This window comes from Benincasa hispida, chromosome 1 (genome assembly GCF_009727055.1).
Source record: "Benincasa hispida cultivar B227 chromosome 1, ASM972705v1, whole genome shotgun sequence".
Classification (NCBI taxonomy): domain Eukaryota; kingdom Viridiplantae; phylum Streptophyta; class Magnoliopsida; order Cucurbitales; family Cucurbitaceae; genus Benincasa; species Benincasa hispida.
In genome coordinates, this window is record NC_052349.1 from 20,746,398 (window position 1) to 20,818,486 (window position 72,089).

General features: G+C 33.7%; 1 protein-coding gene, 1 long non-coding RNA gene and 2 other non-coding genes across 4 annotated transcripts; 2 read left to right on the forward strand and 2 right to left on the reverse strand.

Annotated features, from left to right (window-relative positions):
- The first annotated feature begins 4,904 nt into the window (after positions 1-4,904).
- LOC120092459 lies at positions 4,905-12,099 on the forward strand. The gene is made up of 16 exons (XM_039050550.1): positions 4,905-5,378; positions 5,890-6,084; positions 6,479-6,553; positions 6,669-6,836; positions 7,147-7,310; positions 7,771-7,989; positions 8,163-8,289; positions 8,478-8,666; positions 8,855-8,941; positions 9,033-9,187; positions 9,593-9,712; positions 10,614-10,839; positions 11,188-11,247; positions 11,320-11,493; positions 11,574-11,683; positions 11,775-12,099. The coding sequence occupies exons 1-16, from the start codon at positions 5,178-5,180 to the stop codon at positions 11,938-11,940; spliced, it is 2,436 nt and encodes an 811-aa protein (XP_038906478.1). The 5' UTR covers positions 4,905-5,177; the 3' UTR covers positions 11,941-12,099.
- Positions 12,100-21,621: 9,522 nt separating this feature from the next.
- LOC120068551 lies at positions 21,622-24,857 on the forward strand. Its single transcript, XR_005479234.1, has 2 exons — positions 21,622-22,110; positions 22,602-24,857. It is a non-coding gene; the product is annotated as an uncharacterized LOC120068551 (long non-coding RNA).
- LOC120070440 lies at positions 24,710-24,797 on the reverse strand. Its single transcript, XR_005479936.1, has one exon. It is a non-coding gene; the product is annotated as a small nucleolar RNA snoR118 (small nucleolar RNA).
- A 30-nt stretch (positions 24,858-24,887) lies between the features above and the next one.
- Positions 24,888-24,961, reverse strand: LOC120070429. The gene has a single exon (XR_005479923.1). It is a non-coding gene; the product is annotated as a small nucleolar RNA R66 (small nucleolar RNA).
- Between the last annotated feature and the right edge of the window lie 47,128 nt (positions 24,962-72,089).

Below are 72,089 nucleotides of genomic sequence, written 5' to 3' on the forward strand. Positions count from 1 at the left end.
GTGTTAATCTTCTCTTCAGAAGATTCAAAGAAGTCCGTCACATCTAAATTTGTCATATGGGATGGGTCAAATATGTTATTATCCTGGTATGCAAAATTTACTTCCATATTTTTCTATTTTTTCCTTCAGGGAAGCTTAATAGAGGTCAACTAAGTATTTTGACGTACAACAGGTATGTGACCAATGCCTAATCATTCGACATCAGAAGCATTTATTTTCAATACTCTTTAAACTTTTATCTTGTGGAACTTTTCCTTTGTAAGCATCATTTTGTGTGGTTCTTTTGAAATTTAAATGATTAGAACGACCACCATGAAAATAATAATTATTTATTCCTCTTCCATGGTCATGACCTCGACCACGATTATTTTTAAAATTCACAGCATTCACTTCAGGGAATAGTGTTGTTCTGGTTGGTCGAGATTCATGATTTTTCATCAATAACTCGTTATTTTGTTTGACCACGAGAATGTTGGGGTTAATGCCCTAAAGTCTCGTGTCATATAGTTTGTAAACAGTATGTACGAACACTTGTGTTGTTAATATATGATATTTACTTCACATCTTATTTTTGCTCGGTTAATTGTTTTATTTGCTTTACCACAAACCAATAAACATAAAATCCCTGGTTATCTGTATGTGACTCAAGAATATATGTGGTGACATACAAGTGGATCATGTCTTGAGTGATAACCAAAATGGTCTGTAATAAATGGATAAAGGAGGGAAACCTTATCCTGGTAACGCTACGGATGCGACCCAGTTTGTGGAATGGTCACAAGTGTTGTGACTTGTCACAGAGGTCTGATCCTGATCATTCGTGTTGGGGACATGCGAGCGGGGGCGTCCTATACAGAGAGTTTATATAAGACCTGACCATGAAGTGTTAATATCTCGTTATATAACATCGTTCATGACAGAGACTTCACTTCACTAGGATGACCATAGGTAACATGACCTCAATCCTGTCTCTTATACACATCTAGATGTGTATAAGAGACAGCTTAAGGGTTGATTCCGGGTCTTGAACGATGTGGCGCCACACCCTCTCCTGGTCCGAGAAGTGTTCACACATAGTTGGACTATGTTGTATTGTTCATTAGAGGAATCAGTGATACTTAAGGAGTGAGATGTAACTATAGGAGCAAAATGGTAAATTGGCCCAACTGTACTTATGAGCTTCTGTGAAGGGTCATTATACTCATGATTGGTTATATCCAATAGACACAGAAATATATCTGTGGTAAGAAGAGTTCAGCTATTGGTCTTTAGTGGAATCATTGACAGTTAACGGATGGTGGATCTCGTAGCTAAAGAGTTTGGTCAGCTATTCACGTACCGTTAGAGCTTCAAGCCACAGGTCCATTAGGTCCCCTGGGTAGCTTGGATAAAGTCGAGAACCAGTGTTTGGGTTAATTTGAAATGTTCAAATTGACAAGAGGAAGTTCAATTATATATGATATAATGGGACTAGTTAATTATATATGATATAATTTACTAAATGTATGAGATACATTAATTATGGAGGAAATTAGATATAAATATGATTTATATCAAGTAAAGGAGAAAATAATATAGTAGATATGTGATATCAAACTATAGGATATAAATATAATATGATTATATTTATTAATTAACTAATTGATTAATTATATGATAATTAACCAATTCTTCCATGTTCGGACGTGGGTAGTGGGGCAGCGGTGGTCATGATAACCGGTGGGTTAAAAATGAAAACCGTTTTCATTTTTCAAATCGTGCATTCATATTTTTTGTCTGCCCAAAAGAATTCGTGAAACGATCGCGAGAGCCTATACGATAGTAGCTCTTCCGTTTAAACGATCGTCTACCTCACGATTTCTCAAAATGATCTTATACGTTTTTCCTAAACGATCGTTCAGCTTTTCATACACGATCGTGTAGCTCTTCTATACGATAAGCACTTCCGCTATATGATAGCACAGTTTTATCTCCCACTTACTTATCGTCTACACGGCCCGTTGTCCTCCGTCCTCTACCAAACTCACCAAAGGCCACTTTTTGGGTTTTCACTCCAAGGATACCTAGGTTTCACTAGTGGTGGTGTCATCCCCGCTGTAGTGTTTGTGTTTGTACTGATCGTGCTGTTGCAGTCGACATACCCGTCGGGTGTTGGTAGATCTGTTGGAGGGTTTCTGCTGCATTGGGTTCAGAAGTTCGGAGAGAGTTTTCAACTGGTATGAACCCTTTCCCTGTTATTTATTGTGTTCAGAGTATGCCAATAATTAGGTTTATATGCATAACTGTTAGTGTTGAATGTATATCTTTTGTGTTTTGGTCATTGTGAAATCGGAGTGATCTGAACACGCTCATGGAACTCTCGATATGAGATCTTTCAGAAAAGACATGAAATTAATTCAGAATACTATTTAAAACACTTCTCTCGATATTGCTATTGTAGAAGAATACTAGAGACATGAAATGTAGAAAATGTCTTCTCTAACATATCAACATTAGTAATTTTCTCTCCGCATAACAACAATTTTGAACTGATTTTAAATAATGCGAAGTTGTAATCACTTACTGATTTGAAATCTTGTAACCTCAAGTGCATCTATTCATAATGAGCTTTAGAAAGAATAACTATTTTTTTATGATCATACCTCTCATTCAATTTTTTCATAAGATACGGGGATCTTTTATTATAAGATACTCCATTTTCAATGCCTCGTGGATATGATGACGAAGGAAAATCATAGCTTTTGCTTTGTCCTGATTGGATGTCATATTTCCTTCTTTAATAGTTTCCTCAAGATTCATAGCTTCCAGGTGAATTTCGGCATCAAGTACCCATGACAAATAATTAAGGTTGTTAATATCAAGGGCGAAAAATTCTAATTTTGTTAGATTTTTCATGGAAGCACTATCATAAAATATTGTACTTACGTTAGAAATTTAATAGATATTGAATATACAAAATAACATTAAATTTATTAATTATGACGAACAGGGAAAAACTGACACACCTTTAGGACATACCTTTAGCGGGAAAAATGACAGGAGCTCGTGCTGATAACGTATTGACTTTTGCTTCCAACATTGTTTATTTTGGAAAGATATTTTCTACTTGTAAGTATTTATATGTGTAGTTGGATTGTCTGTCAGACCTAGATCTTCTTTACTCATTTTTTAGGCACCTACAACATATGAAAATGATCTAGGTTTTTTCATTAAAAGAAAATAACTAAAAGAAGAAAAACAACATTTGGAATATACAAAGGTTAACATCTACTAAGAAAAGGAAAAAAAAACATGAAGATGAAAAAAAAACATCAAATCTGGATATTTTCAAAGTCAAATGAAACGCTTGATGTTCCGTCAATTCTGCCGATTTTCTCTTCAGGAGATTCAAAAGAAGTCTGCCACATCCAAATTTGTCATATAGGATGGGTCAAATATGTCACTTTCTGGGGATGCAAAATTTACTTACACATTTTTTGTTTTAACGTGTGACAAGTATGTAACCAATGCCCAGTTATCGTGCATCGAAATCATTTATTTTCAATACTTTTTGAACTTTTATCTTGTAGGACTTTTCCTTTGTCATTATCATTTTGTGTGGTTCTTTTGAAATTTGAATGATTAGAACGATCACCACGAAAATAATAATTATTTCTTCCTCTACCACGGTCATGATCTCGACCTCGACCATGATCATTATTAAAATTCACAGCATTCACTTCAGGGAATGGTATCGTTCCGATTGGTCGAGATTCATGATTTTTCATCAATAACTCATTATTTTGTTTGGTCAGAAGTTATGAAATTAATTCAGAATACTACTTAAAATCTTTTTCTTGATATTGCTGTTGCATAAGCATATTCGAGACATGAAATAGAGAAAATGTCTTTTCTAACATATCAGTATCAGTAATTTTCTCTTCGCTTAATAATAATTTTGAACTGATTTTAAATAATGCGAAGTTGTAATCACTTACTGATTTGAAATCTTGTAGCCTCAAGTGCATCCACTCATAACCAGCTTTAGGAAGTAACTGTTTTTTTTATAATCAAACCTATCTTTCAAATTTTTTCCACAAGATACGATGATCTTTTATTGTAAGATACTCCATTTTCAATCAATTGTGGAGATGACGACGAAGGAAAATCATACCTCTTGCTTTGTTCTAATTGGATGTTGTATTTCTTTCTTTAATAGTCTCTCTAAGATTCATAGCATCCAAGTGAATTTCGGCATCAAACACCCATGACAAATAATTATTACCGTTGATATCAATGATGAAAAATTCTAATTTTGTGAGATTTGTCATGACAACACTATCATAAAATATGATATTTATGTTAGAAATTTAATAGATATTAAACATCCAAAATAACATTAAATTTATTAATTAGAATGAAGAGGAAACAACCAACATGAGCTCGTGTTGATAACATGTTGTGAACTTGAAGGAGCAACAAGAACACAGATGCCAATAAAATATAATATTAAAATAAATAAACATAATATAAATATATGGAATAAATAATAATAAAATAAATAAACATAGATAAATATATATAATTAATAAATAGTAAAAGTAAATAAAATAACAAATTATAAATTTCTCCACTTTCTCCAAACGTATGTCGCAAATTGACAAATAAGAGGTGGATTACATAGACACTAATAATGAGTATTTACAAGACATACGGACAATACTTTAAAAAAAAATAGAGAAATGACATATGATCAATTGACACTAAGTATGAACATCTAATAGATATCTATTTTCTATAATATTTATAATACTTATCACATTAATTAATTTGGCTTAATATCTATTCGGTTCGATCTGGTTCAGCGTTGGACCGGTCTGATTAAAAACCGCAGACCTGTTTGGGGAATAAGAAAATCAGAAAGAAAATGTAAGAAAATATTGACGAATTTCATTTTCCCGTCGCACAGTTCAGTTCGGAGCACGAAAATTTCTTGCGACTTGAACACTAGCAGACTTCCAATTCTTCCGCTGTATCTGCTGCTGATCGATTATCTTTCCTTCAATTTCAACAATTGATCGCCAATCTCTTGATTTCTTTCTCATACATGTAGAATTCCTCCAATTCTCAATCGCAAACCGAGCAGACGAAGAAGAAGAAGAGGGAGGCTTAAGGAATTGCGGCCGGTTCTCAGTTCCATGGCTGCAGGATTGAACTCAATCTTATTTTTATTATACGGTTGTGTTTTGGTATTCGTTTTGCGTGTAGTTCCATTGGAGTCGGCACCTCAAGCTTTCAGGAGAGATCCAGGACATCCTCATTGGCATCACGGAGCCTTCCATACCGTCCGAGATACTGTCCGAAACGATGTTCGTCGGATGCTTCATTCGCGAGCTGAGGTAGTTCTTATTCTGTATTTTCTTCCGATTCTGTGATCGTTTACTTGAGTAAAATGCAGTTGCTTCAATTAGTCTATTGTTATCCCGCTTGCTAAACCTCTTGTTTGGGATTTAAACGACGTTAGAACAATTAGAAATAATGGACAGTTTTAGATTTGCGTTTGTTATGTGCTCTTTTTTTCCTCAATGTTTTTATTGAAGGCACAATTTACTGTCTTTGAAATTCAAGTTGTTATAATCTTGGCTATCATGGAGGAATGCTGTTCCTGGGATTAATTAAACTATGGGCTGACATTTATAATTTGGTACTTCGTAGTATTGTATTTTTCTTTTTCCTTCTTTGAACCTGTAACTTATATTAATTGCCTTGGTACTTTGTAACTTGTGAACTATGAATGATGATGATACATATTACCCATTTACAGAAAAGAATTATAAAAATTAAATCATGTTTTGACTAATGATTGAAAATGTCATTTAGATTGCATAGTCTAATAAAAGCATTGCACAGGTTCCCTTTCAGGTTCCACTAGAAGTGAATATCGTCCTTGTTGGTTTCAATAATGATGGAGCCTACCGGTACACAGTAGATTCACACAGGCTAGAAGAGTTTCTGAGAGCCAGCTTCCCGTCTCACAGGCCATCCTGCCTTGAGACCGGCGAGCCCATTGATATAGAGCATCATATTGTATATAATGCATTTTCTGTGAGTTCATTTTTTATTTTGTTGCATAGTGTGTAACTCATATCCGCAAAAGAATTTGATTTATAAGTCTTCTCTTTCTGAGACTACATATTGAAATTTTTTTGGCTCTCATGCACTTGAGTTTATGTTTTTGAACCAAATGTTTCCTGAAAGTTATAATTTTAATTTTTAATCTATCAAATCAAAGCATGCATCGTAAGTTCTACTTTGATGGTAACATAATAATCCCACTAGTAAGACTACAAGATCATCAGAAACATAGAATTTTGATCTCAGGAATGCATAAATTAGATTGCTTGCACTTACATACTTTTAAATGATTTTTTTTAATTGAGTATTGCATTTTTGTACAAAAAGCTCCTTATTCTGGCTACTATGTTTTGCACTGGTACAGGTAGGTCAGGCTGAATTGATAGCTCTTGAGAAGGCATTGAAGGAGACCATGATTCCTGCTGGAACCGCAAGAGAGGTGGAACTTAAGCTTTGTGCTGGCATTTTCTTCTGTTCTTCTTAGTTTTTGGGTAGTTTGTGTACATTTCGTTCTTTTTGCATATATTTAATTCTAAAAGTTCTATACATTCCAGACTGATTTTGGAAGGGAGGTACCTTTGTTTGAGGTTGAAGCAACAGCAGTTGAACCTGTGTTTCAGAAGTTATATTCCTATATATTTGACACAGATAATGAGGCATACTCTGCTGCTGACAGGGATAGACTTATGCCAATTGCCATATTTATTGTGAACTTCGATAAGGTTTGGTAACTTCTTCTGCATCCAAATTTCGAATACAAAATTTTGGTGCTTCTTGTTAGGATCACCGATGCATTTTCTCCCACTTTTCCTTGGGAAAGTATTCATTTTTCTTCTTTTCTATGTCAGATGGAGTGCTCTTCTCTCTCTCTCTCTCTCTCTCTCTCTAATTATTATTATTATTTTATTTATTTATTTTTTTTGGTGATGATCTACTATCCTTAAATTTTTTCTTTCTATTGTCATCTTTTGTTGCTTTTATTTCATTTTCTGTTTCACCATCTCCTGCCTTTTCACTCTACTTCCTTGACAGGTCAGAATGGACCCCCGAAATAAGGAGATTGATCATGATAGTTTAATGTATGGTAAACTTGCCCAGCTGACTGATGAAGATATGAGAAAACAAGAAGGTGATTACATTTATCGTTATCGATACGAAGGAGGAGGAGCAACTCAAGTTTGGCTGGGCTCTGGCAGGTATTGTTTTAATATCTGGGGAATCTTCTATTTCTGTGTGGTTCTATTGCAATTTTTAGTGGTCCAATACGATTTTAGTTATGTTTTTTGGGCGCTTAGGAACTAACATTCAATACAGTCAGAAGCTAAGTGGAAATTATTAAGTTATGGTTGTTTATACATGGTTGTGATGTTATCCACATCCTTTCAGTAATTGATGTAATAGTAAAGCTAAATGGAGTGGTAATACCCAATTTCATGTCTGACGTGGTTGAATTTATATCATTTGACCATACTGTGATCTCTGCCACTGGTATCCTATCACGATTAAAGTTAATCAATGTGGTAGTAGGTGCAGTTTACCTTTCCGACTGGTGTAAATGTGTAATTGTTGTTTGTTTCTTTGATGGAAAGTGTGTTACTAGAGTTCTGGTATGTGATCCTCGTTCTTTTCTAAGGTCTAACTTTCTTCATTATTCAGATATGTTGTGATTGACCTATCAGCAGGCCCGTGCACATATGGAAAAATTGAAACTGAAGAGGGAAGCGTCAGTTCTAGAACTCTACCACGATTGAGGAATGTGCTATTTCCAAGAGGACTCGGTGCAGCTACTGATCATTCAACCCATGATAACTTTTTGGGGGAACTTGCTGCCCTAGTTTCAACCACCATTGAACATGTGATAGCCCCGGATGTCAGGTTTTTGCATTTCATTTCATTTTAATATTTTATGTTACCTATTCTATATTAGTTTTATTGGCGACATACTGCAGAAGGTTAGGCCCTAGAGAAGAGCTGGCTCACTTGGAATAGGACTTACTGTGTTGAACGAGATGAATAATGTCTTCTCACTGTTTATTCCTTATGTTTAGGTTTGAAACTGTTGATATGACAACAAGATTGCTTATTCCGATAATTGTCTTGCAAAATCACAATCGATACAATATTATGGAGAAAGGCCATAATTACAGTATAGATGTTGAAGCAATCGAAGCAGAGGTAAGATCCTTGCATTGAATACGGTATAAGTTCCACAAAAGATGATGCTAAAAGTTTTATTTCTCTCAGTTAAATGCCTACGTAGTTATTTGTTGAAATGTTGTGGAATGTGAACATCCTGTACATTTGGGTTTATGGTTTGATATAAAACACAAACCTCGTCACGTAGGTGTTTCACATTATTTCAGGTTAAGAAGATGATTCATGTTGGGCAAGAAGCAGTGATAATTGGTGGTTCACATTTACTGCATCGTCATGAAAAGTTGGCCATAGCTGTTTCAAAAGCAATGCGGAGCCATTCCCTACAGGAAACGAAGAATGATGGTCGTTTTCATGTTCATACCAAGGTGTATTTGGATGGCGCTATCCTTAGAGAAGTAAGTGCTGTCTTTTTCTGAATAACTTGACCATTTTGTTTTGGTATATATATTAGTCGGGGAATGCAAACTACTACGTGATTTACATGGACTACTTAAGTGGATTCCACGTAACGGCATACGACCATTAGACATTTTTAGCAATCTCATTGATGCCATTCTGTGAGTAATTGCTTAATTTATTTCAGGAAATGGAAAGGTCCGCTGATGTGCTTGCTGCAGGTTTGCTTGAAGTGGCTGACCCATCTTTATCTGATAGATTTTTCCTTCGCCAGGTTAGCATAAAGGTCTTCTGTTTAGCATACTGGATCGAAGTATTTCACCAGTAAACTTAAGTTTAATGATCTACATTTTGGCGTTTACCAGCACTGGATGGATGAAACTGCTGTTTCAGATGATTCAGTACTGAAACATAAGCCTCTTTGGGCTACATATCAATCAAAAATTGGCAAGAAGGTGAAGAAAACTGAAAAAAAGCAGGGGGATTTGCACCGAACTTATGGAACTAGGGTGCTTCCAGTGTAAGCAACTCAAACTCAACTTATAAAAGAGGGGTTGAGAGGGAGAAGAGAAGTGTAAGGAATAAAATCACCTTTTAAGAGATCAGTATAATGTTTGATTTTTTCTTATATTTATTACCCTAAGTACAACTTCTTTCCTATTTAAAGGCAATCTTTTTGTTGGTGTTTCCTCCAGGGTTTAACATTTATCCTAATGTGTCAGTTTTCATGCTTTAAATGGAAATAAATAGAAACAAAAAAGAGAAGACAGAACATATACTGTTGGATTTAAAATTGGTGTTAGACTTGAAATATCGTATTGGTGCAATTTTCTATTTGTTAGTCTTGATGACATGAATAATTTACAATTGTTATTTTGACTTTTAAAGTCATTAAGATCTAATGCCATCAGCTCCTTTTATTCAGTTTTGTCCTTTCATTGGCTGATGTTGATTCAAAACTCACTATGGAGGATGAAAGCCTGGTTTATGCAAGCAAAGATGTCGTAATCGTACTTGAGCATCAAAATGAGAAGATACCTCTTAGGTGAGTGGAAACTTACGTGATTGAGTGCATCCACCATCCCTATCCCTACATTAGTTTGCAGAATAAAACAATTTAAACAAACCTTTCTGTAGATTTTCTTGTGAATTCCTGTTTGAACTGCTGGTGTACTGAAAGATGAGATGCACTGACAAATGTCCCAATGTTTACATTTTGGTTCCTTCACAATTCTTAGGTCTAAACTCCTTGTTTCTTAGACCCTGTATATTAACCATTTGGTTTTTTTTTTGTTTTTTGTTTTTGAAAAGTAAACTTATAAACACTACTTCCACTCATAAGTTTCGTTATTCAACTCATATTTTCAAAAACTAAACCAAGGTTTGAAAACTGAAAAAAGTAGTTTTCAAAAACTTGTTTTATTTTTTAAATTTAATTAGGAATTCAAGTGTTTCTTTAAGATAGATGAAAACCATAATAGAGAAATTGAGAGGAAACAAGCATAAATTTCAAAAATAGAAAACTAAAAACGAAATTATTGTCAAACGAGGTCTTGGTTATCTGCTTTCGATGTTTACCGTGAAGGTTGGACTCTGTTCATTTCCATCTTTTTACATATCTATCCATTTTCTGTAGGTTTCAGCCACCTTGTTTTTAGCCGTAGTAATAGGGAAAAACTAACTGCACCGAAACTCTTCAGCCTCTACTGTTTTTCTTATTATTCTGATAAGTAACATGAATTGACTGTTTCGGCATACCTTTGTGATTTATGTTCATGTCACTCTGTATCAACATTAGCCAAGTGCTTTACCGGTCCTCGACTAACTTCTCTAGTGGTGTAGTTTTAGCATGCCTTATGTGAAATATGGAATTTGGTGACTTTTCTTTTCTTTATGATAAGAGTTGACCCACTTTCATTATAGCTCAAGTGTGTTGTTTTGTACAGCTATGTTTCTGAAACACATAGAAGACATGCGGATCCATCGCAGGCACAACGTCATATATTAGCTGGGCTTGCCTCAGCCGTTGGTGGTTTGACTGCACCTTATGAGAGGGCTTCTCATGTTCATGAGAGGGCAGTTGTGAATTGGCTCTGGGCAGCTGGTTGTCATCCATTTGGCCCATTCTCGAACACGTCTCAAGTCAGTCAAATGCTTCAAGATGTTGCATTGGTGAGAATAACTTGGATGGATTCTGGTGAAACCAATCTTTTATTATTATTATTAGGATATGAAGAATTCCCACTCATTATATCAAAACTTATCCCACTGATTTTTTAAGAGGCTTCACCCGCCCCAAAGAACTTCAAAATATAACAAGAATTTCTTTTTAAATTACTAAATTTTCTAAATTGAGGGCTTGAACTTATGTATTTCCAAAATTCCAGGCCTTAACAGCCATGGCACCATGATTATATGTACGATTGCACATCAGTGTTTGATATTTCATTGTCCAACTTTTCGTATTATCGGTTTAGAATGCAGAAACATATTTTCATTTTTTTCCTTTTTTCCCGACAGAGGAACATCATATATGCACGTGTAGACTCAGCTCTTCACCGAATCCGAGATACATCAGAGGTAATTTCATTTACATCTGATCTTTTAATCTTGGCTTGGTTTGGTTTGATCATATTGTTTATTTGGTGTCAGACTGTCCAAACCTTTGCAGCAGAACATCTGAAAACTCCACTTGGTGAACCAGTGAAAGGCAAGAAGAACAAGACAACTACCGAGTTATGGTTGGAGAAGTTCTATAAAAAAACCACCAACTTGCCTGAACCTTTCCCCCACGAATTGGTCGAGCGACTCGAAAAGTACTTGGATGTAAGTCATTCAACATGTTGATGCTACTGTCAGTACTAAACGTCTTCAAATTGTAACAGTTTCTTTACAACTGAAAACAGAACCTTGAAGAACAGCTCGTGGATCTCTCGTCGCTATTGTATGACCACCGTTTACAAGATGCACATTTGAATAGTTCAGAAATTTTCCAGAGCTCCATTTTCACCCAGCAGTAAGTTACTCCATCTTCAGCTTAGTTTTTCTTAAATAAATAAATCTGTGGCATTGAAGTGATGCCTTCATACCGTGTTTGTCGATTTTAGGTACGTCGATTTCGTATTGAACGAAGAGAGGGAGAAGATGAGATGCTGCAGCATTGAGTACAAATATCCGGTGCAGTCTTCTCAAAATTACATCTATGGAGGGATTCTTCTAGCTGGGTTTGTAGTTTACTTTCTTGTCATCTTCTTTTCATCACCAGTGCGCTAACACTAAGAACATAGAGTAATAATATTTTAGATGTTAACACTAAAAAAAGCGTACATTTTATTTCTCATGCCAATAGGAATTTAGAAAATTTTGATCATATTGGCAAATTACTTTGGTACCCCATTCTGAATTATTCTTATTTGCAAATTATTACTTTTATACTATGTTCTGTTGCAATCTTTGTTTTAGGGTATGTTTGAATTGATTTTTGAAGGGTTCTTGAGCATTTAGAAAATCAATCTAAATATGCGACGAAAGAAAGAAAACTATTGAGAAAAAATCAAGAATTTGGGTTTTTTTTTCTCGATCGAGAATAAGTCTGCTCTCATCAAAATTTGGTACCAAAAATTTTTCTAGACAAGTTTGTATTGTGTCAAAACTTTAGGCCATTCAATACATGGGTGGTCTAAAAATTGTTATATATATTTATATGTATTAAAGAAAGGAAATTTGAAGTTCTATCCGTAATTTTTTAAATTGAAAATTTCATATCTACATAAATTTGAAAACATTCCCGATTGTATCCTAAATTTTGATGTTGTGTTAATTTAAACGTTAAACTAATAATTGTAGAAATTTAAATTATGAATGTTTGGAAGTGTGTCAATTTATTATTCGTTACGTTTTGTATGGATAAATATCATGTGAGGTTTATAATTTTATCGATTAAATCTTTAAACCTTCGTAAATGAATAAATTTGGTCTCTTAAGGATTTTTCGAAAGTTGTCCTTGCATTAATTCTTCATTTTGTTAATCCGATTCATAAGAACTAATACTTATATGATTTTTAAAGGTAATCTTAATAACGAGTCTAAATTGATTCATTTGTGATAATTTAGAATTTAGACGTTTAATTGAAATAATTATAAGTCTCGTTTGGTTTTCTAACAAAGTTTGACGAAACGTGTAAATTGATACACTTTGAGAGTTTAGAATTTAAATTGATACAATTATTAATTAATGATTTAATTGATACAACTTCAAAGTTACTTTAGTAATATAGATTGATATTTCTCCTACAAAGTTGGTAAAGTTATTCCCTTTCCTATGAAAATTTACGGTTTTGCCTGTTCCATTGTTGAAATAGTTGGGTTATTATCTCAAGCCTGGTAGCTCTTTTGTTATGGTTAAAATTAGGTCAGCATTTGATAATTATTTTATGTTTTGTATTTTTATGTTTTTTTCATTTTGATTTAGATTTTTTGAAAATTAAAGATACATACTACTTCAACATATTGATTTCTTTATTATGTTGTAATATTTTAGAAGTGTTTTCAAGATCTAAATCACGTTTTGAAAACTAAAAAAGTATTAGTTCTTGTTTTAAAATTTTGACTAAGAATTCAAATATTTATTTACGAAAGGTGAAAATGTGATTAAGAAATTATGAGAATACAAGTACAATTTAGCAAACATGACCTTGGTTTTTATAATTTAAAATGCTGTATTATAGGCTTCTAAAATCAGTTCATTAATACCTTGTGTGTCAACTTTTTGTTTTTGTTTTTTTTTCTTTTTAGACTATGTTATAAACATTACTTCCAATGAAAATATGACCAGAGAAACTTCTCCCGTCGTATAATAACTGATGTAGGGTTAAAGATTAGGTAAATTACTTTCAAACTTTGAATTAGTGATTTAGGGAGATATGAACCCTTGACCGGCTTGTCGGACAGTTGGTTCGCTCGTCTTTCGATAAGGTGGGCGCTACATACGCCTTGTATTGATTAAGATTCATTCTTTTTTAGCCAAGGCTATTGGCTTAACTTTTCTAGAAGGGGTCAACTTCCCGAAACGATGAACAAGGGTCCCATTGGATTTTCCTTTTTTTTTTCCTGATTGCAACGAATACGGTAACAACTCTTGCCCTCCTTGGTGCTCGCGTGTTTATTATCTACATTTTAGGGAAATTGCAATAAACCCACCTCCAAATTTTCAATTGTAAAAATTAGACCCCTCAAACTTTTATAAATATTAAAATTGAATCCTCAATCTTACAATAGTTGTAGATTTGCACTCCCACATGATAAAAATTGAACCTTCTTTTTTCTAAAGGTATTGTAAGTTAAGTAAAGTGTGGGGTGGGAGAATCAAACCTCAAACTTCGAGCTCGATAGTATGAATACTATGTCAATTGAGCTACACTCTTGTTGGCAAAAATAAATAAATAAATAAATAATAAAATAAAAAATAAAAAACCTTGAAACTTATACAATTTTTACAATAATGTAAGTTTGTAGATTCAATTTTAATACTTCTATAAGTTTGAGTACTAAACTTTTACTATTGAAAGTTTGAGGTTATAATTGTAATTACCACCTTACTTTATGGACGATTTTTGCAATTTACTCTACATTAATAACATTTCCAATATCTAAGTCAAAAATTTGAAAATATATGATTTCATCTAATAACTATTTGGTTGTTTTGTTCTTAACAATTGTACTCACAATTTCTTATTAATTGTTTCATCTTTCTTAAAATACCATTTAAATTTTTAGGCAAAGTCAACTTTCAAACATAAATGCTTAAAGTTTTTTTCTTTTTAAATTTTCAAAATTTGTCATGAATTTTGAATACTTTAAAAAGTAGACCAAAAAGAACAAAGAAATCTTACAAGTTTTTTTTTTTTTTTTCCCACTTTACATAAACAAACCAAGAAAATCGTAAAACTATAAACACTTCTCTAGACAAAGCTTAATTATGCAAACCTTTTTGAAGACTTCTTAAAAAGGAAGCATTGAAAAATTAGAAGAGACATTTTTGTCTTCTCTATTTTACGATAGATTGTAATATTAGATGAACAATTTCTTTTCGAAAAATATTTGGATGTAGCTCGCATGTGATAGATAAAGTGGGGAGATATGTGTAACCAAATCATTGCTATTTCCTTTTTAATTTTTTTATATTGTTATTATTATTATTATTAATTATCATTATTATTATTATTTTGTTCGTTATTGTTATAATAGTTCATTAACAAATTTTTCACGTCAATTCAAAACCTTTTTACTTTTAGCTATTTTAACAAAATTAACACAATTTTGAAAACATATACACTAGTTTGACACAAATTACAAACCTCATAGACCTTTTTAATTAAACTAGTAGATATGTTTTAAAAAGTAATGTGAGTGTCATTATTTTTAGTACACTCAATTGACTTTCAAAACAAATTTTTAGTTTTCTAAACCGATCTAATCATTCATGATGTCTTGTTTTACAATCGTATTAAACCTCTCATCTCGAAAGAGACCCTTATTAGAAAAAGACATCCTAAGATATTTTGAAGATGGCATGTTTTATATTTTATTGACCGCTTATTTTCAATAGTCAAAATGTCGTTGCAAAAGTTTGACAACTCCACTGAAAATGATGGCCTCTCAATTTATAAAAGAGTGTTCACTTCATACATTCCCAACTTAAGCAGATTATCATTTTCAAAAGAACACTTAAGTAGATCATAAAAAGGTGTAGTTCAAAACTTTCTTTTATTTATTTATTTATTTATTTGAAACGGTGTAGTTGAAAACTTGTAAGCCAAAGCCATCACAAGCCCCATAAATCATTCTCTTAATTTTTTTTAGTGAATCGTAGTATATGAAAATTCATCTCAAAACCAATTGAGAATAAGAGTAATCTAACTATCTATTTTATAAATAAATGAAATACCTTAATTTTTTCAATGTGAGTTCCCGAACATATCTTCCCTTACTCATAACTCCAACATATAAACTCCAAACTTCATTACTAAATTTCATGCCTCAAACATCCACTTATAATATTTTTTGTTAGAAATATGATATTGGCTAAATGTATTTGTTCTAGATGGCTGACGTTGGCTCCTTGGATTTTTAGGAGTGGTCTCGGTTTTTGTCTTTGGTTGATCTTGTCTTAGAGGATTTTCTTCTAGTTGCTAAATCTACAAAATATTTCTTTCCTTATTTAACTTATTCTGCAAAATATTTTATTTGGAATGTTTTCCTTTTTTGGTGAACTGATGAATTTTTGTGAGGATATTTTCCATCATTCCGCTGTGCTATTTAAGTTCAAGAAGTACTCAAGCTAGGGTTGCTGCATCAATTGTTTGTGAGATCATCGTGTGAGCTTTACAAAATTCTTACAGCACTACGTTGTTTTCAAATAGAAGTTCATTGAGTTATTTGAGCTATTTGTGGTTGCGTGTTCTTCACTTGTTCTTACTACAATTCACAAAGGTTGATTGGTCTTGGGGGCCTAAGACTTTGTTCATCGAGTAGGATTTCTTAAGCCTTAGAGGGAGCCTAAGGTGTTATTCATTGAGAAGGGAGTTCTCAAGACTTAGGAGAGCCTAAATTCTCATGTAAAGGGAGTTCACAAGTTGGAGGAAAGATATCATCAAATGAGAGGGAGTCTCACACACTTAAGGGGAGCCAAAGGGTTTCAACACTAATATTCACATACTTAGGGGGAGCCTAAGTTTGAGAGAGAGAGAGTCTCACATCTAAGGGAGTCTAGGTGATCAGCTAAGTCAGGTTGTATGGGTATCACTGTAACTGTTGTTATTTACAAATAAGTACAACGTTGTAATTGTTTGACTTTTATATATTAGTGGAATACAACCCAGGGCACACTACCCATAGACGTAGGTGGTTTATCATCGAACTGGGTTACCAATCTCGGTATGTTTATTTTGATTCATCCTCTGTTGTTTCACTATTGTTTCCAAAATTGTCAGGATTTTGTGTGAGACAAGTGTACTGAGTGCAAGTGACTACTTTCCAAACTTTCACTTGGTATCAGAGCAGGTCACCTTTATCTTAGGTGCTTCGATTATGGATGGCATTAAAGAAGGTAGTTCCACTATGCGTCCTCTTGTTCTTGATAGAACAAACTACTTCTACTGGAAAGCCAAGATGACAACCTTCTTGAAATCAATCGACAGTAAAACCTGAAAGGCAGTAGTCATAAGATGGTCTCATCCAACTATGAAGAGTGCTAATGACAAAGAAATCTTGAAACCAGAGATTCAATGGTCTAAAGCTGAAGATGAAGTTTCTTTAGAGAACTCACGTGCGTTAAATGTTGTATTTAATGGTGTTGATCGTACGATATTCCATTTAATTAATACGTGCACCTCAGCTAAAAAACTTGGGATATCCTGTCAGTTGCTCGTGAGGGAACATCAAAAGTCAAGTTGTCTAGAGTACAACTGCTGACATCAAAATTTGAAAATCTTGAAATACAGGACGTTGAATCGTCATAGAATTTAATGTCTAATTGTTTAACATAGTCTATGAGTCATTTGTGTTGGAAGAGAAAATTTCTGAACAAAAGTTGGTCAGGAAAGTACTTAGACCTTAACCTAAGAAATTTGATATGAAAGTTACAGCCATTGAGGAAGCTCATGACATCTCCATTATGAAAGTTGATGAATTATTTTGCTCTCTATTAACTTTTGAGATGTCTTTGGATGGAAAACAGAAAATCGAAATAAATGGATTGCTTTGCAATCTTCATTTGAAGAAGAGCATGATGATCCTAATAGGGAGTCTAATGAGTCTCTTACTGACTCTATATCTTATCTGTCCAAACAATTCAATCGTGTTTTCATACGATTTGAGAAGAAAATAGGAAATCAAAGTGCTCGAAGTTCTATATCTGGAGGAAATCCCACTCAAAAAAATTTAAACCTTAAAATTTTCAAAAGGAAGCTGACAAAGTTGGTTCCACCGGCTATCAAAATAGGGAGAAGACCTTTAAGTGCAAAGAATGTGAAGGCTATGGTCATTTTCAAGTTGAATGTCCAAATTTTCTGAAAAAGCAGAATAAAAGTTACATTCTAACCTGGTCTGAAAATGAATCTGATGGCAGTAGCGACTCTAAAGCTGATATCAAGGCGCTTGTTAATAACATCCCATTCGACACTTTGTCCTATGAGAATCTTAAACTTGATATGTTCATGGGAAGTGATAACAGTAAGAATAACCCTGCGATTTTTGACCCCTCTTATCAGACACTATTCAACAAGTGACAAGATGACTTGAAGGTTTTTTATATTAAAAAAGAGAGGATTGAATCTTTAATGGTAGAAAATTGTAGACTTATGTCTACAATTGCAGATATAAAACATGAACAGAATCTTCTTAAAGTTGAAAAAGATTCCATGAGTAAGTCAATTAGAATGCTAAACTCAGGCACTGAAACTCTTGACATAATTTTATCAGAAGGAAAAACAACCAATGACAATGCAGGGCTAGGGTTCTCAAAAAGGGGAATCAGGGCCAATCAATCATCCAAACTTAAAAGGAATTAGAAGATTGAGTTTGTAAGAGCACAACATTCTGAATCATATGGCTTGCCAAAAGCTTCGTCTAGTAGTGTAAATAGAAGATTCAGTTATTAGTTTAAAAAGACGTGGATATGTCACTACTATGGAAAAAGAGGTCATAAAAGACCTTTCTGTTTTCAATTGTATGGAACGCCGTATAGATCTCCCAACATGACTTACATGTCTCCTCCCTCCAGAAATAGGCTTCCTCGTAATCCTCGAATGAAACAGGTAAGGAGAATCAAAGATGTATAACATAAATATAATGTTGTGTTAGTTTCCTTCAGGTCTTCAGCAAAGGAAGACATGTTCTTTGACAGTGGAAAATCTAGACACAAGATAGGAGAAAAGAGCTTTATTTCTGACCTAAAGCTTGTGATTCTCGAGCATGTTACCTTTGGGGATGGAGCTATTGGAAAAATTGTTGAAAATTGTAAATTGAGCTTTCCTTGTCTTCCTTATCTCAGTGATGTAATATTTGTTGAAGGACTTACTGCTAATCTTATCTGTATCAGTCACTTGTGTGATCAAGGGTTGAATGTCAATTTTATTAAAGATAGATGCATTGTTACAGATGATGCCAAAACACTTGCCATGACAGATATACGTTCCTTCAATAACTGTTACTTATGGTCTTCTAATGATTCTTCTTAGGTTTGTCACCTTTCTCATCAAGAAGAGATAAGTTTGTGGCATAAATGCTTTGGTCACATGAGTATGAAGTCTATTCAGAAAGTTGTGTAAGAAATGCCATTGTTGGCCTTCCCCTTTGCAAGTTACAAATGGAACAATTTGTGGTGACTATCAAGCTGGTAAACAGATTTGTGTCTCATAAATAGGTACCTCATACTGTTTCTAGTCGCATTTTAGAATTATTTCATCTGGACCTTATAGGTCTCATGCAAACAAAAGAAAAAAGTATGTCCTTGTATGTGTTACTGACTACTCCAGATTCACTTGGGTACATTTTCTTCATGATAAATCATAAATGTTCACTGCTTTTCAAGCTTTATGTCTTCAAGTGCAAAAATAAAAGAACCTGAGTGTCATTCATATTAGAAGCGATCACGATTGTGAATTTGATCATTCTCAATTTCATGAATTTTGCTCCTCGTTCGTATTCATTATGAGTACTCTGCCCCTATTACTCTTCAGCAAAATGGGATTGTTGAATGAAAGAATCGGACTCTCCAAGAGATGGCCCAAGCCATGCTCCATGCCAAAAACTTGCCTTTCCACTTTTGGGCTGAAGCTTTGAATACTGCATGCCACATCCATAACCATTTTACTCCCCGTCTAGGTTCCTCCAGCACCAATTATGAAATATGAAGGGGGAGGAAACCTAATATCAAATATTTTTATATATTTGACAACAAGTGTTATATCTTAGTGGACATAGACTTAAGAGAGATGAGATTCCAAATCTAGTGAAGGCCTTTTTTTTAGCTATTCCACAAACAATAGAGTTTACCGTGTGTATAGAAAACGTACACGGTGTGTTATGGAATCTACAAATGTTGTAATCGATGATGTTGTGAATGGTTCTGATACTGTCTCTAAGGAAGAAGAAAACAACATGTTGCCTATTGTTAGCTGAAATGTCCAAGAAAGGTATTTGACAAGTGCACTGAAAGCCAGAATAAGAATAGTGAGGATGTAATTGAAGAAGATGAAGTTAGTAAGAAGAAACCCTCGAGCATGGTTTATAAAAATCATCATGCCTCTAACTTTATCGGAAGTTTAGAAGAAGGGATCTCCACCAGAAGAAAAGATAAAGCCAACTATCTTGAGATGATAAGTAACATATGCTTTACTTCTCCTACTGAGCCAAAGAATGTCAAGGAAGCTCTTGTTGATGAGTGTTGGGTGAATGCAATGCAGGAGAAGTTCAATCAATGTGCAAGGAATGATGTCTAAACTCTCGTTCCCCGTCTAGAAAATGTGAATGTTATAGGGACAAAATAGATTTTTAAGAACAAATATGATGAAAGTGGAAATGTGACCAGGAATAAAGCTTGTTTAGTTGCTCAAGGGTATACTCAGATTGAAATTAGACTTTGATGAAACATTTGCACCTGTGGCTCGCTCAAAGCTATCAGATTTCTTTTTGGTATCTCGTGCTTACTAAAATTTAAATTATTTTAGATGGATGTGAAAAATGCCTTCTTAAATGGGTACTTAAATTAAAAGGTGTATTTTAAGCAACCTAAAAGATTATTGATTCCTCTCAACTTAATCATGTATACAAGCTAAAAAAGGTTCTTTATGGTTTTAAGCAGGCTCTCAAAACTTGGTATGTAGGTTGACTTAGTTTTTTTGTTGAGAATAGCTATAGTAGAGGAGAAGTTGATAAAATTCTATTTGTGAAGAAATCTGACAAGGATTTTGTTATTGTACATATTTACATTAATGATATTATTTTTGGTGGGATGTCCCTAAAGATGGTTGATCTATTTTTAGAATAAATGAAGAAAGTGTTTGAAATGAGTATGGTAGGTGCATTGACCTACTATCTTGAGTTTCAGATCAAACAACTTGATGTAGTTATATTTATCTCTAGTAAATATGCTAGGAGCATTGTGAAGAAATTTGGGCTTGAAAAGGTAAAACTCAAACGAACTCCAACTCATACTCACTCTAAGTTGTCCAAATATGCATATGGAAATAGTTTTGTTGAAAACTTATATAGAAGCATCATTGGAAGTAAGCATCATTGGAAATTTATTATACCTCATTGCTAGTAGGTCTGATATTGCTTTTGTGGTTAGAGTTTATACTCGATATCAATCTTGTCCCAAGTGATTACGAAATATTATATACTTTTGACACAAGTATATATCAGTGGTGCAAAGAGAATAATCAAATACATCTGGGACAAGTGATTACGAAATATTATATACTTTTGACACAAGTAGTTTTCTTGTTGGCTACTGTGATGTTGACACAAGTAGTTTTCTCCTTGGAAACAATCTTATATCATGGTTTAGCAAGAAATGATATTGTGTTTCTCTATGTTATTGCAGAAGCCAAATACATTGTTGTAGGCAGTAGTTGTACTCATCTAATGTGGATGAAGCAGATGTTGAATGAATATGATGTTCCGTACGAAGCCATGACTCTTTATCATGACAATCTTAGTGCTATCAACATATCAAAGGATCTTGTTTAGCATAGTTGAACCGAGCACATTGATATGCGACATCACTTCATTCGTGATCTTATTGAAAATAAGAAAATTGTTCTTGAACACGTCTATACTAAAGATCAACTAGCAGATATATTTACAAGCCTTGGATGTAGCTCAATTTGAAGCCTTAAAGGTAAGTTTGGGTCTTTGCAAAATTAATTAACAAGTGTTGCCTTTGGCAGGTTTGAGCATTTATTATAAGCAAGCCCATTAATTGTACTCTGTTGATGGCCCACGCTCAACTTAATGATGTGATTAGTTTAAATTTGAATTTAAGTAGGAGGAAGTTATTAATTGAAGCTTTAATCCCTTCTAACGTGGTGTTTCATCTTCTTCCCCACGTTGCTCTAACTACCCGAGTGCTCTATTTTGTATATTGTTCTTACATATTGGTAAATACTAGGAAGAGGACTTATGTTCCTGAGAAACAGATGGTTCGTTTCAAAGAGAAAGCTAATTGAAAGAAGATTGTTGACGTTAATGTCCCTGCAACTTCTACCAACGCATATGGTGTTCGAATGTGAGGGTTACATTCTCTCTCAAATGATGATCTTGCTACTTTTCATTCCATCAAGCAGAAGAGATCGTCTATTGGTTCTCCAATCTTTGCTAAGAGGAAGATTGATATGTTGTCCACAATCGCCTTGATTATCATTGATCTTGTGGGATCAGGTAAGACAATTTTAAGACAATTTTAGTCGACTTTAACAAATCTTCTAGTAGTTCTTTTGAATCTGAACAAGATTACCGTGCTGCAAGTCATGGTTCTGAGCAAAATGAGTCTTCTAATCTTGGTAGACCTTTTAGCAAAGAAATTAGGGTTTCTTAACCATATGTTACTGATAAACCAAATGATGACTTTACTATTGAAACTAGTCATGTTGCTATGAATGTTAATGTCTCTAGAACTAGCCTTGACTTTCCCACGAATGTTAATAGTCCTTCAAATCCATTGATCGGATTGTGCATGAGTCTGAATTGAGTTCTAGTGGTAATGTTGTTGTGAATGTTTCTATTTCTAATGAGACTGTTGTGGTTTTACCTATTTGTAAGAATCAAAGTGCCATTGACGAGTCTGTTGAGTCCACTTCTATTGTTGATGGTGGGTCTGATAAAATTGGCGTTTTAAATTATGTGATTGACGAATCTGCTAAATTGTTTAGTTGAGATGATAATTCGCTCAATCAAATGTTTTCCACGCTGAAAGATGAATGCAAAGACAACTTCTAAGTCTTCAAAAGAAAATTCAATAAGCAATTCTGACAATGAATTTGAAAAAGTTCAAGGGCCAATCACTTGTGCATCTGCACGAGGTCAAAAGAAAAGGCAAATCATGCCTCTATCCCTCTTTTGCCTCTTGATGGTGTCTTCTCCATTCCCTCTGAGAAAAGTGCCTTCTTTTGGAAGTTTGTGATCATGAAGAAGATTTTTGCTAATAAGTTGTCAGAAAAGGCACAAGAATGTCTTGATATCATGGAGCTGATTGTAAAGCTGGTCTAGAATTTCACCTACTCTTGATGATGTCAATTCCTGACTTTCGAGGGGTTCATGTCAAATACCACAATTTTGTTTTTACTATAGGGGTGGGAATGTTCCCTACACTCCTAAACTGTGTCCTTCGATAAAAGATTGGTTTCTGAATTAACCGGAGGTTGAAGAAGGCTTGGCTTAAGACTTTTCGCATTGGGATTGGCAATTGTTGCCCTTTTTTTCATCACTCTAGTCTTTCAATTGCTCTAGCTACTTTGTTGTATCAAATTGTAAAAGAAGTTAGTTTTGACTATGGGGCTTTTATCATTGGTCAAGTTTGACAACACATTGTTCTCAAATTTTGTGTTCACCTATTCCCTATCCTCAACTAATATGTGGAACTGTCTCAAAAACCTAATTTACTCTCAACCAAAAAACCTATTAGTGCCAATTCAAGTCTACCTTCTCCCAATACTATCGAGGAAGCTCAAGTGTTGATTTTGGTCATCGTTTTCTGCACTCTTTGTCTGAGATGAGTAAAATGTTTAATGATGTTATTGATTAAAACCTCTATTAGTGCCAATTCAAGTCTACCTTCTCCCAATACTATCGAGGAAACTCAAGTGTTGATTTTGATCATCGTTTTCTGCACTCTTTGTCTGAGATGATTAGAATGTTTAATGATGTTATTGATTGTGCATCGAATCAAATGATTGAAAGCGTGAAATTACTATATTGATGACTTTGATGAGACTAGCTAGGATGGATCCTAATCGTGTTGGCTCTTTATAGTATTTTCTTTAAACCAAAGGAGAGTTTGTTGCCAATTTAAAGTTGTTTTTGCTTGGACTGATGGTTGGATGACAACCACAAATGGCTATCTATTTCATCAATCTTAGACTTGCTCTTATTTCTACACGAACCTATAATACTACGGTTTAACTTGACTAACTTTGTTAATTGTTGATATGGGTTGGTAATTTTTGATAGGTCATATCTTTAAAAAAATATATCTTAGTCAAAGGGAGAATTTGTTACAAATAGATTGCTAGCAACTCAAATTTTTAGTTATCTCAATTTTTATCTTAAGTAGATCTTATCTCAAAGTCTATTCTTCTAATTGACAAATCTAGAGAATTATTTTTTTTATTTAACTATCATATTAATTTTGTTTGTGAGACTATCATACTAGCTCTTTGAGCTATTTGAGGCAACATGTACTTCATCTGCTCTTGCTTTAATTCACAAAGATTGATTGGTCTTGAAGAACCTAAGACTTTATTTATCGCTAAAGATTTCTCAAGCATTAGAAGGAACTTAAGAGTCTCACACACATAGGTGGAGTCCAAATAGTTTATTTTGATTCACTCATTATTTTGTTGTTCCTGAAATTACAAAGACATTGTGTGAGACAAATGCATTGAACAAACAATGTCATTAATGAACTTACTTTTTAATCATATAGATGATACTTGTGTTTTATGTGGTTTTTAGAATTGCATAATACCATTTAGGATTTAAACACATTGTTCAAAGTTAGTTACTTTGAGATTTGCTAAAAGCGTCTAAAAAATTTAAACGTTATGGAGTTACTAAAAAGACCAATTTGATTTTTAAACTTACATTTTTCTGTTAGATAAATTTGAATATATAAAACAATAACCATCCTCAAAAGCTTATTCTACCTTTCTATATAATTCAGAGACTAAAATTAAACCAATAAATCTCCTCAATAAGATGGAAAAAACAAGAACGATCAATAATATGCAATCGGAGACATAAAAAAACATGTAGAAAATTGAGATCAGACATGGTTTCTAGGCCGCATTGTCCATCAAATGAAGCAGAAATTGTATCTACTCAGAGCCCAGTGCATGTTCATCACTTCCAGTAACAGTAATCACAAACAAAAGTTTCAAAAGATGGAAATACAAAAACAAAACAAAGAAGATGTAAAAGCAATATGTGGATTGTAAAGACTCCTCAGAATTATGCTTGTGATTGTCATCAAAATTAGACTATCAGGTCTCAAAGATTTCATGCCATCACAGGAGCCAGCAAAGAGATAACACATTCAAAACCGAAAACACAAGATTTTTTCTAGAGAAATTACAAGAAAATAAAATTCATAGCACAAAAACACAGATCCAGAGTTAGGAGAAATTTTTTTCAGAAAAATGAAAACGAAGAACACGACAAAGCAAGAGATAATAGAGGTTTACGAAGAGCAATCGATATCGATAAGAGATTTAGCAGGCTCTAATTCACTGCGCCTGGGAAGGACAACGAAGGCGAAGTAACTCAACGTTCCTGCAACAAATCTGTGCCTCCTCAATCCATAGGATACGAAATCGCCGCTAATTCATGACAGAATTAATGGCTACATCGTCGGAGGCATTACAATCAAAGATCACGATTGCAAAACAACAAAATGATGAACAGAACAATGAGAAGATGAGGAAACTTCGCACTTCTGAGAAGAAATTGGGAGGAGATTGTAGACGGTGGAAACTTGTTGCAGGGCTGTTGCTATTTATAATTGCATTGGTACAAAATTAGGGTTTTGATTTTGAGCCATTATTAATTAAATATTAAATAAAGTTTAGTTTTCTACAATAACAAATGCCCATGGCCTAATGGATAAGGCTTTTGACTTCTAAATAGGAGATTGTGTGTTCGAATGCATTTGGTGTGTATTATCATTTTTTTTTTTTCGATTTTCTTATATCTTTTAAAGGGCTTAAAATTCATGTTTGGTCCCTCACCTCTTATTAACTTCTAAATTTTAATATTCAATGACTTAGTCTATATATTTTTTAGTTTATAATAAATTAGTGCATATTCAAAATCTCATCAAGTTGGATTGTCAATTTTGAATTTATAATGACTCAGATCGTTTTAGAGTATAAGCATACGACATTTAATCAATTTATTAATCTATATATGTAAAAAAAACATTTATTGAATTTTAATAGTATTTTCCCAATTTATATTTATACTATCTAAAAAGAGTTATGGGGAGAAACTTTTGATTTCTTCTTTTTCCCCTTTTAGTTGATGTTCATCTTAAGTAAATTCTCTTTAAATTTCATTATTAATTGGCAAGTTCTTTTTTTAAACAAAAAAAAGAGAGAGAGAGAGAGATGATGAGGAAATGTTGCTCCATTTGGGTTTTATACCCTAAAGCTCGTAGATTTATAATAAACATTTTCTTAATAAATTAAGTTGTTTGTTTTATTTTGTAATAAAATATGTTGTTGTTTTGTGTTTTAGTTTGCATAACATAATTCGATATCGTGAAAAACTTAAGGTTATTATATGTAGTCTCGAATAGTATGAGGTTGACATACAGTTTGTTCATATTCAAATAACAACTTAAATTGTCTAGTATATGTATAAAGTTAGGTATCTTATCTTAGTGACATTATAGACACGACTCAATTTGTAGTCGTTACAAACAATTTGATCCAAAATCATTTACATGGAAACATGTGAGTGGAGGTATACTATACAAAGAGTTTGTATAAGACTGAGTCGCGAAATATACAATCTCTCTTTATAAATCCGTTAACGGAAGAAATTAATATTTCAAATATGATCATATGTGAAAGGATCGAATCTAGTGTCGAAACGATTGATCGCTTGTGCTTTTAATTTAAGTTTCAAATTTACAAAATAATAGAAGATGTTAAACATATAATTTTAAATAAACATGTGAAAATAGGGAAGAGCTAACACATACCCTCGAAGGTTGTCTTCAAGAAATCTCCTCTCTACATAAAATTTTTCGCGAACGAATCTTTCAGAAGACACTACCACTTGGTTACCTTGCTATTCTCTAACAAGGATCTGGAATATGGGATCCAAAAACTTTTTGGAACAAGGTACAGAGAATTTTTTTTTCTATGGGAGAATTGGAGATTTTGAGAGAGGAAAAAAATATTTCTTTAGCAAAAAAAGCTATTAAATTTCTCTCATGAATCTACATTAAAGAGGGGAGGAAGGGAGTTACAATAACTCCCCACCCATGGTAAAAAAAAATAACTCCCTATATAATATAATTAAATAATTAATTAACTATTAATTAATTAATGTAAACTAAATATCATTTTAATTAATTATGTCTTTGAATCATATTAAAATGATATTTATCTCAAAACTTATAGTTTAAATATGAATCTCATTCATATTAATTTTAATCTATAGTTTTCTTATGAATTTCATTCATATAATTAATATTTGAATATTATTCATATATATATCTCTCTTATATTATATAGTTTAATTTCGGATCTCATTCAAAATTAAATTTATATTATAATGTGTCCATATACATTAAATTAAATGTATATAATACAATTAACTTATATTCCCTAATTTAATTTGAATAATTCAAATTATTCTAAAACTAATTGATCATTGATTTATCCTTAGTGAGCTAGCTAGGGGACCTAATGGATCTACAAATTAGAAACTCCAATGATAGAGATTAAATTAATCAAACTCTTTAATTAAATTACATTCATTAATTTTGGGTCACTCCATTAAAGACTCACATACACACTCTTGGAACTATAGAATATTTGCGTGTCCATAGATATAACCATTACCAGTAAGTCAACTCATCACGAACTACTTGTAATTACAGTTGGGTCAAACTACCGTTTTATCCCTGTAATTACTTTTTACTCCTTAAGTTTCATTGATTCTCTAATGAACAACCTGTTTATGGTCCTACCATAAACAAATTCCTCTCGAGCCAATGAGAAGGAGAGGCCTCATTGTTTAAAACTTGGAGTCAACACTTAAAGGAGCAATTCATCTACTTACCCTGAAAACAAGAAGGAGTGGGTTCCATCTTGTGTAGCTATGTTCCCAGCTTCCTAGTTAGACAAATTCCAAAATGGTAGGCTTATTGAGTCGGCGACTTAGGTCACTCTCACCCATACAAATCAAAGGATTGCCTTCATAGACAGGAGTTCATAACTCACTCAGGATTGAGGTTAAGTTACCTATGCGAGGGAATCGAATACCTCAACAAAAACATGTTAACGTGTGTGCCTTTGAAATTAGTTTTGGAAAAAAAATAAAAAACAGAGAAAAATAAAACACAAGATAAACACATTCTCATAATCATGCTATAAAGAGAAAACATACATACCTCTTGAAGACTATCTTAAATGTAATTCTTCTTCGCAGCACGAAGTCCCTTAAAACCCATAAATAATCACAAATACTTTCATGAATAGTCACGAACAAGCACCAAGACACTACCACCAGTTTTCCTTTCTTAATCTTCGTGTTGGGATTTGTGTCTTGAATTTCGTAGATTGTAAATTATAAACAAAGTTGTTTATTTAATAAAATATGATGTTATTTTATTTGACATCCAGTTCTTTATAATTCAATCCAATAAACTAAGGTCCATGAGTATTAATGTAAACTTATGTATGGAGTCATACAAGATGGATCATGTTCAAGTTAAAATTTAAACGGTCTATAGTATATAGATAAGGTCGGGTACCTTATCCTGGTGACACTATTGATACGATCTATTTTGTAAGTGTTATAATTATTGTAAATGTTACAAACGAATTGATCCAATTCGTTCATGTAGAGACATGCGAGTGAGAGTATTCTATACAAAGAGATTGTATAAGACTGGACTGCAAAATAGTTAACCTTTCTTTATAACACCGTTAATTGAAAAGATTAACATTTCATAAGATGACCGTAGGTAACTCAATCTCCATCTTGAGTGAGTTATGGACTCCTGCCTATGAGAAACTGTCCTTTGATTTTTATAGGTGAGAGTGACCTGAGTTGCCGACTCAATAAGCCTATCATTTTGGGGACAAGTCCAAGTGAAGAGCTAAAAACATACCTACACAAGATGAAATTCACTCATTCTCGCCTTTAGGGAAAGTAAAGGGAGTTGTCCCTTTAAGTGTTGACTCCGAGTCTTGAACAATGAGCCCTTCCCTCTCATTGGCCCGAGAGGAATTCCATAAACAAGATGTTCATTAAAAGATCATTGGGATTTAAGGAACAAGAGGTAACTACAGGGGTAATGGTAATTTGATCAAGCTATAATTATGAATGATGCGTGAAAGATCGACTTACGAATAATGGTTATATCCATGAACACAAAAATATACCTACAGTGCGAAGAGTGCAACTCTGGATCTTTAGTGAAGTGACCCACAGTTAACGAATATTGATTAATTTAATTAAATTAATTTCGTATCATTTGAACTTCTAATCTATAGGTCCATTAGATCCCCTCGCTCGCTCATTAAAGATAAAACAAAGATTAAGTAGTTTTGGAATAATTTAAATAGTTCAAATTATTTGGGAATTGATTTAATTGTATATGATACAATCAACATAATGTATATAGATACATTTGAAGGAAATTTTGCACGAGGATTTCCATGAGCAGCAGAAAGATCATTCCAAATTACAATCATATATGAACTTTACAAATTACAGTCGTAAACAGAAACATACGGTTATATATTCATTACAGAAATTATAGCATGATACTACAAATAATCAAGGAAAACTGCTACACACATTTGTAGACTCATCGCCAAGTTCCTTGATCACGAACACTCGGACACAGTCACCTCGAACGCTCGTCCAACACGACCGCTACACTGCACGAACACCAAGCCCTTGAACTCAGCAATCGCCTCGGTTACGAACACCCCAACAACACGAACAACCTCCACAGAATCTCAACGATGTCGAGTTGAGTATGACACCACCAATAAGGCTATCTTGGTATTATTAGTGTGAGAATCCAAAGGGTGGGCTCTGTGTGGACTTCGTTTGAGGCAGAAGATGGAGGAAACAACAATCGTGTATAGGAGAAGGTTGAACATATCGTATAGGTAGATGCTCAATCGTTTAGCAAAAGCTAAGCGATCGTCTAGCAAAAGCTAAGCAATCGTCTAGCAAAAGCTAAGCAATCGTTTAGCTCATTGCTTAGCTGCGTGTCTGTCGCCTACAAACACTACACGATCGTTTACCTCGCTCCAAGTTGTCGCTTAATAAATCATATTTACTTGAAAACTTCCGTGAGATTCCGAGAGAGAAAAATCTCAAGCTTACAAAATTTAACCTTACTAAAATTACGAAAATAATTTTCCTTTTTATCTTACGGTTACCATGAAACCACCAATAACCTCCCACTCTATTGGCCATTAGAGAAAAATATTTAATTATCCAATGATTAATATTATTATAAATATAAATGATATCCAACTTATCATACTATATTTATAACCTATAGTTTTAATATTTCACTTCATGAAACATATAAACTATGGCTCTTTTTCTATTCCATGGTACTTAATGTAAATCTAATTTACATTAATCCTCTACTAGATGTATCTCATACATCATATCGATCATATCATATATAATCGAATTACCTCTTGTCAATTTGAACATTTCAAATCAACAACAAGAACTAATCCTCAACTAAATCCATTGAGCTACCAAGGGGACCTCATAGACCTATAGCTCAAAGCTCTAACGGTAAGTGAATAACTAACTAAACTCTTTAGTCACAGGATTTATCATTCGTTAACTGCCAGGCACTCCACTAAAGACCGGCAGAGAGCTCCTTACCACAAATATATTATGTGTTTATCTTAACCAATCAGCAGTGCAACAACCTTCACAGATCGCTTATAAGTATAGGTCGGCCAATAACCGTTATGCCCCTGTAGTTACGTCTAACTCCTTAAGTACCACTGATCCTTCTAATGAACATAAGTCATAGTTCTACTATGACTGAGTCCTCTCTTCCAAAGAGAAGTTGTGGTCACTATGTTCAAGCCCCGAAATCAGCCTTTAAGGGAGCAATCTCTCTATTTATCCCTGCTTCGGGAAAGAAGTGAATTCCATCTTGTCGATTGAGTTTCCAGCTCCTAGATCAGACAAGTCCCCAAAAAGGTAGGCATGTTGTGTTGCAATTTGCCCACTCTCACCCATACTAATCAAAGAACCGCCCTCAAAGGCAGGAGTTCCCAAAACACTCAAGATTGAGGTCATGTTACTTATGGTCGTTTAGGTGAGATGTAAGTCTCTAGTATCAACGGCCTTATATACAGAGTCTAGTCATCTCGAGGTCCGGTCTTATACAAAATCTTTGTATAGGACATCCCCGCTCGCACGTCTCCACATGAGTGGTCAGGATCTACCATCCTTAATAGTTTACAACACTTGCAAACCTCTACAAAGTGGGCTGTATTCGTAGTGTCACCAGGATCAGGTATCCAACCTTAATCCTTATACTACAGACCTATTTAGGTTATCACTTAAGACATGATCCACTTGTATATCACATATACATGCTTAATTTCACATAAGATAACCATGGAGCTTTGTTTATTAGATATGAGTAAATGCCAAAATAAAATAACATTTATTTTATTCATCAAATAATGTGTATCATTACAAACAACGAGACTCTAGGAGAATTAGGACACCAATCCCAACAACATTATATTATAAGTTAATTTTTGAATCAGATTCAAACATAAAACTATATAAAATGAGATAATTATATATTTGAATAAAATTTAAATATTAAATAATATGGATTGGATTCATATTAAAAACTATAGGATAAATTTAATATGAATGAGATTCATATTAAAGTATAGATTATGAGAGGAAAATTCATTTGAATATGATTCAAATGAAATATTGATTAAATATATGATATTTAATTAATAAAACTAATTAATATTAATTTAATTTAATTTAATTAAATATTGTTTAGGAAAATTTTCATAGATAGAAAAAATGTCAAACTATTTACAAAAATAGCAAAAAAAAAAAAAAAAAAAACACCGATAGACTTCTATCAGCGTCTAGCCTCTATCAGTGATAAACTTTTATCAGTTTCTATCACTGATAGACTTCTATCGTCTCTATCAGCCTCTATGAAAGAAGATTAAAATTTTGCTATTTTGTGTAAATAGTTTCCCTTATTTTTCTAATTTTGAAAATCTCCATATTATTTGTTCAATATTAAATTAAATAAATAAATAATAATTCCCATCATTATGGGAGTTATGAAGTTATAGAAATGTAGAGTTAGTGGAAGAAAGATGTAACCTCCTTCTTCTCATCTCTTATATAAGTAGAGCTCCACATTTTTCTAAGTATGCTCTCTAATCTCCACAATTCTCTCAAAGCTTTCTAACTCTCTCAATCTTGAGAATAGAAATAATTATTCTCCTTCCTACATTCTTCCAAAAGGTGATTCTCACAAATCAAGTTATTGCCGATGAATAGCGGAGAAGACACTAACAATGGTATTCGACATTTCGTTCATTAGAAAAACTCGTTGTGGGAAGGATATCGTTGAAGTGTTCTTCAAGGGTAAGTTTCTTTCTTCTTCCCTAAAATCTCTTATAAAAGACATACTTAATTAGATTATATATATGTTCTTCATTCATTATTTTTCTACATTTTTCTAAATAAAAATATTATTGCCCTGATGTTCACACGCTTCCGCACGGGATTCAATCATTTCAATTAGTATCAAAGCCAATTCGTGCCATTATTTTTTCTATTTAGAATAAAAAAAAAATAGAGTAAAGATGGGTTGTTTTATGCATATTGTCTATGAGGATTGTGAATAGATGTTTCAGACTTTGGCATTTTAGATTTAAGAATGTAAATTGATGAGATCAATGTAAAGGCCCAGCGTTTTGGGCATTTAAAATGTTGGAATCGAGTCTGTAAGTCCGGGTCATTCGAAAGCAAGAGTTGCTGAGAAGATCGGAAGAGAATGGTGCAACAAAAGCTCTCTATGGATGACATCACGACACTCTCCAACAACATTGCAGTGCTCCGAGGATTCATGACTTGTCATTTTTGTTCGTTCGTGAGGTTGTGCAATGCTATTTAGAAGTTATTTTTTATTAATTAAATTAATATAATTAGATCATAATAGTTTAATTATTTTTTGTTTTGATACCAAAATTGGGTCTATTTTGCTATTTAATTTTTATGCTGTGGATGAATTATTTTCATACTATATGTTGCATAATGTATGTCGTATGTTTTAAAAGCCCACCTTAGGATTAACATATTCATGCATCTTAGGATTAAATAATATATTGAGCAGACGTTACTTAGATAAATATAAGAGTTATATTTATAATGTCACATAGATGTATGTTATAGGTTTTAATAACATAAATATATAAATGTTATATTATTAATTCTTTAGAATATTAAAATCTATAATAAATAATTGTATGCAAAATATAAGGTTTAAAATTTTAGTTCTTAAATAGTTGAAAATAAAATTAAAACTTTATATAAAAGATTTCTAATAAGAATTATAAATTAGGAGAATATTTTATATTGTTTTAATATGATTAAAATGTGAAAATAAAAGATTAAACTTATAAAGTAGTTGACTATAAGGGATCTCTGTCTAAGGAATGTTCTATCTAAAGAAGGGTACTTAAAATGTTTATGGTAAGTGAGAGATGAAAATGTGTCAACATATCTACGATCTTCTTCATTAGTTTGCAACGTGGGATTTTGTTCACGGCCTAAAGGAGTCCTAAGAGCACCCCCGTTTAGATGGTTTGTGTATGGGATCAATATCAAGGCTAACTCTTGAAAAGGATAGGATTACTATAGTTTTTGCTCCATTATTGTCCTTCCTTTCGACAGGCTTATTGGGGCAGGACTATAAGATCTAAAATGAAGGGTCACACTTCCAAAAAATATTAAGCAAGTTGATAATTTCGTGACAACAAACTTATTGTTATAGGAATAAGAGTTATTTTGGTGTAATAATGGGTTGAGATCGTCTCAATTTAGTGAAGGACTAATCGACTACCTTTTTGTGGCTGTTATTATAATTATTGAAGTATCATTGTAAATTAAGTGGAATCGGGGTTCATTATTAAAAAAAATGATAAAATTGGTTGGATTTAAATTAAGAGTTATATAAGACACTAATATAAATATATGTTTTTTTTTTTAAGCAATTCTTAAATATGTCAAGTTTAGTAATGTCGCTACTTGCCTCTTAAGAACTAACTGACAAAAATTACACTACCTAAAAAGCTAATATTAACACAATCCTTGTGGTTAATGACCTAAAATTCATTTTGATTGAGGAATATCCTAAAGTCCCTAACTCGAATGCATCACGAAATATTCGTGATGCAAATGACAAATGGAGAAAGGCCAATGACAAGACCTGAGTCTATATCTTAGCTAGCATAACTGATGTTTTGGTCAAGAAGCACGAGAGTATGATCACTGCATGTGAGATCATGCAGTCATGGCAAGACATGTTTGGACAATTGTCCTCATAGGTCAAGCACGACGCTCTCAAATTCATCTTCAATGCATGGATGGAGGAGGACACATTAGTTTAGGAACATGTTCTTGAAATGATGGTCCACTTTAACGTAAGAGAGATGGATGACATTAGAGATGTCCATAGGGCGGGGTGGAGATGGGGAAGGCTTACCTGCCTCCTATTTCATTTCCCGTCCCTGTGGAAATTTTTTTTCTGTTTGTTTGTTTTTGTTTTGTTTTTTTTTTTTTTTTACAATTTTGTTTATTCTTAACCATGTAAAATTATATATATATATATATTATATATATATATATATATATATATATATTATTGTAATAAGTTATTTTCAGTACATTTTTAATCAAAAGAAATACTATAAAATTTCCTAGTAAAAATATTAGTTTAATCCTATAATTTCTAAACGTTAAAATTTAAATATTACAATATATAAACATTCCATTTAAATATTACAACATTTATAGTTTAAGGTAGAAAGTCTTAAATGTTAAAACAATTTAGAAACGTATTAAAGTACAAAAAGGTCGAAATGAAATTAGAAAATAACTGTTTTTTTTATACACAAAGTTTTAAAGTGTATATAGATAGAATAATAAAAATTATTATAAAAAGTTATAATTATTATAAACTCATATTCTGTTTATATAGATAAGATATGAGTTAATAATAATAATAATAATAATACTTACTATTAATTATAATATAAATATATATTATATTCATTGGGGCGGGGCGGGGACGGGGATGGGAAATATAATCCTCATCCCGTCCCTGCCCCGTTTGGCCAATGGGGAAATCATCTCTGCTCTCTCCCCCATTCCCTGTCCCGTCCAGGGTGGGTCCCTGTAGAGCCTCGGCCTCGCGGGGTAAATGGACATCTCTAAATGGTACTGTCATTGACGAGTCGAGTCAGGTTAGCTTTATTCCGAAGACTCTTCCGAAGAGTTTCCTGCAATTTCGTAGAAATTCTGTTATGAACAAAATTGACTACAATCTTACCACCCTACTTAATGAACTCCAAACCTAGAGGCAAATGTTGTCACCTCTAATAGGAATCTCCACAAAGGTTTGACCTCTGGGGTGATATCTGGGGCTTCTATTTCTGGCTCAGAAGGCAAGAAAAAGAAGGTTAGCTAGAGGAATAAAGTTGACCCAACTGTGGCCCATAAATGGAAGAAGACCAAGATTGGAGATAAAGGAAAATATTTTTGCTGCAACGTGGATGGGCACTGGAAGAGGAAATGCCCGAAGTACTTGGCTTAAAAGAAGAAAGCCAAAAAAGGTAAATATGATTTACTTGTCTTAGAAACTTGTTTAGTTGAGAATGATGATTCTGCCTGAATAGTTGATTCAAGGGCCACTAACAGTGTTTGTTCTTCTTTACAAGGAATTAGTTCCTGGAAGCAGCTGAAAGCTGGTGAGATAACTTTGCGAGTCAGAACGGGAAGGTTATTTTTGCTGTTGTTGTAGTTTGCATGAAGTTATTTTTACAGGAAACAATTTATAGTATTATATAATGTATTTGTAGTTCCTAACATTAAGAGGAACCTAATTTCTGTTTCTTGTCTACTTGAACGAATGTACTCCACAAACATTTCTATTAATAAAGTGTTTATTTCTAGAAATGGTCTCAACATTTGTTCTACGAATTTAGAAAATAACTTGTATGTGTTAAGGCCCAAAGTGTCTAAAGCAATACTAAACGCTAGATTTTTTAAAACAGCAACAACATAGAACAAACGAAAATCAATTTCTTCTAAAGAAAATGCGCATCTTTGGCACTTAAGATTAGATCACATAAATTGAATGAGATTGAGAGATTGGTTAAGAATGGAATTCTAAGTGAGTTAAAACAAAATTCTTTGCTAGTATGTGAGTCATGTCTTGAGGGCAAGATGATAAAAAGGCCTTTTACTGAAAAAGGTCATAGGTCCAATGAATCCTTGGAGCTTATAATACCTTTGTGGTCTAATGAATATTAAAGCAAGAGGATGGTGCGAATACTTCATCTCATTCATAGATGATTATTCAAGAGTTGGGTATATTTACCTAATGCAACATAAGTCTGAAGCTCTTGAAAAGTTCAAAGAGTATAAAACTGAAGTAAAAAATATTTTAGGAAAAATAATTAAAACACTTTGATCAAATCGAGGTGGAGAGTATACAGATTTAAGATTTTAGGACTATTTAGTAGAACATGGAATCACATCCTAACTCTTAGCACCTGGTACACCTTAGCATAATAATATATCAGAAAGAAGAAATAGAACCCTTTTAAACATAATTAGGTCAATGATGAGCTATGCTCAGTTGCCTGAATCATTTTGGGGATATGCAATGGAGATTGCAGTTTACATACTGAACTAAGTTTCTTCAAAAAGTGTTTCTAAAATTGTTGGAGTTAATGTCATAAATCAAGTGTATCTTGTAGTTTGTAAAGACAAATTATATATCTAATAAAATAAAAGATATTTTATTAATGTTTAGACTGCATTAAATTAATCCAATAAACTAAGATCCAAGGTTATTTTATGAAATTTAAAATCCAATAAACTTAGATTCAAGGTTATTTTATGAAATTTAAAATCCAATAAACTAAGATCCAAGGTTATTTTATGAAATTTAAACATGTATGTGGAGACATACAGGTAGATCACGTTTAAGTGATAACCTAAATGGTCTGTAGTAGATGGATAAGGTTGGGCATCTTATCCTGGTGACACTACAAATACAACTTGCTTTGTAGATGTTACAAATATTGTATAGTGTTACAAATGGTCTGATCCTGATCATTCATGTGAAGACATGCGAACGAGGATATTCTATACAAAGAGTTTGTATAAGACCGGACCTTGAAATGAATAGTTTCTCTATATAATACTGTTGCAGACTTACATTTCATTAGGATGACCATAGGTGACTTGACCTTAATCGTAAGCGAGTTGTGAACTCCTGTCTATGAGGGTAATCCTTTTGATTTGTATGGGTGAGAGTGACTTTGTTAGCCGACTCAACAAGCCTACCATTTTGGGGACTTGTCTGAGTAGGGAGCTGGGAACACAACTACACAAGATGAAATTCACTTGTTTCTCGATCTTAAGGAAAGTAGATAAATTACTCTCTTAATACATGATTCTGGGTCTTGAACATTGAGGTCTTATCCTTTCACTGGCCTGAGAGGTGTTAGTTTATAATTGGACTATAAACCGTTTGTTCATTAGAGGGATCAGTGGTATTTGAGGAGTTAGATGTAACTACAGAGGTAAAACGGTATTTTGACTTAACTATAGTTATGAGCAATTTGTTAATGGCTGACTCACTATTGATTTGTTATATTCGTCGACACAGAAATAAATCTATAGTGCGAAGAGTGCAGCTATCGGTCTTTAGTGGAATGACGGGTAGATAATGAAAATTGTTTAATTTAATTAATTAATCTTATATGATTGGAGTTTTTAATCTGTAGGTCCATAAGGTCCCCTTGTTAGCTCATAAAGATATATAAGTGGAGTGATTTGAATTGTTCAAATCAATTGCATATTAATGAGATTAATATAATATGGTTAATTATAGATGTGATCTATAATTAAGAGAGAAATATTTGAATAAGATTCAAATATTAAAGAGATGTATACATATAAATATGATAATTATTTGTTGATTAATTCTATATTAAATATGACTTAATATAATTGTTTAATTGATTAATTAATGGTTAATTAATTAATTAATTAATTTTTTAGAAGTAGACATAAATAAACATGTGATATTTATTATTTATTTATTAGTTATATATATTAAATTGGATTTAATATATATGGTTATTTAATTATTAGACTAATTAATTAAATAAAAGTTATTTAATCAAATTAGAACTAGAGTGGGAATATGAAAGACTAGAAGAAGGGGTTCACCCTCTCTCTATAAATAAGTTTTCATGACCCATGTTTGTGATAATGTTGAATTGGGAATTCTGAATCCCAGCCTCCTACTATTTCTCTCAAAATCTCTCTTCTTTTCTCTACTACTTTTTCTTCCTTTTCTAAGTCTTGGAGACTATACATCCAATTTTTGGGATCCTAGAGAATAATAAGGTTTCACTTACGGTGGTGTCCCTTGATCATTGAAGAGATGTTCCGGAGAAGACGCGAAGGAAATTGTGAAGAATTTGAGAATCTACGAGGTAAGTTTTAGCTCTTCCTTCTTTTCTTCTATTAAATGCATGCTAATCTTGATCGTTTATCCATTATGTTATTATTTTTATACTGTATTTTGTTTATGTAAAATTGAAAACAAAATTGCAAGGCAATCACACGCTTTCGCTTGGGATTCGATCCCTTTAGAAACATTTTTTGAATTATGGAGAGGTTTACAAAGAGTTTATGACAGTTCAAGACTTAGGAATGTCCAACACACAATTTTTAGACAAATTCAAAGAAGTTGAAACCTCATTCAAGAGTATGCCTATTTGTAGGCTATCTCAAAAAAACGGGAGGTGGATACTTCTATGAGCCAAGATAGAATCAAGTATTTATATCAACAAATGATACTTTCTTGGAAGAAGACCACATCATGAATCATCAGAAGACACGTAGTAAAGTAGTGTTAAACGAACTTTTCAGTGAAGCTACTAGTTCATCAACAAGAGTTATTGATGATGTTATCACATCTAGTCAAGTGCGTCCTTCTCAATAGTTGAGAGAGCCTCGATATAGTGGGAGGGTTATAAACCAACCAGTGCATTACATGAGTTTAATTGAAGCCCAAGTCATCATACCAGATGATGATATTAAGGATCTATTGTTCTATAAATAAGCAATAGCAATGGATGATGGAGACTGTAAATTATAAACAAAGTTATTTATATTAAAATAAGATGCTATTTTATTTGACACTTAATTATGTAGAATTCAATCCCATAAACTCAGGTCCATGATTATTAATGTAAACTTGAACAATGTGTGTAGACATACAAGATGGATCATGTTCAAGTTATAATCTAAATGATTTATAGTATATGGATAAGATTGGGTACCTCATTCTGGTAACACTATGGATACAACCCACTTTGTAAGTGTTACAAACAAATTGATCCAATTCGTTCATGTAGAGACTTGCCAGTGAAGACATTCTATACAAAGAGTTGTATAAGACTGCATTGTGAAATAGTTAATCTTTCTTTATAACACCGTTAATTGAAAAGATTAACATTTCATAGGATGATCGTAGGTAACTCAATCTCAATCCTAAGTGCATTATGGACTCCTGCCTATTAGGAAATGCTCTTTGATTTGTATGGATGAGAGTGGCCCGGATTATCGACTCAATAAGTCTATCATTTTGGGGACAGGTCCATGTGGGGAGTTGGGAACATAGCTACACAAGATGCAATTCACTCTTTCTTGTATGGAAAATTAGAGGAGTTTGTTTGTTGACTCCGGATCTTGAACAATGGGGCCCTTCCCTTTCATTGGAATGAGAGGGATTTTGTTTATGGTTAGACTATGAACAGGTTGTTCATTAGAGGATCAGTGAGACTTAAAGAACAAGAGGTAATTGCAGGGATAAAACGATAATTTGACCCAACTATAATTATGAATTACTCATGAAAGATCGACTTACCAATAACGGATATATCCGTGGATATAGAAATATATCTACAGTGCGAAAAACGTAGTTGTGGGTCTTTAGTGGAATGACCCATAATTAACAAATAGTGATTAATTTAATTAAATTAATCTCGTATCATTTGGGGTTTCTAATATGTAGGTTCACTAGGTCCTCTTGCTAGCTAACTAAGGATGAAACAAAGATTAGTAGTTTTGGAAGAATTTAAATCGTTCAAATTATTTGGGAATTGATTTAATTGTATATGATACAATCAACATAATGTGTATATTTACATTATATTATAAAGTTAATTTTGAATCAAATTCAAATATAAACTATATAATATGAGAGAATTATATGTTTGAATAAGATTTAAATATTAAATAATATGGATTAGATTCATATTAAAAACTATAGGATAAAGTTAATATGAATGAGATTCATATTAAACTATAGGTTATAAGAGTAAAATTCATTTGAACATAATTCAAATGAAATATTGATTAAATATATGATATTTAATTTATGAAAATGAATTAATAGATTAATTACTATTTATTTAATTTAAATGAACTAAAATTGATTTATTTAATATTAAATTAAATAAATAAATGAATAATCCTATCATTATGGAAGTTATGGAGTTATGAAAATGTGGAGTAAGTGGAAGAAAGGTGTAACCTCTTCTTATCTCATATATAAGTAGAGCTCCACGATTCTCTAAGTTTGCTCTCCAATCTCAATAATTCTCTCAAAGCTTTCTAATTCTCTCAATCTTGAGAATAGAAAGAATTTTTCTCCTTCTCACATTCTTCCAAAAGGTGATTCTCACAAATCAAGTCCTTGTCGAAGAATAGTAGGGAAGACACCAATGGTGGTATTCAGCATTCCGTTCGTTGGAAGAACTCGTCTCGTTGCAATAGAAGGAAATCGATGAAGTGTTATTCAAGGGTAAGTTCCTTTATTCTTCTCTAAAATATCTTATAAAAGGCATGCTTGATTAGATTTTATATATGTTTTTCATTATCTAATTTTCAATATTCTTCTAAATAAAAATATTATTGGCACGAGGTTCACACGTTTCTGCATGGGATTCGATCCCTTCACTCCAAATAGAATCAAGGTTTGTGCGAACCTTTGGAAGGGAAGAGGTTTACATAACAATATTTATGTAAAAACGTAGGGAGAAAGTTCTTCTGGTAGAGAGAATTTTGCAGAGATTACCCACATAATCAAGAGAAAGCATACATTTTCAATCTTATGCAAAACTTCTTCCTTAATGTGAGAACAAGAGAGTTGATTGAGGGAAAGTTTAAACTTCCATCCACTAACTCGTATAACTCCCGTTGGGGTGTTATTTTCATTTGATTTGATTTATTTTATATATAAAATATAATTTAATATATAATTACAATAATATTAATTAATTAATTAATAATTAAATATCATATATTTAATTTCGCTCGAATGATATTTAAATAATATCCTCTCATATAATCTATAGTTTTAATATGAATCATCACATTTATATAAATATTTGAATCTTATTCAATATAATAAAGTATAATTTTGAATCTTATTCAAAATTAACTTTATATTATAATGTATCAATAGATATTATAAAGTAATTGAAAATTAAATGATTCTTATTTTATTATCAATGAGCTAGCAAAGGGACCTAATAGACCTATAAATTAGAAGCTCCAATTGTACGAAATTAATTAATTAAACTATTTAATTAAAGTAATCAACATAGTCACTCCATTAAAGATTCACAATTGCGCTCTTCACACTGTATATATATTTCTATATCCATGGATATAACCAATCAATAGTAAGTCGACTCTTCACAAATCATTCGTAAATACAACTGAATCAAATTACCATTTACCCCTATAATTACATCTAACTCCTTAGTATTCTTATAATGAACAACCAATTTATAGTCATACTATAAATTAAATACCTCTCGAACTAGTGAGAGGGTGAGACCTCATTATTCAAGACCAAGAATCAGTCTTTTGGGAGCAATTCATCCACTTATCGGGAAGAAGAGAATTTCATATTGTACAGCTATATTCCTACCCCATTCGGACAAATCTTCAAAATGGTAGGCATATTGAGTTGGCAAGTTGAACCACTCCCACCCATACAAATTAAAGGACTACCCTTACAAATAGAAGTTCATAACTTACTTAGGCTTGTGAAGGGAATTGAATCTCAGTAGAAACATATGATCGCGTTCTTTTAATTTCTTGAACGAATTAAAAATACAAATAATCAAGAAAAGGTTAAACAACATACCTTTGTCTATTCACAATTGCAGTAAAATCTTCTCCTCAAATTAGTAGTCTTCTCCTTTAAGTCTTCCTATTCCATGGGATCTTCCTTGTTATGACTCTGACAAGGATTTGACTTGTAGGAACCGCTTCTTGAAAGAATAGAGGGAATAAGGAAGAAGAAATTTCTCATTACTTTTCTAAGAAAAATGGGAGAATTTCTAGAAGGAGAATTTAAGAATAATCCTAGAGATTATGTGCTTTATGAGGGCTCCCAAGGCCTTATTTTTTAGAACTCTATTGGTTACTCGTAATCCTGTCAGGATAACCCTTCTGTTGAGATTTTAAATAAAATATTTAATAATATCTAATATTAATAAATATCTATCCTAATAATATCTCATATTAAATGGTTTAAAATATTTAAATCATATTTAAATATTTATTATCTGCAAGATCTTTCACTACTACAAGTTTGGTCTTTGTTGATAGGCAAAAGATGTAAAAAATGTCTATGTTGATGGACCAAAAACGTCAAAGAAGCCAACATCAAGAAAGTTTGACCATCAAGAAAATTGGTTTTATTGACAGCCAAAAAAGGTCACGAAAACACTTTGTTGACATTTTCGACCACCAAAAAAAGGTACGTTGACGTTTTTTGCCCATCAACTAGATGAAAAAAAATCAAGAAAATCATTTTCTTGATACTCTTTGAATGTCAAAGTAAGGTAATATTGACATTTTTTGTCCAACTATTTTTTACAAATGCCCAAAAACTTTTGTTATTGACGTTTTTTTGCTTGTCAAGAAAAATACTTTATTATTTGTCAACATATATTTTTATTGACGGGTTTTAAGCATTAGCTATACATTTTTGTTGACGTATTTTACCCATCAACTATATCAATGTGAAAATAATAAAAAAAAATCCAAGTCATAAGGACCCCTCATATGCAACATGTAATCGATCCCAAACATGCTTTAAACCTGAAATTTGCATTATCACAATTAGATATAACTAATAGGTTCCGACTTATATTTTATAAAGAATTAACAAACATGAACCTCATAAAATTAACAAAATCTTTGAATTCTCCCAAACCACCAGTTACAAAACCAGCTAATAAGCCCCATACTCAACCGCAATACTCATCCTTGCTTCTAGAGATATTGCACAACCATCAACTCTAAAACTCAAGTGTTTCCTTAAATTTGAGAAATACTTCATTGTTCTACCCAAGAAAATGAGGACAACATCTGCACCATGTTTCAAATAGGAGATAGAACTTTTTGGCCTCCTCAATAATGGTAATCTGCAAAATAATAATAATAATAATAAAAATCAAAAGAAAAAAAAGCAATAAAAAAAAGAATTAATGAATAAATTATTTCAAACTCCAATTGCTAAACATTGTTCAGGTTATTCAGCCACAAATAAATTCAATTAAACTTTACCATACACAATTAGAACATGAGCCTAAGAACTGAATAAATACCAGCAGATTCAAAACAATCCAATGATTGGTATATGCAACTTCAAGGGAGAAAACCTATATGTACCACAAAACACAAATGCAACATAATTAATTATTTTTTTTTTTATTCAATTTCACATATCCTTAACCTCATCATATGCTCAAAACATATTTCACAAAACAAACCATGTGAAGCCATTAGAACCAACATGAATGAAATCATTAGTAGTCAACAACATCAAAACACCTCATAAATAACTATAAATAACTTTTTCCTGACATAGAATTAAATGATAAAGCTTTTGAAATTTTACCAAATTGGCAAATCCCTAGAACAAAACAGAAACCACCACACTTCTCCACAACTCAAGTCGTCACATAAAACAAGCAAAAGCTCCGAACCCTCGCAATAGCTAAAACTAAAAATTTAAGGTTCTATTAGACAATTTTAAAATTTAAGAAATTTAATGGACACAAAATTGAATGTTTAATAATGTATTTGACATTTTAAAAGTTTAGAGACCCCTTTAACACAAAATTTGAAAGATGAAAGAGGATAAAAATAATTTGTTAAAGGAGTGAGTAAGTTGAACGCCTTTTCTTTCTCTTGAGTGCCTTTTCTTTTCCTCTTTAATTTAAAATTCTTGACATTTAAAACATACAAGAAAATGATAATTAAACTTGACATTTTCAAAATATCAAGTTATGTATTAGCCCGAAAAAGTTCATGAACCTCCGAATTTTTTAAATTTTCTTGATGTTTTTTTTAAAAATTACCTATGATTTGACTTTTTTTCATAAAAATTAATAATCACCTATAAATTGTTCCCTAAGAAAATGAACTCAAAACAACGTCGTTTTGGACTCTTCCTTGATGGTCAAAGTCAGTCAACACAGACCTCTTTCTTGACGAGTCTTGCCCATCAAGAAAACCCACATTCACATGCTAAAATTTCAAAATGTGCATGAATAAAATTTTGATTTTCATTGGTAGATTCGTTGATGGGCATTGCCCATTAAGTTCTGCTTCTTCTTTGATGGTCATCTTCATCAAGAAAGAGTTTTCTTGACCATTTTTTACCATCAATGATTCCAAATACTGGAATTCACTATTTTGATGCAACTTACATATTTTTGTGTCAAGAAAAGTTTTTTTCTTCACGTGCATGCGTGTCAAGTTAAATATAAACGTTTATTGACATTTTACGTGTTGGGGTTGATATCCTAAATTCCATGGATCTTGTAGTTTGTCATTATAATTGTAACATCCCGAAATTATAATTGTAATGTAATTTCAGTATTTTGTAATATTTGAGATCATTTTTGAATTTCGAAAATTTAATTGGATTATTGAGGTTTAATTATTGAGAAAGGGAGGTTTCAATTTAATCGATTAATCAGAGGAAAATTGTGAAAATTGGACTTTTTATGCCACCAATTTTTAATTTAAAATTAATGTCGAGAATTAATTCTATTATGAAAGGAGATTGGTTAAAATCTTTTGAATGGATTTTCTTTTCTTCAGTGCGCTGCCCGAGACTCACCCTTCCTCTCCGTCCTTCGACCCAGTGCGTCGTCGCCTCGCCGACCAACCCCTTTGCCATCGACGATCTCGCCTCAACCCCAGCCACGCCGCTAGCCAGTCTTCTCTGCGCGCCAGATCTAATTGTCCAGCATCGTTTGAGAGCTTCGCCCGTGCTCGCATCGCCCATCCAACTTCCCCCAGCTGCACGCCGCTCACTGGCAAGCTCCAGTCATCCGCCGCTGGTCCTCCGTCCGGCCAATCGCGTTTGTCCAGCGCTGTCCAGCCCCACCGTCGTGGTTGCCGTCGAATCTATTTTGGGTAAGTGGGGCTTCCTTTCCTCGAGTAAATCTATTGGCTATGGTGTTGCTTCACTATTTTGATACGCCTTTGTTTGGATTTTGAAGTCAAGTTTTAGAGAAGTTTGGAAGTCAAAGGGGCGCCATCAAGAAAAGTGGAAGTAGTTTCACCTTTGAGTAAGCTTTTGTACATTTAAATTTTGGTAATCTTTGCAAGTGGTGTTGGTTTGGGTATTTTGGATTTAGATCTAAGGATTTATAGTTTGTTGTTTGGGCTGAAATTGAACGGTTGTATTTCTATGTTAGACTGCTACCTTGAGTTGCTGTATTATTTTGGTTGCTTGATTAGCTGTGAATTTTGACACCAAGATAAGTAATCGTACTAATGAAACTGCCTCGTGCCAGGTAATATTAAACATGTTGCATTGAGGTTGTTTATTAGATTGATTGTTATGTATGATCCTGAGTGAGTTGCATGAACTTGATACGCATGAAAGAGGATTGAATGCTAGCATGATTTAAGTACCTTTTATTCTTGGAGATTCTGTTGAATCTAGGGATGATGAGATGTCTATATGTGTTATGGAACTATGATGATGAAATGTATATGTATGTTATGGAACTATAATGAAGAGACGTATATGTATGTTATGGGAATATGATGATATTTGTGATGTTGAAATCGTGATAGTGTCCTCACTATTAGTTAAATGCCCACTAGAGGTTGTGTGTCCTTCGGGATTCACTAGAGGTGGTGCTTTCCTTCGGGATTCACCAGAGGTTGTGTGTCCTTCGGGATACATTAGAGGTGGTGGTTTCCTTTGGGATCCACCAGAGGTTGTGTTTCCTTCGAAATTCACTAGAGACAGTGTTTTCCTTTGGGATTCACCAGAGGTTATGTTTCCTTCGGGATTCACTAGAGGTGGTGTTTCCTTTGGGGTTTACCAAAGGTTGTGGGTCTTAAGGGACTTACTAGAGGTAGTGGATATACTTAATTACAGTAGGATGTGAAGGATCGCTTACTGAAGAGTTCCATGAGCGCGTTTGGATCGCTCCAATTTCACAGTGATCGAAATACATCAAATACGTTCAAACGCTCAGTTATGCAAACAAACAATAATTATCGGCATGCTTTGAACAAGAAATTACAAGGGAGAGAGTTTCCATACCAGTTGAAGACGGTCTTCAACCTTTGGAACGCAACGCAACGAAAACCTCTACCCGATCTACCAACGCTCAGCAAATGCGTCGACTATAGCAGCACGAACAACCGCACNGACCGAAATACATCAAATACGTTCAAATGCACAAAAATGCAAACAAACAATAATTATCGGCATGCTTTGAACAAGAAATTACAAGGGAGAGAGTTTCCATACCAGTTGAAGACGGTCTTCAAACTTCGGAACTCAACGAAGTGGAAAACTCTACCCGACCAACCAACGCCCAGCAAATGTGTCGACTGTAGCAGCACGAACAACTGCAAACTCACAAACGCAACGGGGACGACACCACCAGAAAAGAGCCCTAGGTATTCTCGGAGTGAGAACCCAAAGCGTGGTCTTTAGTGAATTTGGTAGAGGAAGGAGAAAAAACAGATCGTGTAGGCGATAAGCAAGTGGAAGGGAAAAAGACGCTATCACATAGCAAAATGCTTATCGCTTAGGAGAAACAACACGATTGTGTAGATTTTACTGAATGATTGTTTAGAAAAAGGTATATGATCATTTAGCTAACACGACACACTATACGATCATTACTTTCTTAAAAGACAATGGATCCTCGACCCCATCATTCGTAATGACGTTTTAGGCTTCAGTTAAACCCATGTAGCGATCCAGTGGGTTCATAACCTTCTCACTATGTCGAGGCAGTTTTAACTCTTGAGCTGATTGACTAGACGTCCCGACCTCAACAACTCTTGTTGATCTATCGGTCTGTTCAACAACTCTTGTTGAACCTTCAACAGTCTCAGTCTCACTTATGATCTCATGTAAAACAAGCTTACTTCGTGACTTATGATCCCTCATGTGATCTTCTTCCAAGAAGATAACATTGGTGGAAACAAACACTTTGTTCTCACGTGGATCATAGAAGTATCCTCCTCTCGTTTCCTTGGAGTAGCCCACAAAGAGGCAAACCTTTGAACATGGTTCCAACTTCTTTGGGTTAGTCGCTAGCACATATGTCGGACAACCCCAAATCCTGAAGTGGCGTAAACTACCTTTACGGCCTCTCCATAACTCAAAAGGTATTTGAGAAACACTTTTCGAGGGAATGTTGTTCAGGATATAACATGCAGTCTGCACTGCATGACCCCAAAACGAGTCTGAAAGATGAGCATAACTCATCATAGACCGAACCATGTCCAACAAGGTTCTGTTTCTCCTTTCTGATACACCATTCTGCTGAGGTGTACCAGGGGCCGAGAGTTGGGACGTAATCCCATGTTCTATCATATAGTTATGGAATTGGAGGTTCATATACTCTCCACCACGATAAATCGTTGTGTTTTTATCTTCTTGCCTAACAAGTTTTCAACTTCAGCCTTATAATCCTTGAACTTGTCAAGGGCTTAAGACTTACGTTGCATTAGGAAGAGATACCCAAACCTTAAATAATCATCTATGAAAGAGATGAAATATTCATACCCACCTCGAGCTCGAACATTCAATATACCACAGAGGTCTGAATGTACAAGCTCCAAGGCTTCCTTGGCTCTGTAACCTTTTCCAGTAAATGGTCGTTTGGTCATCTTGCTTTCGAGGCATGATTCACATACCGGCAATGAGTTTTCTATCAAACTCTTTAGAAGTCCACTTTTCACCAACTTCTTAATCTTATTAAGGTTGATGTGATCTAACCTTAAATGCCAAAGATGGGCATTTTTCTTTGGAGAAACCTTTGGTCTTTTAGTTGTTGTTGTCGTACTGAACATTTCAGTGTTAAACAAGGCTTTTATGACTAATGGTCTTACTACATATAAGTTATTTTCCATTGAACCATAACCAATTTCCATTCCATTCTTGAAAATAAACACTTTATTCTCAGAAAAAGAGACGGTATAGCATTGTTCAATGAGACAAGAAACTGAGATTAAGTTCCTCTTAATATGAGGAACTACAAAAACATAATCCAGTAACAGATAATGTTTCTTGTCAACAAATAACTTCAGCCTACCTATAGCAATAACTGAAACAACCTCACCATTACCGACTCAAAGAGTCATCTCTCCCTGTGGCAACGTTTGCCAGGAACTGAATCCTTGGTAAGAGGAACTGACATGATTGGTAGCACCTGAATCAAGGATCCAGGCAGAATCATCATTCTCTACTAGACATGTCTCCAAGACCAATAAATCATATTTACTGTATTGTCTCCTTTTTTGGAGAGTAATGGGATGGAGGTCGTTTGCCAGAAATTCGTTTCACACGATTCTTTCCACTATAATTAATTAATCATTTTTAAAAGCTTTAAATGGAAATACTAACGAGTTTCTAAAAAGAAAAAGACATTGACCTACATTAGGTTTTAAGCAAATACCTGTTGTAAAACAAAAAACATCCAATAAGGTTTTAGCAAAACTAACATGAACCCCGTGTGACATCTAGTTTTGCAATGACGCTTCAAAGGTTTAGGACAAAAGCCGCCTAAGGGAGGTCAATTATCCCTCCTCTGAATTGAGAAGTTCTCAACTAGTCATTAATACCAGAACAACTCTTGTTCCTATAACGACTAGCCATCATTGATTTGGTCAAGAGATCATTAACTTACTTAACAATCTCCCGTAAGTGTGACTCGCCATTTTAAGCCCTAGAGGTCCATCCCAAAAGGCCAATCCTAAGGGAAAAAATCCGATTGGGGCAAAACCTAAAGCGACCCATCCATTTCTGGAGTTCACCTTGATATTGACCAACTGCACAAAACCTTTCCTAAGAGGGCCGCTATCAGGGTGACACGAGGGCGAACAGAATGATCTCACGGTGTGAACCAATAACAGAGGCTATAGGACATATTGACACACATCCTTCACCTACTTACTATAAATACTCTCTCTGTCCACCTTGATATTGACTCATGCAAACGCCATCCTAAGGGGGATGCATCCTGGGGCATCTCGAGGCCAAGCATGAATCTCACGGTATGAACATACAGGGAGAAACGCGAGTGGAATCATAGACATATCTGATACGCCTCTCCTCCCACTGAGTATTTTATAACCTAGGGTTTAGTTCACTTAGAAAAAACACGGCTAAGAATTTTAACTAAGTGACTTTTAAGTTTTCCCAAGAGTAACTTTTACCTTGATTGTTGAACAACTTTTGATCATCATCCGTTAAACTCTTTAATGGAGTCTTTGACCAAATCGTTGCATGCTCGTTGAAATTCTATCTAATTCACCTTTCCAGGCAGGTTCCCAGGTAGGGGTATTATGTTTCCATTAACTTAAGAACCCCAGCCTAGCCATAACCCGCCTTAGATAAAAGGTTCCTTATAGATAGGTTTACAACAAATTTAATTTTTTATTTCAACCAATTTAATCCTACTAAACCGATTTTAAAAGATTAATCTAGGTTACTAAACTCTTTAGAACCAATTGAACTTAGGTCTATCTCAATTCAATTTTAAAACCCTTTTAAAAAACTTGAGTTCACCCTAAGTTCACATACAACTCTGAATTATTGATTTAGGTCTAATTTCCTTTATAACACTTATAAATGGAAACAACCACAATGCTAAGCTAACACATGCAAGGTATTCATAACGATTATAAACAGCCTAAGTGTCATGCTCAATGTATTGTCCATTCATTGCTACTTCTTTTATATAATACTTATACAAACCAGCAATGAAACAAGCAAAACATGCTTCCATTTACCCTTCGACTATAACAATTATAATAAAAGGATGATGCATGATAATACTCAATGCATGCAAAATATAACTCTTATATTTCATGATGCATGCGCATGCTTTCAAGTAATTTCTTCATGCTCGATTATAACATTTATAATACATGATGCATAAAAAGTTGCACAACCTAAGGTGGGTTTTTAACTATATGACAAACACTTGGACATATAAGAACCATACATCACATGTATAAATAATAAAAGTTGATGAACCGGGTAAAATTCCTTAAAACACAAAAGAAAAGCTAACTATTACAAAGACAAGGAGTCTCCGGTTCAAATAGGTGAACCGGGTCTTGAACCGCTCGGCAAAGCGTCGCTTCTTTAACCATCGTGTACTAAGCACCCCCCGATCGTCTACACGATAAATAAACTCTATGCTCTAATTCGCTTACCAGCGCTCCAAGTTAAACGATCATTAGCCTACTATACGATCGTCTAGAAAAATCCAAACGATCGTTTAGCCATCATTGCACGATCGTATACCTTTACTAAGCGATGACGCCTGAAGTACACGATCGTTTAGCGTGCTCCGCACAACACTCGCCTTCTGCGATCGTCTAAGCGACTACGATGCCGCGAAGCACCATCGCCTAAACGATCGTATAACTAGCGCCTCCATATCGCATACGCGAGATCGCATAGGTAGTAACTAAGCGATGAAGCTTGTTAACTACGCGATCGTTTATCGTGTGCCTTCTACTAAACGACGAGCATCGCATGCTCCCACTACGTTCGCCTACCTCCAGCACCTACGCGATCACGCAACCAACGCTACACGATATGGTAAACGATTTACCCCATCGCTTAGCATTAGCTAAACGATCTACTAGAAAATACTACATGATCTTCTAGAACGAAAAATCTAAACGATCACTTAGTAAAATCCCTACGATCGTTTACCTGAGGCTACATGATCTGATAAACGTTTGATCTTCTTCTTCGTTGAGAACTGCCTCGCCATGCGTCGAAGCTTCATCACGAACGACTTGATGAACTCGAACTTTTCGAATTACATACTCGATTGCAAAGTTCACCCAAAAAACACAGGGGCCCTTACAATCAACACTTTGTAATAACGAAATCTTTAACAAAAAGGCAATTTAAACCCGAAACATTCATCAATTCATCCACAAATGTAGAAAATAATTAACTACAAATGCAGAAACCCACCGCGACTGTAAAAACCCTTTAATTTAGATCTGTAATTTGGAATATCAGAGAACCTGGCTCTGATACCAATTGAAGGAAATCGGAACACGAGATTTCCATGAGCAGCTGAAGCAAGACTATTCTAAATTACAATCATGAATCAACATATATTTATAGTCGACTTCCATACATGCAGTTATACAATTTACAGAGAAATTATAGCATGAAACAACAATTGTACAGATGGAGAAACTGTACTAACAACGGCGGAAGCGTCTCCATCGCTCTGAATACGCGACCTAATCGAACAACTGCAACCACGAGCGCTCGATCTACACGACCGCAACACCGCACGAAACACTTCGCGCTCGTCATCAACGATCTCCCTCCGCAACACCACAAAGGGACTCTTCCAAAGCACCACGAATGGCCTCTAGAAAACCTCGACGGTGTCGAGTTAAGTCTAAACCACCAACAAGGTGACCTTGGTATTCTCGGTATGAGAATTCAGAGGGTGGGCTCTATTCGGATTTGGTGTGAAGCAGATGCACGGAGGAAAGACAGATCGTGTACACAACTGGACAAATGGGGGAAGTCAGAGACTTATCGTATAAGTCGATGCCCAATCGTTTAGATAAAGCTATGCGATCGTCTAACAAAAGCCTAATATTCGATCGTTTAGCTATATCGTTTAGCTCGGTCGATTCTACACGATCGTTTACCTTGGGCCAGCGATCGTCTAGCAAAGCTATGCGATCGTTTAGTAAGTACTGCACAATCGTGTAGCTAGCACATGCACAATCGTTTAGCTTGCCCAGCCGTCCTTTAGTAAATCTGTATTTACTTGATGACTTCCGTGAGTTTCTTTTCGCCGGAGAGAAAACTCAAATTCCTTTCAAAACTTTTGTGAAAACTTTTCTTAAAAATTCTTAAAACTTTTGTGAAAACTAGGATATAAAAGCCCAGTACACAAAAAACTCCCACTTACCCTAGTCCAGCTGCGGGTGATCCTGTAGACCCATGCTCTGTAGGTGACCCTCAAACACTGTAGTCGTGAGAGCCTTCATAACCGGGTCAACAACATTAAAATTGCCTGGGTTAGATTGATACCTACTGACTATGCCCGTCTCATCTCCTCAACATCTTGTGGCGTCTTAGGACACGTCTTTAGACAAAGTGATTCCATGCATGAACGGCAGTAGGCCCCTCTTGGAGTCCTGCATTGAGTACTTGAGCAACATCTTGTCAATGTACGATGCCTGAGACAGTGCTTGCACTTTGTTCTTACAATCCCGAAAGATCTGTATACCTAGAACAAACCGAGTCTCTCCCAAATCTTTCATTTGGAATTGGGTCGCTAGCCAGTTCTTAACTGCAGTTAGTAGACCTACATCATTTTCAATGAGTAGGATATCGTCTACATACAACATTAAGAAGACTACTGAAGCGCTGATGATCTTTTTGTAAACACAAGGTTCATCAACATTTTGGTCAAAACCATACGACTTGATCGTATATGAACTTTACAATTACAATCAGCCTTTAAGGGAGCAATCTGTCTACTTACCCTTGCTTTGGGGAAGGAATGAATTCCATCTTATGTAACTAAGTTTCCAGCTCCCAAATCAGACGAGTCCCTAAACAAAAGACCACCCTTAAAGGCAGGAATTTCTAAAACACTCAAGATTAAGGTCATGTCACCTGTGGTCATTTAGGTGAAATGTAAGTCTCTAGTATCAACAGCGTTATATATAGAGACGAATCATCTCGTGGTCCGGTCTTATACAAACTCTTTGTATAAGACACCCTCGCTCACATGTCTCCACATGAATGGTCAGGATCTACCATCTGTAGTGGTTTACAATACTTGCAAACCTCTACAAAGCGGGTCGTATCCGTAGTGTCACCAGGATCAGGTATCCTACCTTAATCCTTATACTACAGACCTATTTAGGTTATCACTTAAGGCATGATCGACTTGTATATCATATATACATGCTTAAGTTTACATAAGATAACCATGAAACTTTGTTTATTGGATATGAGTAAATACTAAAATGAAATAACAGTTATTTTATTCATAAAACAATGTGTATAATTACAAACAACGAGACTCCGGAGAATTAGGACACAAATTCCAATAGTTGATATTTCAAGTAAGAGCAAGGACGCGCCGGTGAATGACAAGCGGAATTCATGATCGAGCCACCGGGACCAGTTTTAATGCTTTCGCTCATATTTTAAGAATTCTTTTATGCTTTTAACTTTTGGTCTTATGATTTGGAAACTTGCTGTTAAGATTTGTTTTTAGACCTATTTATTGTTATTTATGATTTATGGGTACCCTATCATTTGATTTTAATATTTGAATTTAATGGAGGTCGTTTTAAATTACCTTTTTTATTTAACATTTATTTCGCTATAAAAGAGTGTTGTTTTAAGTACCTTGCATGCATGTGTTTAGTAATGGCCTAACTTGAGTCCTAAGGAGTGGGGTCATTATAGTAATATACAAATAATTTATGTATCTGATAAAATCTAAGGCATTTATTTGACATTTAGTAGCATTAACCTACAAAACCAATAAACTAAGATCTGGGGTTATCTTCTATAACTTAAACATGTATGTGGAGACATAAAGGTAGATCGTGTTTAAGTGATAACTTAAATGGTCTGTAGTAGATGGATAAGGTTGGATACCTTATCCTAGTCACACTATGAATACGACCCGCTTTGTAGTTATTACAATTGTTGTAAAGTGCTATAGATGATATGATCATGATCATTCATGTGGAGACATGTGAGTAGGGATATTCTATATAAAGAGTTTTTATAAGACCGGACCACGAAATGAATAGTCTCACTATATAATACCGTTGATAGAAGAGACTTACATTTACCGGGATGACCATAGGTGACTTGACTTGAATCCCGAGTGAGTTGTGAACTTCTACATATGATGGCGGTCCTATGATCTGCATAGGTGAGAGTGGCCAACTTGCCGACTCAGTATGCCTACCATTTTGTGGATTTGTTTGATTGGGAAGTTGGGAACATAGCTACACAAAAAGAAATTCACTTCTTTTCTATAGTTAAAGTAAGTAGAAAAATTGCTCCCTTAAGGGTTGATTCCGGGGCTTGAACAATGTGTCGACATACTCCCTCCCTACTTCAGAGAGGTTTGGTCATAGTTGGACTATGATTTATTGCTCATTAGCAGGATTAGTGGTACTTAAGGAGTTAGATGTAATTATAGGAGTAATACAGTAATTTTGGCCTAGCTGTATGTACGATTTATTTGTAATGGTTATCGCACCGTTGATTAGTTATATTCGATGGACACAGAAATATATTTGTAGTGCAAAGAGTGCGACCGTCGATCTTTAGTGGAGTGATCTGTAGTTAATGGAAGTTGGATGATTTAATTAAAGAATTTAATTAATTATCCACGTACCATCAGAGTTTCAATCTACAGGTCTATAAGGTCTCCTCGATTGCTCAACTGGGATTACTAAGAATCAAATTAATTTTGGATTAATTTGAATAATTCAAAATAATTAAGGGAATTAATTATATATGATATAATTAATATAAATTAATTATATGTGATATAATTAATATAATATATTTGATATATTATAATTATAATATAAAGTTTATTTTGAGAGAAAATAAATATTTGAATATGATTCAAATATTAAATATATGAATTAGATTCATATGAAAACTAAAGGTTAAATTTAGTATGAATTTGATTTATATTAAATACTATATGGTAAATGAGAGAATATTAAACTATAGGTTATATTATATTTGATATAATATAAACCACGTTATATGTTATATTGGATATAATATATAGTGTGTATATATATAGAGTAAGTTGGTTATTATATATTTATATATATTTTATTACTTTAATATTAAAATAATTTTATTAAAATTAAAGAGTGGTCTTCCCCCTCCTATTTTCTCTCATTACATATGAGTGAAGAGGAAGTTAGGGATTTTGGATTTCCCTTCTTCCTTCAGTTTTCACAAAAAAATACCGTAGACACGCATAACTCTCCTCGAGTGAAAATCTCTTTTACAAAAATCTTCTCTCAATTTTCTCTATCTCCCCTTGCCAATTTTAACACAAAGTCCATCCCTCTCATGGATTCTCACCCAAAAGAAAATATAGAGGTTTCCGCTTGGTGATGTCCAAGTCTTGTCCATGTATTGCTGCATTTTGGTGTTTGTGTTTGAAGGAGATCCGTGAGATTATGACCAGAGAGGATTACGTGAAATTTTTTTTGAGTTTAAAAGTATGTAATTCAAAGCCTTTATTTCATCTCTTTTCTACAATTAAAGCATGTTTTGTTTTTGAACGCATAATTAGTTTTCGTCCTTTGAGTTTTTTATGTTTCTGTAAAATAATTAAATTGAGATTCGATCTCGCTTCTATAGGGTTTTCACAAACCTTCAATTGGTATCAGAGCTAGGTTATTTAGTCTCAATTTTAATTATTTTCGAAATTAATTTAGAGTTATAGTGGGATTTTTGTTTTTCAGTGCATTTATATGATGAATGTGTTGATTACGCATTTGAAATATTTTCATCAGGATTGGCCTTAGTTTACTGCTTTAATTTTACAATGTTGGTATGTAAGGGCCCTTTGTTTTTATGGCATAATTGCTATAGAGTCTGTAAATTTATTGTCTAAGTCGTTCGTGAAGTTTCTAGCAAAGATCTGGAGGTTTTGGGGCAAAAAACAGAGGAAATCAGAGCAAAATTTGATCTATACAGTAGGTTGTTTATACAGAAGCGCCACGACACTCCGAATGTGTTGACGTGAAGTAGACCGATTTTTTGGTGGGTGATTCACAGTCCAACGGTTTAAACTGGTGGTTCGCTCCTCCAGCGGTCCAACAGCTATTTGTCTCTTTTTTTTTTAATTATTAATGTAATAATTAGTTCTTAATTAATATAAATATTATATTAATTAAATTAATTGTTAGGAAGTCAATCCTGATCCAAAATGTGTTTATTTTTTTAATTATGCATTGGATATATGTTCTTTATTTTAGAATATATGTCATAATGTATGTCATATAGAGAAAATCCTACTATAGGTTATGCACTATTCATGCATCATGATTATTATAAATATTATAATATAGTTGCATGATTTATTTAAGAGCATGCTCATGCATCATATAATATAAGAATTATAATATATGAATGCATGCATTTATAACATTATCATGCATCATTTATATTATAATGGTTATAATATATAGTTAGTATGTATGGATGAATGTTGTTAATTATTTTCATTACTTTAGTATATAAATGTTATGTATGTTAAGTACAGAAAATGAGATTGCATGAAGCATGACACTAATTTAGGTAATTTATAATTATTATAATCTTACAAAGTATGTCATTTAGATGCAATCTTAGGTTTTAATTTGTTTCATTTTACTTTATAATAGTTATAAGTTTATTGAAATTAGAAATTAAAATCTATAATAAAAAATTGCATGCTCACGTAGTTTAAAAATCATTTTTAAATAATTTAAAAATATGACTCACTACAGATTTATGATCACATTATTTCTAATAAGATTATAAATAAGTTTAATTTTTTAATCAGTTTAATAGGATTAAAATAGTTAATATTAAAAAATTAAATTTGTAACAAATGTATATAAGGGACCTTTGTCCCAGAACTGACCTAGAAGATGAATTAGATAGATTTGTTACAAGCATGCAATGATTGATTAAATTTATTAAAGCGTTTAATGAACAATAATCAATAATGTTTAACTATCCAAAGTAAATATTGTTAGAGTATATTAACGTGCATCGGAGAAAAATAGAATCAATAAGCACACTAATTATACATAATTTGAGTTTAAAACATGCTTCAAAGTAACAATTGCAGAAGAGGATTTGCTGAACACAATACCTTTGAAGAATCCTCTTCAATACCAGCTGAGTTCCACGTGAAAGAGCTTCAATCTTCAAGTAGACAACAACGAAGATCTTCTCCAAGATTCTCTTGCAAAGATTGTATGGTGGAAACACTAAATTGAACTGGATGTATATAAGATATGAAGAGGGTTTTGAGGGTAATAGATTTTTGATATGAAGAGGGTTTTGAGGGTAATAGATTTTTGCGGAGTTCTTCAAGGAAGTCTTGTTAGCATGAATCAATTATTCAACTCAGCATTTAAATTTATAAAACTTTCATCATGCAAATTCATAGCTTGCATGAAGGCCAGCTCCTACTTCCCAGTGAATAATTTGGCTTATTTTGATTTGCAAAAAGGTTTTTCAACAAAATGATTTTCAAAATGATTTTTTAAATTAAACTTATTTAATTACATTTATTAGTGTTATAAAAATTAATTCAATTAATTAATTTTTTGCATAAAACTAATTAATTACACCTTTTTAAGTAATTTTCTTAATTTAATATCTAATATTAAATTAATAAAAAAATTCCATCATAATTAAATTAATATAATACAATCAATATTTAAATCATAATTTAAACATTAATCATTTCTCCAATTTCATTTAATTTCGATAAAATTAAACATTTCAAGAATACAATAAATAGAAATCCTAATTGAATTTGAACATTTCAAATTCTAAACTCTAATTTCAAATCTTGTCAAGATTACTCAATTTACTAATCCAAATTACGAGCTAGTAGAGGGACTTTATGGACTTACAAATTATGTGCTCCAACGACTTGTAATTAATTGGTTAAACTCTTTAAACAGAATTAATTACTATTCGTTAACTACCAAGACATTTCACTATAGCTCAATAGTTGCACTCGTCTCATTGTAGATATATTTCTATCCATTTTAACCATAATCGGTAAGTCAATCCTTTACAGGTCGTTCGTATTTACAGCTGGGTCAAAGATTACCGTTTTACCCTTATAAATACATCTTGCTCCTTAAGCTCCCACTAAATCCATTGAACAATTGATTCATAGTCCAACTTATAAATCATAACCCTCTCTTTCATGAGGGGACGAGGCCCCGTTGTTCAAGACAAGACATCAACATTTAAGAGAACAACCCATCTGCTAACCCTAAATCGGGTAGGAGTGAGTTCCATATTGCAAAGCTATGTCCCCAGTTCCAGTCTTATTCCCAAAATGGGAGGCTTATTGAGCTTGAGCAGTACTGTTGGACTACTCTCATATCAAAGAATAATCCCGAATAAACAGGAGTTCATAATTAGCTCAGGATTAAGATCGAGTTATCCTAGGTTATTAAGTTTGAGATAACCAGTTTTGATTGTCCGGTCTTATGCAAACTCATTACACAGGATGCCTCCACTCACATGTCTCTACATGAATGATTTTTGGATCACATCATTTGTATCAGTATACAAAATGGCCTGCATCCTATAATGTTACCAGGATGAGGTACCCAATCTCATCTGTATACTTATAGACCATTTTGGTTATATACTATAACTTGATCCATTTTTTATGTCACCACATAAAATTAAAGTATCCATGTTATAGCCATGGATTTGTTTATTGGATTTTCATAGAATGATGCAATGTCAATAGTAATTTGTTGAATTAAAAAATTCAACAACATTTTTATTGATAAATAGAATATGTTAACAACATTTACGAAACTGCGAGATTAGGCCATTCCCAACAATCTCCCACTTGGACTAACACTACATTGAGATAAACATATAAATATATAATGTTTACAATGTTGAGAAATAAAGAGAGAAAAGTATAATAAACTAGGGCATCCAAAATACCGTTTGACATTCTCCCATTTGCCCTAAATTATGTTGCTCGTAGTCCTAGTCCAATCAGGTGACCCTCGAACACTAACCGAGAGAACCTTCATAAATGGATGAACAAGGTTGTCTTATGAGGTTATCTGTATGACTATCACGTTTCCTCGGTTTATGATCTCTTTAATGAGATGGTTTCTTTCGATATGTTTTCCACGTTTGTGACATCGAGGTTCCTTGGAATTAGCAACTGCACCACTATTGTCACAATACAAAGTAATGAGCAGGTGCATATTTGGAACGACTTCCAAATCTATTAGGAACTTGCATAACCACATTACTTCTTTAGTTGCTTCGCATGCAGCTATATATTTCACTTCCATCATGGAGTCAGCTATACCACTTTGTTTAATGCTTCTACACATTATAGCTCCTTCATTAAGAGTGAAAACTGATCCTGAGGTAGATTTCCTAGAATCGACGTCAGTCTGAAAATCAGAATCAGTGTACCCTGTAAGGATCAAATCCTTAGGTCCATACACAAGCATATAGTTCCTCGTTCTCCTAAGATACTTAAGGATGTTTTTTACAGCCGTCCAATGACTGTGGTTTGGGTTAGATTAGAACCTGCTGACGATTCTAACTGCATAGCATATGTCAAGACGTGTACACAACATAGCGTACATCAACTCGCAACTGTTGATGCATATATAATTTTTTTTATTTTCTCAACTTCTTGAGGTGTCTTAGGAGATTGTTCCTTTAACAGATGAATTCCACATTTAAAAGGTAACATACCTTTTTGGAATTTTGTATATTATATCTTGACAACATTTTTATATAAGACGCCTGAGATAGTGTTAAGGTTATGTTATTTCGATTTCGCAAAATCTGAATCCCAAGAACATATTGAGCATCTCCCAAATCTCTCACTTGAAATTGTGATGCTAACCATCTCTTTACGTCAGCAAGGTAACTTGTCTCATTCCCAATGAACAAGATATCATCAACATAAAGAACCAAGAATGCTATAGTTTTGTTGATTATCTTTTCATATACACAAGGTTTGTCAACATTCTATTCAAAGCTATAAGATTTGATCGCAGTGTCATCTTATATTCCAGGATCTAGAAGCTTACTTCAACCCATAAATGTATCTTTTAAGCTTACAAACCTTTTATTCTTGACCTTGTTTAATGAACCCTTCTAGTTGAGACATAAAAATACTTTCATCAATATGGCCATTCAAAAAAGTTGTCTTGATATCTATTTGCCATATCTCATAGTCATAACATGCGACAATGGATAAGAGTATTCTTATTAATTTTATCATGGCAACAAGGTTTCTTCATAGTCAACCCCCTCCTTGTAGGTAAAACCTTTTGCCACGAATATGGCTTTATAGATATGTACCTTGCCAGTTTAGTCTCTTTTCCTCTTGTAGATCAATTTAGAACCTATAGGTTTAACCTTATATGGTTGATCTACAAGATCCAGATAGAATTGAAGTACATAGACTCCATTTCTACGTCAATGGCTTTTATCCATTGTTCCCTATCAATATCTTCCATTTCCTGTTTAAAGATCAATGGATCCTCTAGATCATCATCAAATATGATGTCTTGGGTTTCTGTTAAACCCATGTAGCGTGAAGGTTAATAAACAATCCTCTCACTACGTCGAGGCATTCTCAACTCTGAGAAGAATATGATGGAGCAACAACCGTTGTTGATGGACCAACTTCATCAAATACTTTTATTGATTTATCTGTAGTATCTTTGATCATTTCTTTCAATATTAGTTTACTACGAGGTTGATGACTTCTAATATGATTTTCTTTCAAGAATGTAACATTTGTTGAAACAAATACTTTATCTTCTTGGGGATCATAGACGAATCCTCCTTTTGTTCTTTTGGGTATCCAAGAGGCATAACTTCGAACGTCATTCCAATTTATTAGGGTTTTGTACCAACACATGTGCTAGACATCCCAGACTCGAAAGTAATATAAACTATCTTTATGTCCATAACTCAAATAGTGTTTCAGAAACACTTTTTGAGGGAACCATGTTCAGAAAATATACCATAGTCTGTACTGCATACCCCCAAAAGGATTAAGGTAACTGAGCAAAACTTATCATGGATTGAACCATGTGTAACAAGGTTCGGTTTCTCCTATCTGCAACACCGTTCTATTGTGGTGTTTCAGGTGCTGTGAGTTGGGATTAAATTCCATGATCTACCAAAATAGTTTTGGAATTGTAAATCCATATACTCACCACCTCGATACGATCAAAGTGTTTTAATTCTTTTACCTAATAAGTTTTCTGTTTCAGTCTTGAATTCCCTGAACTTTTCAAGAGTTTCAAACTTGTGACTTATTAAGTAAACATAGTCATATCTAGAATAGTCATCAATAAAACTGACAAAATATTCATATCCACTTCGTGCTCTTACATTCATCGGACCACAAAGGTCTGAATGTATAAGTTTAAGGGGATCTTTGGCATGAAGACCTTTTTCAGTAAAAGATCTTTTAGTCATTTTTCCCTCAAGATATGACTCACAAGGAGGTAAAGAACTGTCTTCTAACTGATTTAGATGACCATTTTTAACTTATCTCTCTATCCTATTGAGATTTATGTGACTAAGACTGAGATGCCAAAGATAGGCATTAGAAGAAATCTTCTATTTTTTATTTTGAGTTTTAGTCGTTTTAAACATCTCTATATTTAAAATGGCTTTTGTTTCAGTTGGTTTTAACACATACAAATTATTTTCAAGTCTAGGAGAACAAATATGAACACCTCTTAAAAAACGAATACTTCATTAACTTCAAAAGATACTTTATACATATTTTCAAGTAGACATGAAATGGAGATTAAGTTTCTTTTCATCTTTGGTACATAATATAAATTTCGTAATAAGACAAAAGAATTTCCAAAAAATAACTTGACATCTTCCACTGCTTCTGCTGAAATGACTTCCCCCGCTCCCACCTTGAAAGTCATTTCATACTCTGAGAGTCATTTCCAAGAACTAGTTTCCTGTAGGAAAGTGAAAACATGGTTAGCGGCTCTTGAATCTAATATCCAGGTCGAGTGAGAATTTTTCACTAAACATGTTTCAAATACAAGTAAATCTGATTTACCTTGGTTTGCCTTTTCTGCTTTCTTTTCAGCCAAATACTTCGTACAGTTCCATTTTCAGTGCCCGTTTTCTCCACAATGGAAACATTTTCCTTTGGGAGCCTTGTTTTTCTTTGAAGTGGGTTTTTTTATTCCCTTTTCCTTTTTTCTTCATCTGTACATTTTTGTCTTTAGATGAAGAAGGGACATACTTCTTTTTGTCAGCAAGTTTCGTTCCTGATGAAGAACCCTTTAGAAATTTCTTTTGACGTGAAACAACATTTACTTCACTCTCTTTTAACTTCATCATCGACTAATAAGTCTGCAGTTCGTTTAATAAAGTAGTCAAATTGTAACTTATCTTATTCATTATGGCATTAGTACGGAAGGTTAGGTAGATCTTCGGAAGAGACTCTAATATCATACTAACTTGACTAGTTTTGTCTATGGTAGCCCCGTGAGCTTCAGTGACATTAAAATGAACCATCATGTCTAGGACATGTTCCTGGACATTGGTTCCATCTTTCATTCTCGAGTTATAAACATATTTTATAGCCTCGTGTCGAACAGAAGATGACGGTTTCCCGAACATATCCTGTAATGATGCCATAATTTAACGGGCTGCGGGCAATTGGAGGACATTCCTCTGTTAATAAAAACACAAGATATGCTCGCTAAGATATAGGCTCTAGCCTTTTCATTCGCCCTTACCCACCTATTATATGCATCCCGAATGCTTCGGTTTGCCTTCGAACTGGGAATTGGAGGACATTCCACTGTTAATAAAAACCTCAAATTATCAACTACTAATATCGTGTTTAAATTTTACTTCCAGTTGGAATAACCATCTCCGTTAAATTTGTTAGAAGCTAGAAGTTGTATAATTAAGTTTGATATGCTGAAAAATGAACAAATTCTATTATTAAAGTGCATCTAAATACAGTTTTTAGCAAAAATTAATAAAGTACCCATAGATCTTTATTAATTTGCAATGATACTATAGTGATTTAGAACAAATGCTACTCGAGGCAATCAAATATCCCTTCACTAAAGCAAGACATTCTTCACTAAACACTGTCTCTAGAATAAATCATATTCTGACAGTTATTTAGTTACCGTTTTCCGATCAATAACTTACTAACACTTAGTAATTTTGTAAGTGTGACCCGCATTTTCAGATCTTATAGAACGGTATGAACATGCCCCCGAATTGGAAGACATTGTGTAAGATGAAACTATAAGACCCTATTCATTTTTTAAGATTGGGTTGTTCCAAATCCTATATTACAACCCACCGAAGGGATCGCCGCTGTCAACGACCAGCTAGTGCTGCCTAAAAATGACAACAGGCACAATATAGGAATCTCACGTTCAAACTAATGGAGGAGACCATAGGATACACTGACACATTTCCTTCACCCACTTACTTTGAACTACTTCCCTCATTCACCTTGTTATTGACCCATGTAAACACTTTCTGACTGGAGAATTTGAGGTAAAATCGACACAAAGTCGAGTATGGATCTCATGGTGTGAACTCTTAAGGACGTGAGAGCTAAAAACGATATATCATATATATTGTTAATCTTCTACTAAAGTGTTTTAAATGTTTTGGGTATTCTATAACTTAGGTTTGTTACGACTAATTTTAAACAACCTAAGTTTATGTGTTTAGCATCCAAGCATAACGTTTATATTTGGATTTAACGTACGATGTCTAGGTTAAAACTAATTTTAAACCTCACACCGCTCACGCATGCTCATAAAATTGGTTATCAATTCTCGTTATTTCAGTCATAATCCCCAGGTAGGAGGTGTTACGTAAACCGTCAACTTAAGTACCCCCCAGCCTTAGATAGGATTGTGAACTGATTGAGTTTGTAACCAAATTTTATAAGATAACGATCTATTTAACTATTAAAACAAGTTGTTAACCTAAATGAGCATGCTTTTTATTTTATTTATGGATTTTAATGTCTAATTAAATTTTATAACAATTTACAAAGATAGACATGCTAAACATCCATAACATACATCAAAGGCATTCAACTTTTAACATAACCTTTATTTTAAAAATATCGAAACCCTACACATACATACTATACATTATAACGATTTTATAACATACTTGAATGCATGTACCATGCTTCTAATGGTGGGATTTTTAATTCTACCTGGCATACTTTATGCATATACAAATATTATTTAATTATAACATACATCTAAAGCATAAAAAAATGATATGGTTTTGGTTTTGACATTTCCAAGAAAATAAAAACCTAACTATTACATAAATCAGCAAAACCGACTTCAAAAAACTTTTGGACCGCTTGAGCCGTCTTGAACCGGGTAAAACTCATCGAGTATCAGTAAGCAACAAACATCGAGTATGCTAGTGTGCATCGAGTATGATATCAAGCATCATCGAACATCAAATATTTCACAAAAATACCATCGAGTAGACATCATCGACCTCGAGTAGGGCATCATGCATCGAGTATCGAATATTTCATGAAATATCATTGAGTAAATGCAATGATTACCATCGAGTATGGCATTGAGCATCGAATATTTCATGAAATATCATCGAGTAAAAGCATTGAGTACCATCGAGTATGCATCATGCATTGAGTATTTCATGAAATATCATCGAGTATGCCATGCAGTATTCCATCGAGCATCGAGTATCTGGCAGAAATTCAAATTCCGAGTTCCTGTTGCTTCGACCTTCTTTACTTCTTTCTTCAATTACATCCTAAGTGCAGCTCTGATGACTCCAAAAGAATTACATACTCTTAAACACGTATTAAGACCCAAAAAACAAGAGCCAATTAAAAAAGTTACAACATAATTGAAAAGATCCAAATGCTAAAACACTGAAAAATCATATCAGTTCACCATTTCATATAGCTCAAGAAGAACACCCACTAAACTCAAATTAACAACAATTGAGTTCTTAAATCATGTTCTAATACCAATTGTTAGAGTATATTAACGTGCAGCGGAGAAAGGCAGAATATATAAGCGCTCTAATTATACTTAATTTCAATTTAAAACATGCTTCAAAGTAATAATTACAGAAGAGGGTTTGCTGAACACAATACCTTTGAAGAATTCTCTTCAATACTAGCTGAGTTCCACGTGAAAGAGCTTCAATCTTCAAATAGACAATAAGGAAGATCTTCTCCACTATTCTCTTGCAAGGATTGTGTGGTGGAAACATTGAATTGAGTTAGATGTATATAAGATATGAAGAGGGAGGGTTTTGAGGGTAATAGATTTCTACAGAGTTCTTCAAAAATTTTGTAAGCATGAATCAATTATTTAGCTCAGCATTTCAATTTATAGAGCTTTCATCATGCAAATTCATAGCTTACATGAAGACCAGCTCCTACTTCATGGAGAAAATGGAATTGAGTGAATAAAGTGGCTTATTTCGTATGAAATTTTGATTTTTAAAATGGTTTTTCAAAAAAATGATTTCCAAAATCATTTTCTAATATTAAACTTATTAATTACATTTATTAGTGTTATAAAAATTAATTCAATTAATTATTTTTTGCATAAAACTAATAATGAAATCTTTTTAAATAATTTTGTTACTTTAATATCTAATATTAAATTAATAAAAAAATCCATCATAATTAAATTAATATTTAAAACATAATTAAATATCCCAGGGCGGCCCAAAGCCAAGCATGAATCTGACGGTATGAACTCTTAGGGACGCTAGAGCTAAAAGAACATTACTTCTCTCTAGCTGAAGTGTTCTAGACGGTTAGGGTATAAAATACTTAGCGATATATTTTGGCTAACTAAACATATCCTAAATCTAGGTGATTCATCCGAGCATAACTTTTATACTGGATTTTTAACCTACGATGTCTAGGTGATAAACAAGTTTTATTACCTCACACCACTCACGCATGCTCATAAAACCGGTTTAACCTAACTCAGACGCCGGCTCGATCTCCAGGTAGTAGGTGTTCCATGAACCATCAACTTAAAAACCTTCAACCTTAGTCATCTTATCTGACTTTTTGCCAAGATCTTGTCGGGTGAGTTTTCTTGTAACTTCGGTTTTATAAGATATCGACCTATTTTCTATGAAAATTGGAATTGCTTGATGGTTAACCCTAAATGAGCATGCATCTTATCTTTGTTATAGATTTTAGAAGTCTAGCTTATTTTATAACAATTATAAAATAAATTATAAAAATTATAACCCTAGAGCATTCATCTTTAACATGCTTTCTTCAATCAAACATGCTTTAATATAACACTTATATTGAAACTAAGCATGCATAGTATATATTTTATAACACTTATAAGATATAAATCCATGTCACATGCTTTTCCTATGGTGGGGTTTTAAAACTATATGACATACTACATGCACACATAATCAAACAACATTATACATCACATGCATAATAGGTAAACAACACTAAAGTGAACCGATTTTGACATTAAAAACAAACAAATAACTAATTTATTACAAAATTCAGCAACCACTTCCCAGAATCAGCTTCAAACACTTTGAACCATCTTGAACCGGCCCAAAAACTCTAAAAACCAAGTTGAATCGGTCAAACCGGCTCAACCAGGTCAAACAGACCGGTCCAGACCGGCTGGTCAATGGCCGTTGGCGCGGTCAATGGAGGTGCGGGTCGGGTCGACGGAGGCGGAGCGGGTCGCGAGCATGAGGGAGGCGCGTGGGCAGCTTCGAATCGGGTCACGTGAATCGAAGCGGGTGGGTGTTCGAGTCGGAGCCGACTGGGTAGGCATGCGGGAGAATCTGGGTCGGAGTGCTTGGGCTGGCGGGTTTGGTCTGGGAGCTGAACTCTCGGGCCTGTGGCCAAAAACCCGTCTGTAAGCTTTTTTTCTCCATTTTTGTTGCTATTCTCTCTCCCGGAATCAAGCAATTATAACCTAATTTCAACTCTAATGACTCTAACAAATTTACAGACCATTTTTTACACATTAATGCTCATAAACATGTGAGCAATTACAAATTTTCACTAGAAATTTAAAGAAAAACAATGCCAAAATCATAATAAATCCATTTTAGTCTATATTTCATTCAACAGTAGAATAAAAAGGAAAAAAACACCCACCAAAAGCAATTGAGCAAAATTCTAGCATGCTCTGATACCACATGATGGAACACGAGACATACGCAGCGGAATTAAGATCTAATTACACTTTAATTGCTTTTAATTCAAAGAAAACTAGCATGCAATTGAAGGATAAAAACAGTAAATATAATTACCTTGAAGCTCGCGAAATCCGCTTTTCCTCGTTGAATCTCGACCCGAACACGAACGAACCACTACTAGAGTTAACCTACTATCCTCTGGACTCAGAACCGGGTTGTGGGACCCGGTGGATTAAGAAAAATCGAGAGAGAGAAAGGAGATGAAAAATGAAAGAGAATTTGGATAGGGTTTGGGTTTGTTTTTTCAGCCCAATTTTGAAAACAAAAATTGGTAAATTGTTAAAACTCTTTAATTTAAATTCAAAAGCCCATTTTATAGAAAAAAAACCACGCAACAATTGCATGAACCAAATCCATAAAAACCCAACACCTATAATCCACTATCTTAGTGGGCTTAATGTCTCCACTATAAGCTAACACCTAGCCCACTATTTTGTTAGTGGAATTATCCAACAAAAGTTTGGATTTTTCCACTATCTTTAGTCAAAGGGAAAAATAGTCATTTGGTCAAAGTCAAACGTTGACCAAAAAGTCAACATTTTGACTTTTTATGATTTTTCCGTGTTGACTAATTTTGACCTCCCAAGCATGAATCCACATTCATTTTCTCGAAATTCAAATTACATTTGAATATAAGGTTGGTCAAAGTTTGACTTTTCAAAGTCAAAAATCAACTCTTTGACTTTTTACATCTTTGACCATTTCCATTATTTCTGAGCTTCCGAATATGAACATATTCATATTCTTGATATTAAAATCACATTTAAATATTAAAGTTGTATCTCTAAACTGAAAAACTCGACCACTATATCACATATACTTGTCAGTTTCTCTCTCTTCACCTAATTCGAACAATTCGAATTATTCAATCATACTGTTCTAAGTTTATTCCATATGAGCTAGTAGGGGAACCTAATGAACCTATAGATCATGGGCTCCAACGATCCAAGATTAGCTGACTAAACTCTTTAGACGGAGCTAATCAACATTCGTTAACTAACAGGTCATTCCACTAGAGTCCCGTAGTTGCTCTCCCCTCACTATAGATATATTTGTGTCCATTTGATATAACCATGATTAGTAAGCTAATCCTTCACAGGTTGTTCGTAATCTCGACTGGGTCATAAAAACTGTTTTACCCCCAAGATTACATCTTGTTCCTTAAGTTTCACTGATCCTCTAATGAACAATTGGTTTAAGGTCCAACCTATAAACTGAATCCCTCTCAGGCCAAGGAGAGGGTGGGGCCCCTTGTTCAAGGGGATTCAGTACTAAAGGAACAACCTATCTACTATCCCTATAACAGGTAGGAGTGAATTCCTCTTGCACCCTATGTCTCAGCTATCCACCCGATCTTACCCCTGAAAATGGGAGGCTTATTGGGCCAGAGATGATGAGCTGCCCTCACCTATGCAGATCTAAGGATAATTCTGAGTGAACAGGAGTTCATAGTTAGCATCAGGATTAAGATTTAAGTTACACTAAGTCATCCATTAACGAAATAGTCAATTTTATACATAAAACGATATTTAGAACATAAAAAGTGACTATTTCATGGTTCAATCTTATGCAAACTCTTTACATAGAATGCCCCCACTCACATATCTCTATATTGAACGATTCAGGATCACATCGTTTGTACTAACCACCAAGTGGGCCGCATCCATAGCGTCCCCAGAATAAGGCGCCCAACCTTATTCATATACTATAGACCATTTTGGTTATATATTTGAACTTGATCCACATTTATGTCACCACATAAAGTTCAAACTACATTAAATAGCCCTAGGACCTTAGTTTATTAGATTCAAGATTACAATTTCAATAACAATTTTATCGAAAAACAAAACAGAATATGTTTATTAATTTACAAACTATGAGTTTTAGGAAATAAAATCCAACGCTATGAACTCCTGTTTATTCGGGACTACCCTTAGATTTGTATAGGTGAGGGTTGGCTCAATAGCGCCGGCTCAATAAGACTCCCATTTCAAGAGTAAATCTGGATAGATAGCTGGAGACATAGGGTGCAAGAGGGAATTCACTCCTACCTGCTTCTAAAGATAGTGGAGAGGTTATTCCCTTATGTGTTGATTCTGGGACTTGAACAAGGGATCCCGCCCTCTCATTTGGCCTGAGAGGGACTCGGTTTTGTTGATTGGATCACAAAACAATCGTTCATTAGGGGATCAGTGGGGACTTAAGGAACAAGAGGTAATTTCGGGGGGTAAAACAGAGATTTGACCCATCCGTTATTACGAACAACCTGTGAAGGGTTAACTTACTAATCATGGTTATATCAAGTGGACATAATATATCTACATTGAGGGGAGTTCAACTATGGGCTTTAGTGGTGTGACCCATTAGTTAACGAATGGGGGTTAGATTGTTCTAATGAGTTTAGCCGATTAATCTCGGATTGTTAGAGCCCATGATCTGTAGGTCCATAAGGTCCCCCTACTAGCTCGAAAATGGATTAGCTCTAGAGTATCGTGATAAGTTAATTTGAAACGTTCAAATTAGAATCAAATGGAATGGGAGAAAATATATTTAAATATGATTTAAATATATAAAGATGAATTTGTGTAAAAATTAATTTAATATTGGATATTAAATTAATTAGAATTATTTAAATTGTTTAAATAATTATTTATNTTGGATATTAAATTAATTAGAATTATTTAAATTGTTTAAATAATTATTTATTAATTTTATTAGAAAATTAATTTGTGAAATTAATTTGTAAAATTAATAAATTTTGATTTTAGAAATAAAATATGATTTAAAATCAAACCTAAAAGTCCCTTGACTATTGGATGAGTACTTTAACTTTATGTGGAGACATAAAGGTGGATTAAGTCGAGTAAAAAGTCAAAATGATATATAGTATATGGATAAGGTTGAGTACTTTATTCTGGTAACACTATTGGATGTGGCATGCTCTATAGTTATTACAAGTAGTTGTAAAGTGCTACAAACGAAGTGATCCTAATTTATGATGTTGGACATGAGGAGTGGGGGTATCCTTGTGCAAACGGATTTGTACAAGATCGGACCACGAAATGAGTCACTCTTACGTTATAATGTTGTTTATTGTTTAAGACTGACTATTTCAAAGCGATGATCTAGATAACTTGACCTTAATCTTGAGCTAACTATGAACTCCTGTTTATTCAGGACTACCCTTAGATTTGCATAGGTGAGGGTTGGCTCAACAGCGCCAGCTCAATAAGACTCCCATTTCAAGGGTAAGACTGGATAGATAGTTGGGGACATAGGGTGCAAGAAGGAATTCACTTCTACCTGCTTCTAAAGATAGTGGAGAGGTTGTTCCCTTATGTGCTGATTCTGGGACTTGAACAAGGGATCCCGCCCTCTCATTTGGCATGAGAGGGACTCGGTTTGTTGATTGGATCACAAAACAATTGTTCATTAGGGAATCAGTGGGGACTTAAGGAAAAAAAGGTAATTTCGAGGGTAAAACAGATATTTGACCCAACCGTTATTATGAACAACCTGTGAAGGGTTAACTTACTAATCATAGTTATATCAAGTGGACATAATATATCTACAGTGAGGGGAGTTCAACTATGGGCTTTAGTGGAGTGACCCATTAGTTAATGAATGGGGGTTAGATTGGTCTAATGAGTTTAGTCGATTAATCTCGGATCGTTGGAGCCCATGATCTATAGGTCCATAAGGTCCCCCTACTAGCTCGAAAATGAATTAGCTCTAGAATAGCGCGATAAGTTAATTTGAAACGTTCAAATTAGAATCAAACAGAATTAGAGAAAATATATTTAAATATATAAAGATGAATTTGTGTAAAAATTAATTTAATATTGGATATTAAATTAATTAGAATTATTTAAATTGTTTAAATAATTATTTATTAATTTTATTAGAAAATTAATTTGTGAAATTAATTTGTAAAATTGATAAATTTTGATTTTAGAAATAAAATATGATTTAAAATCAATTTTGGGTTTTGGAAATGAAATTACACAAAAATGAAAATAGTTTTTTCATGTTCATCTTCAAAGTAGCTCACAATGAACCCACCTCTTCCTTCATTTACTCCAAGCATGAGTTGCATCCCATGCAATAAATCTCTTTGCATGATAGTCTGCAATATATTGAAGAGATTGGAGTGAAGTTGGGGTTGAGCAACCGAATGAATTTTTGTTGGAAAATTCGGATGAAGAAGGTGTTCTTCATTATGGGTTGTTGTAGTGAGTTTTCTCCATATTTTCTTTGATTCCAGCTTATTTTGAGTCTCACAACTCAATCTAGAGCACGAAGAGAATAGTAGGGAATATCTTGTGATAGTCTATACAAAGATTTGGAGAATTTGCAACTAGAAATCAAGATTTCAACGGTTCGGCCAATGTATGTTCTTGAAACCCATTAAACTCTGTCTAGCATGTTTCTTTTATGCCAAAAT

What these genes read in the sequence shown, in the direction of transcription:
- LOC120092459 (XM_039050550.1), top strand. Translation starts at nt 5,178, where the DNA reads ATGGCTGCAGGATTGAACTCAATCTTATTTTTATTATACGGTTGTGTT. An exon ending in TGCTTCAAGATGTTGCATTG is followed by an intron (nt 10,840 to 11,187) that starts GTGAGAATAACT and finishes TTTTCCCGACAG; the next exon opens with AGGAACATCATATATGCACG. An exon ending in AGCTCCATTTTCACCCAGCA is followed by an intron (nt 11,684 to 11,774) that starts GTAAGTTACTCC and finishes TGTCGATTTTAG; the next exon opens with GTACGTCGATTTCGTATTGA.